We start from the raw sequence: 60,948 nt of genomic DNA on the forward strand, positions 1-60,948 counted from the left end.
GATCCCACAGCAGACGTTGACGTTGATGAAACGGCGTCAATATTGGCCCACGATATTGACGTCGAGAATGGAGATTGGCATTCCGCAACCTATTTCGAATGGTCTGTGAGGACAGTAGACCTCTAAACATCTCAGCCCTGGTTCGTGTAGCCGGCAAAAATCTGCCACGTAGGTGACGTAGGACGATTTGACGGTCTTGTGCTCGTGACGTCACACGTGGACGACCCGACCTTGGGCGGTCGGAAGTGGTGCCAGTTTGCTGTAGACGACCTCTCAAGTCATACACAGTACGACGGCGTCAATCCATTGCTCTTGCGACGTCAATAACTGATTTACCCGCTTGCAACATGCCATTGGTAGGTTCACGTTGCACATTAGACAATCGTGGCATTTCAAGTACCGTTAGAACTGTGGTTTAAAAGTGTTTGTTCAATTCTTGAGGCCAATGCAAACACGTGCATATGAAGAAAACTTCGATGCGAAGATCACGTGATCGACTGCACGTGCAAAACCTGATTTGGCACAGACGTCATTTGCATGACGAATGGATGGGTTTGAGTGGGTTTTCCTAACGTTTTTCTACAGTCCAAAGATAGGGATCCCATTTCGGATACATAGATGTATCATCAGAGAAAAATTATTCATTATTTTTCAAATTACATTTTGTGAAGTTTCTTTTTTGACTCGGTATAGCATTATCTAAAGTGCAACTATAAATCCCAAAACCCACACCACCAATACAAGGTTGGGCATATCTCTCGGTGGCTTCTCCTTCGACGACAGGTTTTTATCATATAAATATTCCATTTCAATGTCAAATATGTTCTCGTCACGATATGGCTGCAATATTGCCGATGTGACGTTAAATAATAAGTCACTTGATCAGTGGCTTCAGTGAAGTAATTGTATGAGATGTGTGCATCAGGGAAATGTTAAGGTGGTTTACTTCCGTATTTACATTTACATTAAATTGTCAAAATGAAATAATGCGAACTGTGGCCGTCCGCGAACAGACAACTTTCCTTGTATAGTCAGCATGTATTATCAATATTTCCTCTGTGTACAATGTACAATGTACAATGCATACAATATCCATGTAACTCTACCGTGCGTAACTGAACTATAACATCAGAAAACTACCGGAGGGCATATCTGTTTTGTTAACATTAAATATTATATCATTTAATCTTCCTGTGTGAAACCTCAAATATTGCACTAAGGGAGGTAGTGTAATGCATTAACATGCTAAAAAATGACAAAGCTGAGCTTAATACCTTAGCCGTGTGTACACTGATGTAGAAGCATGGCAGGACGGAACTGATCATGTTTTCATGTAGTCCGAACTACAGTAAATAGATAACGTTACTTTAACTGAGCACAGCAGACCAACAATTTGTGCAGAAAATATGCGATATTAATTAAATGTTGTAGTTTGTAAAAAACAAAAGCAACCCACACATACACATACACAGGTAATGTAGAAGTCGTGAAAACGATTGCCTAGCCATAAATTGTCAGTGATATAGCAGTTTTGTGCGTTTGTTTGTATTGTCTTGTCAACACACGAACGAAAACTAAGTCGATCCATCGTCCGTTATCAAATGAAATTGTATCATAGAGTATGTTATTTTTCAGCACGAATAGTCTAAACTATTATTTCATTCTTAACGGTAGGACGTCGTTGTGAGAGAAATGTAACAAGAATGAAAACTTAAACTACACACGACCTTATTTTCCAAATATGGACAAGTTGTTTTAATAACGTTTGATTTGTCGCTCGCACTTACAAATCAGGACAACCCAGATGATCGCGAGTTGTTTAAAGCCTGTATTAAAAAATACAAACTCCATTGTACTTCCTCCATTGACAAATACGACCATACATGTACATTTATAACGTTTTTGTATGGCATTCAGACGTGATACTGTAACACATAAAGGGGGGAAATTTTAGGATGTTACCTTCAGCAATGTGAGGAAGGAACACATTACAGAAGTTTGATAGATGATGAAGATACACAAAGTGGTTTGCTGACCCTCAACAAAGTACAACCTTCCTACATATGTCGGTACGATGCGGTCCGGCGTTTCGAACCCTCCGTTGTAGATATCATTTATGTACATATTGTACCATATTCAGGAGTTCCTCATGAGAAATTCTGACCATGAAAATATAAAAATGATGTAGTTGTAAATCAAGATATCCCTTTTTGCCCCACAGAGGCATAAGTAGAATGCTAGCTGTATATATTACAAAGTATATTGAACAGTTAATACATTACATTACGAATTCGTCATTTCAATGACAGTCAGATATTTATTAAAAATCAACATTCCTATCTCACATCACATTACATATTCTACGTTTACTACATTTTCTTGACAATTGATGCATGGTTGCATGACTGAACAGAATATACAACAAATATTCATTTCATTGAATACATATTAATAAATTGCTCACATTGTCCTGATTCCTGGGATGTCTGCAACCTGTTGTTTCAAACTGGATGCAAATTGTTCCTTGAAAGGTCTTCATAATAGTGCGCATCCTTGACAACTTTGTGTTATATTTAACGTACTCTAAGCGAAGTAAATACGACCATTGTGATAAACTACGTCCCGTGTTTCCGCATTCCGTCGTCGCAAATTGAACACTGCTAGGGATATTCCACAGATGATCAACAAAGATACTACCGACAGTCCGGCGACGATGGCAACTGGAAACGCATGTTCATCTGGGAAAATATTGAAATAAGTTTAATTTAGAAAGTAACATCAAAATTATGTTATTCTTCACTTATGAGATTTTGGTTAACATTTTCCCATTTGATGTGTGGTGTCAAAATGTTTGCATGTATCATATTTGAAATAGGTATGTTATTTAAGTCAATCATGGGTCAAATCGAGATTTGATCACGGGAATTTATTGATGTCAATGGAAACTTTAAACTTTTCATAGTACAAATGGTCCTTGCTGGATGTCATATCTAGTTAATATACTGAGTCAAAAAAGAAACTTCACATTCCTTCTTCAGGGCACTATAAAAGAACAAGAGATGGTAAAATCGTTAAATTGTTATTATTTCATTGCTGAGATATGTGTGACGTACTCGATACACTGACATTGCCATCATCAGTTCAATTAGGCTACACCGCCGTTCCAAAACATGGGTATACAGAATGTCAAGTCACAAGAATGAAAATGCGAAATTTCTCAGTTCAATATCGTGTATGGCCGCCCCGCGCATTAACCACTGCCAAACACCGTCTCCTCATCGACTGCCTGATGCTTGTGAACACGTGGTTGGGGATTCTGCGCCATTGTTCTTGCAAGGCAGCACCAAGTTCCTGCAAATTCTGAGGTTGGTTCTTAAGACCACGAAGCCTTCTCCCTAGTGCAACCCAAATGTGCTCTATTGGATTAAGGTCAGGGGACCTCGATGGCGAGTCCATGACGTTGTTTCCAGCGTTTGAAGGAAATTTCTTGTCAACATCGCGGTATGCGGCAGAGCAGTATCATGCTGGAACTGTAGACCTGGGCCATGAGCCACCATGAAAGGAACGAGTTCAGGGGTGAGCATCTGGTCGCGGTAAGCAGCAGCTGTGAGGTTTCCACGGATGACCAGAAGTCGGGAACGGTTGTTCCCACAGAACGCACCCCACACCATGCAACTTCCGAACCCGATTCTGTCGACTTCCTGTACACAACATTGGGCATACCGTTCACGACGTCGTCTCCAGACTCTATGCCTGCCGTCCGCGAATCTGAGGGTAAACCTCGATTCATCGCTAAAGACGACTCGATTTCAGTCTCTCTGGGTCCATCGGAGGTGACGTTGATCCCACAGCAGACGTTGACGTTGATGAAACGGCGTCAATATTGGCCCACGATATTGACGTCGAGAATGGAGATTGGCATTCCGCAACCTATTTCGAATGGTCTGTGAGGACAGTAGACCTCTAAACATCTCAGCCCTGGTTCGTGTAGCCGGCAAAAATCTGCCACGTAGGTGACGTAGGACGATTTGACGGTCTTGTGCTCGTGACGTCACACGTGGACGACCCGACCTTGGGCGGTCGGAAGTGGTGCCAGTTTGCTGTAGACGACCTCTCAAGTCATACACAGTACGACGGCGTCAATCCATTGCTCTTGCGACGTCAATAACTGATTTACCCGCTTGCAACATGCCATTGGTAGGTTCACGTTGCACATTAGACAATCGTGGCATTTCAAGTACCGTTAGAACTGTGGTTTAAAAGTGTTTGTTCAATTCTTGAGGCCAATGCAAACACGTGCATATGAAGAAAACTTCGATGCGAAGATCACGTGATCGACTGCACGTGCAAAACCTGATTTGGCACAGACGTCATTTGCATGACGAATGGATGGGTTTGAGTGGGTTTTCCTAACGTTTTTCTACAGTCCAAAGATAGGGATCCCATTTCGGATACATAGATGTATCATCAGAGAAAAATTATTCATTATTTTTCAAATTACATTTTGTGAAGTTTCTTTTTTGACTCGGTATAGCATTATCTAAAGTGCAACTATAAATCCCAAAACCCACACCACCAATACAAGGTTGGGCATATCTCTCGGTGGCTTCTCCTTCGACGACAGGTTTTTATCATATAAATATTCCATTTCAATGTCAAATATGTTCTCGTCACGATATGGCTGCAATATTGCCGATGTGACGTTAAATAATAAGTCACTTGATCAGTGGCTTCAGTGAAGTAATTGTATGAGATGTGTGCATCAGGAAATGTTAAGGTGGTTTACTTCCGTATTTACATTTACATTAAATTGTCAAAATGAAATAATGCGAACTGTGGCCGTCCGCGAACAGACAACTTTCCTTGTATAGTCAGCATGTATTATCAATATTTCCTCTGTGTACAATGTACAATGTACAATGCATACAATATCCATGTAACTCTACCGTGCGTAACTGAACTATAACATCAGAAAACTACCGGAGGGCATATCTGTTTTGTTAACATTAAATATTATATCATTTAATCTTCCTGTGTGAAACCTCAAATATTGCACTAAGGGAGGTAGTGTAATGCATTAACATGCTAAAAAATGACAAAGCTGAGCTTAATACCTTAGCCGTGTGTACACTGATGTAGAAGCATGGCAGGACGGAACTGATCATGTTTTCATGTAGTCCGAACTACAGTAAATAGATAACGTTACTTTAACTGAGCACAGCAGACCAACAATTTGTGCAGAAAATATGCGATATTAATTAAATGTTGTAGTTTGTAAAAAACAAAAGCAACCCACACATACACATACACAGGTACTGTAGAAGTCGTGAAAACGATTGCCTAGCCATAAATTGTCAGTGATATAGCAGTTTTGTGCGTTTGTTTGTATTGTCTTGTCAACACACGAACGAAAACTAAGTCGATCCATCGTCCGTTATCAAATGAAATTGTATCATAGAGTATGATTTTTTTCAGCACGAATAGTCTAAACTATTATTTCATTCTTAACGGTAGGACGTCGTTGTGAGAGAAATGTAACAAGAATGAAAACTTAAACTACACACGACCTTATTTTCCAAATATGGACAAGTTGTTTTAATAACGTTTGATTTGTCGCTCGCACTTACAAATCAGGACAACCCAGATGATCGCGAGTTGTTTAAAGCCTGTATTAAAAATACAAACTCCATTGTACTTCCTCCATTGACAAATACGACCATACATGTACATTTATAACGTTTTTGTATGGCATTCAGACGTGATACTGTAACACATAAAGGGGGAAATTTTAGGATGTTACCTTCAGCAATGTGAGGAAGGAACACATTACAGAAGTTTGATAGATGATGAAGATACACAAAGTGGTTTGCTGACCCTCAACAAAGTACAACCTTCCTACATATGTCGGTACGATGCGGTCCGGCGTTTCGAACCCTCCGTTGTAGATATCATTTATGTACATATTGTACCATATTCAGGAGTTCCTCATGAGAAATTCTGACCATGAAAATATAAAAATGATGTAGTTGTAAATCAAGATATCCCTTTTGCCCCACAGAGGCATAAGTAGAATGCTAGCTGTATATATTACAAAGTATATTGAACAGTTAATACATTACATTACGAATTCGTCATTTCAATGACAGTCAGATATTTATTAAAAATCAACATTCCTATCTCACATCACATTACATATTCTACGTTTACTACATTTTCTTGACAATTGATGCATGGTTGCATGACTGAACAGAATATACAACAAATATTCATTTCATTGAATACATATTAATAAATTGCTCACATTGTCCTGATTCCTGGGATGTCTGCAACCTGTTGTTTCAAACTGGATGCAAATTGTTCCTTGAAAGGTCTTCATAATAGTGCGCATCCTTGACAACTTTGTGTTATATTTAACGTACTCTAAGCGAAGTAAATACGACCATTGTGATAAACTACGTCCCGTGTTTCCGCATTCCGTCGTCGCAAATTGAACACTGCTAGGATATTCCACAGATGATCAACAAAGATACTACCGACAGTCCGGCGACGATGGCAACTGGAAACGCATGTTCATCTGGGAAAATATTGAAATAAGTTTAATTTAGAAAGTAACATCAAAATTATGTTATTCTTCACTTATGAGATTTTGGTTAACATTTTCCCATTTGATGTGTGGTGTCAAAATGTTTGCATGTATCATATTTGAAATAGGTATGTTATTTAAGTCAATCATGGGTCAAATCGAGATTTGATCACGGGAATTTATTGATGTCAATGGAAACTTTAAACTTTTCATAGTACAAATGGTCCTTGCTGGATGTCATATCTAGTTAATATACTGAGTCAAAAAAGAAACTTCACATTCCTTCTTCAGGGCACTATAAAAGAACAAGAGATGGTAAAATCGTTAAATTGTTATTATTTCATTGCTGAGATATGTGTGACGTACTCGATACACTGACATTGCCATCATCAGTTCAATTAGGCTACACCGCCGTTCCAAAACATGGGTATACAGAATGTCAAGTCACAAGAATGAAAATGCGAAATTTCTCAGTTCAATATCGTGTATGGCCGCCCCGCGCATTAACCACTGCCAAACACCGTCTCCTCATCGACTGCCTGATGCTTGTGAACACGTGGTTGGGGATTCTGCGCCATTGTTCTTGCAAGGCAGCACCAAGTTCCTGCAAATTCTGAGGTTGGTTCTTAAGACCACGAAGCCTTCTCCCTAGTGCAACCCAAATGTGCTCTATTGGATTAAGGTCAGGGGACCTCGATGGCGAGTCTATGACGTTGTTTCCAGCGTTTGAAGGAAATTTCTTGTCAACATCGCGGTATGCGGCAGAGCAGTATCATGCTGGAACTGTAGACCTGGGCCATGAGCCACCATGAAAGGAACGAGTTCAGGGGTGAGCATCTGGTCGCGGTAAGCAGCAGCTGTGAGGTTTCCACGGATGACCAGAAGTCGGGAACGGTTGTTCCCACAGAACGCACCCCACACCATGCAACTTCCGAACCCGATTCTGTCGACTTCCTGTACACAACATTGGGCATACCGTTCACGACGTCGTCTCGAGACTCTATGCCTGCCGTCCGCGAATCTGAGGGTAAACCTGAATTCATCGCTAAAGACGACTCGATTCCAGTCACTCTGGGTCCATCGGAGGTGACGTTGGGCCCACAGCAGACGCTCACGTTGATGAAACGGCGTCAATATTGGCCCACGATATGGACGTCGAGAATGGAGATTGGCAGTCCGCAACCTATTTCGAATGGTCTGTGAGGACAGTAGACCTCTAAATATCTCAGCCCTGGTTCGTGTAGCCGGCAAAAATCTGTCACGTAGCTGACGTAGGGCGATTTGACGGTCTTGTGCTCGTGACGTCACTCGTGGATGACCCGACCTTGGGCGATCAGAAGTGGTGCCAGTTTGTTGTAGACGACCTCATACCGAAGACGAAGACGAAGTCATACACAGTACGACGGCTGCATCCCATTGCTCTTGCGACGTCAATAACTGATCTACCATCTTACAGAACAGAAGCCACGATCCATGTGGTCGCCTCTTACGACCGTTATTGGTTGCTGGGAACCTATGAGGACCTGCAATCTTCACGGGGTTACAGATGCCTGTAACATAACCAGGCGGCGTTGGTATGCCCGGCTTTTTATGTATAGCGTGTTTCATTCCGCACATTTGAAAGTTGTTATGATCATATGGTGTTTATTCATCACGTACTATTTCACTTATATGGTTACATAAATAAAGTGGTTCCACTGTACACATGCGTGCACTTCGTAAAATAACTTCTTTCCAATGACATCTTAATGCAATAGCTTTTGAAATGAAATGAGTGTTTACATAATGAATAAAATGCAAAATATTTCGGTACAAATGTACATACCGTTTGGCACGGCATTGGTGACAGTGACTGTAACATCCTGTTGGCCTGCTGTATTTGTTTTCTCTTGTCCCGATGTGTTAGCTGTCAGGAGAAAACAAGTAATACTGATAAATAGTGTACATACCGTGACGATACCGAGGAGGTAACTACAACACTTAGAGTCGTCATACATGACAAAGTATGGAGGGAGAGTTCCTGTCACAGAATCCAAACCGCGATCCATGTGGCCGCCACTTGTTTTGGACCTATACTGACCCGGAATCCTCACCTGGCTACTAATACAGCGTGCATGACAAAACCAGGTTACTGGTTCTTTGTCACTATTTGTGATCAGTACAAATGTTTGTGTCGATTTACCTTTCGTAAAGAACATAAATGACAGGTCGTCAGTTATAATGGAGTCAGCAAAGGTAGCTATCGAAGTCTCTGGTTGTGGAACGTTTTTGATGTAATGACATGTGTAGATATGATACAATACAATCATTGTACATATATTGGTCACTGCACACACATGAGCGCATATCCAAATAACAACATGAAATGTGAAATGCATGACATTGTACGTCCACATACTATAAAAAGAGCCAAATATATATATCCTATATAAATGAGATGCTGATCGACGTGCCATACATATGTTTTCATGTTTAATTCAAGTTTTCAGGGGCGTTGGGGTAGCTTAGTGGTTCAAGCGTTCACTCGTCACGCAGAAGACCTGGGTTCGATTCCCCACATGGGCACAATGTGTGAAGTCAATTTCTGTTGTCCCCCGCCGTGATATTGCTGGAATATTGCTAAAAGCGGCGTAAAACTAAGCTCACTAAATTTGTCTCCGTACATAAGATTGGAAGGTTACGAATCTAAAACTAGTTAACAAATGCACAAATCAATGAAGGAAAATTACTTTTAATACATACGTATCACAATCAGTAGATATCCGTCACTGTGAGATACATTGTGAGGTGATACAAGACTCGCTCTCCGACTGGTCATCCTTCCAGCATCAGCAGGTGTGACGGTAGACAATGTGAAACTCAGTATGCCATATTTAGGAGAAGAAATTATTGGCCCAAGTCTTATGCGTGCAATATACTGAGATGATACCTTGATCCGTAGATTGTCAACGACAAATATGTCCCGACCAAATGAATTTGTAATCAAGTGAACTGCCTTAATTAAAGGAGTCACTTTCCATCTTATCTTCACATCATATCCGTCTCTCACCGTGGAGTTGCCTTGGGTTGAAACTAAAAGATAAGAGAAACACAACGTAGAACGTGTACAGCACATTCATCAAAGCACACTGGTAAGACATCTCCTTCGTTTACTGACTGACTATGGTTTTAAGGATAACTCCAGCAATATCACCAGACATGGGCTTAAAACATTGTATTAGTACCCATGTGGGGAAGCAAATCCATCGTTTCCCTCTTTGAAACTGTACTACAGTATCAAAGACAGCAATCTTACAAAAAGCTAAATCTTAGTATTAACAATATAGATCAGCTAAATTAATAGTTCCATTTTACGCTTTTGCATAATTGACAGTTTCTGCCTGGTACTTTACATAAATGACGTAACCAATTACTTACAATTAGTGTTTAACGTGGAAGGTTCACTCCATTCTGAACGGAAACCCTGTTGCAGTTCTACTAGACAAGAATATCTATCCCCATGTTTACTGTGTGTTGTTAGATTGCTCGATATCCAGTCCTCATCTAAAGTACTTGTAGTAACGGAGTAGTCTCCTTGTCTTCCAATGGTAGTGACATTTGTCTTCCAAATAATGTACACGTTCAGTGGTGAGACGGCTGGAAAAATCCGGACGTATGCCAGACATGTCATATGAACATCTTGTCTGTCAAGGAGTGGAGGAGAGACGATGTATGGATTCTGAAGATCTGTGTAGTTACGAAAACCCAGACAAATTCTAAAAGGTTGCCATAGTGGTCATACTGAAGTGTAATTTCTAATTCAGTATTGAGAATATGAAACTTTTCACTGGCCTTGTTTTGTTTTCAGCTTCTCAGCTATAGTGAATGTTAAGCAGCATAGCAGCATCGCAACGTTCTCCTAGTTATGACGTCAATATCTTGTTACGTAACGAATTTTCTTTTCATGATAGTCATCAATTTAATATCATCGTACCCAAATGTAAGTGAAAAGGTTTATCAACACCTTTTCTTATTAACGAACATTGGAAATACAACATAAGTAAAAGCAAGTTACATGATTAAATCCCCGATGCCATTAGCTTACGTAGTTAGAAAGGTAGATAACATTATTAGGATTTTTTAAACAGCACTTATCTAAGAAAGGCATGTTATTGGGAATACAAACAGGTCGACATGATGGATGCAATTGCTGTTATGTAAAAAAAAACCCGAAAGCAAACAAAAAAACCCCACTGTCATCGATCGCTTGAATAGGCATACGTCAAAGGATGATAAGGGGGGCGGGATGCTGTAATCAATGTAAAAGCTGTTATCAATGAAAACCTAATAATTTATTTATATTGAGTTTTCAATATATCTGATATATATCTTATCAAGTAACGGATTGCATAAAGAAGCTTTAGTACAGATACCATTTGCCACCCTGTCTAAAAACGGAGACACACACAGGTACATTCCCAAGAGCCAGCGAAAGACTAGACTATACAATTTGGTCATTTTTGATATAGTGTTTCTACGTGAGTCATGACTCTACATTTAATGTAATAACTTGTCATGTAAATATAGCCGTGTTGGGATTTGAAGCACGGGTCATTTGATCCGAAGTCGGACGCCTTGTCTACATGGCCAAAGAGGTTAACCCCGTCAGCAAACTGACAAGGTTGGCAAGTCATCTATTAGATGACGCCACGCCCTGCTACATAAGTACGTAATATGTATAATTTTCAGTTTGCATTATGCCAAAGAGCATTATGAACTCACACGCACTGTCGAACTCGTACTCCTCACTCGTTATTGTTCTCTTGCCTATTCCGTCATCCACATCAGCTTGACACGTGTATATGTTTCCTGTGTTTCCTATGTTCATACCCATGTTTGTGAGAGTACTACTGAAATATTTCCTGCTATCAAATGTCCCATCAGCTGATGTTATGTTATACCTCCCTCCGTTGTGAAGGAAATGGAAGATACAAGTTCCCCGTGTAGAAAGACATAACATGTCAAAGTACCATCCCCATCCCCGTGTTTGGACACGATATAAGGATGCTGTATGTAAGCTGGAAATTAAAAAACAAACAAAAACGCTCAAAATAGGACAACTGATATTTTCAACAACAAAACAGGGACGTAATGACCCAAGTTTGAAATATATAATCTGTAAATTGTAAAATGTCAATCTCCACCCTCATCTGCAGAAACACATGGGTAGATCGTAAAGAAAAAACTGTTTACACACATAAATAATAATAATAAAATCCAAATGCGTACATAAGACGATGTCCAAAGAAGGACAGAAGCATGGATGATGAATGTTCAATGTGTATACATCCATATTATAGTTTGCTTGTAAAGACATCTATCACATAGTTTCAGATGCAAGGTTGAGAACGGTTAAATCTTTTGTTAATATGACAGATCAACCTGTCATGAACAGATTTCTCCCAAATGAATGTGACTCGCTCCAGCAGGAAACAGAAAACAGCTTTTCTTCATGCAAACACCACGTCAGTCGCATTATGGAATATCGCCTAAAACCCACACCTGCTATATTGTTAGGGAACGTACTTAAAAACAACTGAAAATTGAATAATGATTTAGTTTGAGAAACGGTCATGATTAATGCTGAAGCATTATATATCACCACGCATATTAAGAGAATCCTCGTTTGTCAAACAATCTGGCTCTAGCCATTATCTCCTTTCACAACAACTATTCGTATGCTATGAGGCCTACACCTCCACCTTTATTGTCTTATTAAATTGCTGTTCTTGCATGTACATATATATGCCCTCGGCTTCATAGCATTCATTCACCTGACGAAGGATCCAGCTAGGGTCCATGCAGGTAGCAAAAGTAATGTAAGTCCCCATGGTACCAAGTATATGGTGATCTACCTTCAGTCGTTGGCGATCTATAGCCCGTGTTTTATATACTGTATTGTCTTCTTTAACTGGAATGTTTTAGCTTTGCGTGCTAGTTTTATATTCATATCTGTGATTCTCTGGTATTTTTACTGTCCATCGTTTTAATTTTTCACTTTTCACTTTTTCTTGTATAAATCGTTTTCGTCACGATACGACTGATATATTGCCGATGTGACGTTAAATATTGACTCACTCACTCACCTGGTGAAGGAGTAAGTATATACTTCGAAACGTTGTGTTTCTCACTTCAATACGCCTCAAACAACAACTGACATACAACCTAATATTAATATATAAATGGGCTCTTTCAAAAATTATTCAGCTTTGGAAACTATTGTCAAAACACAGAATATTATGTATAAAGTAGTTATTTACAGACCAATGAATGAAACCCCACTCAAATATTAACATGTCCTTGCAGTTATAAGCACTTCCTTACCATATACCAAATCTGTCTTCGAAACATAAGGGGAAGGTGGGGTAGCCTTGTGGTTAAAGCGTTCGCTCATCACGCCGAAGATCCGGGTTCGATTCCCCACATGGGCACAATGTGTGAAGCCCATTTCTGGTGTTTCCCGTCGTGATAATGCTGGAATATTGCTAAAAGCGCCTTAAAAACATTTTCACTCACTCTCTTGAAACATAAGGGAAATTTCGAAAAGCGTGAATGAAGACATTTTGAAATGCATTGCCCAATTATGTGTTATTACTGATGAAATATTTCTCATTGAAACATAAACCTTTTGGCAGTATACTGTGCATGTACACTCTGACATCTGTATACACAAAACAGTGAATACAAGGTATTACTAAGCTCAATAGCCATACACATTTAGATTTCTTGAAGTTTCGAAACAATCGTATTGAAAATTACCTTGCGTATCTCGGACTATGATGAGTATGCAATGTATGTAAACAATCCAGATATACCACATGTGGCGCCCCATTTCGTCCTATCCGCGAAATGACATGCCGGAAAGCTTCTTTATATAAGCCGAAATAACAGATTAAATTTAGTATTTTGAACAACTTCCGCGTACAAATCATTAACAGTCGTCTGGGTCAAGTGAATATGGGTCTGGGTCTGGATATGAAAAGGGCTTTTCACCGAGGACGTTCTATGCTCACGAAAAATAGAAACGCTTGTTGTGAATGTTGACATGTTTATTCTGCTGTGTTCAAAGTAGGATAACCCATTTAATACACTATCACTTGCAGCCAAGCAAACTAAGCACACAAAAATGTAAGTGATCATATATAAGTCAATAAAAGTTTAATCAGTGATGAAGTATGTTCAGATGTGGACGTTATCCTCAGTGCCTATTGTGATAACAATTCAAGTGTCTTGATAAACAGCTCTGCATTGTCCCAGTATGTACTGAAAAAGTCTTGTAATCCTGGCCCGCTCGTCCTGTAATGCCTTTATTAGTTACTGAAGCGATTGAGGCGGCCTTTGAAAGTGACGTACAATTTCGAAGCAACACGGCCTGGCATTATCTTGCGGGAATGTACTGGAGGTACAGCAATGTTAACTGGAGGCTTACAGCATCGCTGCCCTTCGTGTATGGAATTGAATTGCTGATATCTATCATAGCAAATGCTGGACACTCTTTCGGAAATAAGTCTTGAGATAAATGTCTTAATCAATTCTTTGTTGATTGTTCCGACTGTTTTTGATTACAGCTCATACAGCAAAAGGGACGTTGCGAAATAGATTGTACATGTCTTATTTCAAATCTTGTTTAATATGTCCTAGAGACTGCAAAGCACTACATTTGGGTCGGTGTTGTCAGCAAGCCATACAGGAATAAAACGACTATTCTTAAAATTCAAAAACAAATTCTACTTAGATTGAAAGTTAACAAGATGTACGTCCAGATGTGTTGTGTGCTTCACCGAACGGTCAGTTTCCAAATCAGAGGCAAGTCATCCGATGCGAACCCCGCCGTAATGTTGCTGGAATATTGCTAAAAGCGGCGTAAAACCAAACTCAGTCAGTCGGTCATCCGATGCGAACTATTCATCCGCCAAGTTACATTGGAGCAAAGAGAAGTCAATGGTGAAACAGGTTACCAGGTGTTTGTGAAAAAGGACCACATGTCCTGCTATATGTCCAGCACCTACCACTCACATAGTCTGCCTATAACAGTTAATGTTTCAATATATATGTACACATTGTACTGACTTCTAATCTCTATGGCTTTCAACGCACCAGATTCGACCCGATACAGTCAATATGATTTCGTTTAAAGAGAGGTAATATGGCCTAAAAGGTATTTGTATATCTGTTTCATATCCTTTATATTGTAAAGTTGAACATCTAGCACAAATATATTTTCTTTTACAACAGGAAGGCTTCAGTAACCAATGCTTGTAATAAGGGACGAACAAGATCGCGTAGGCAGAGTTGACTTGGTTGACACATGTCATCGTATCTCAATTACGTAGATCGATGTTCATGATATCAGTTACTGGATTGTTTATTTTTTCCAAAACTCATAATGTATATTCGTAACATTAATGTAAATGGAATTTGCTGCTATCTATGAGTGAAACAAATGACCAGGACATATCTGAATTATGAGAAATTAGAATAATGAAATACATTGCCATATTTGTCCTGAACATGCTTAGAAAGGTGTGGCGGACAACCAGTACATCTGAAGTATGTAGACTTGTGAGAGTCGCTTTGTTTCTGTGACGTCTATATTGTATTGTATTGTACTGAATACATATTCTGACAATATAAAATGCATCGGAAAACTTTTGAAGCCACATTATGAAAAAACAGTTCATTTAGTATTGTACAAATATGTCTGAGAGCTAATTTAAAACATAGTTGCACATGGGAAATTATAAACAGGAAATATTTGACAGTTTTAAATAAAAGATAACGCAATAGTATCTAGCACTCGCAAGTTTATAGAATTGTAAAGGGAAATATTTTAAAGGTCACAACCTGACAGCAATTACCAGTGTATGAAACTAGTGGACCTTCGCTACTTGGAAATAAAGCCTGGGCATGGGTCTCACAAACTATGACCATAATCAGGGCAAATCCGGGACTCGGACCCGCAACGAACGAATTCTAGCCAGCGTCTGAAACAGAGGTTGTGGCAGCTAAATGCCGCACCTTTGACGATTAGACTCACTCACTCACATGAGCAAAAACATTTATACCAGCTGAAAGTGACCGTGAGACCGTATTGTCACGTTGTCATCAGAACGTTATAGTACTAATAATCATTAGTTGCCGGGGTGATAAGGGTATGGAACCCTTTTCAGTGATACTGAAGGAGACCACATTGTGAGCTTAGGGTTTAGCCATTCTATTATCCACTTATTTGCTCCAATCACAACCCGTCTTATATTATCAGTGAAATAAGCATGCTTGCTGTTTAAATAACACCAAGAACTTTGGCTTCTTTGCGCCACTTGTGTCACTAAAAATACGCTGAGCTGACATGTGATGATATAACGAAGTACAACACCTGATGTAACTGGCATACTGTTCAAAGTAGAATTTAACAAACCATATTCATATTTACAAACGGTCACTATGTTTGAAACAGAAAGTCGGTGTTTTCAGTCTTTTAACGAGACGTGCACCAATGAAAGCAAATGTATGAAAAGCACTTCTTATTTACAACAGAAATGATCATTTTTTAATGTTGATAATTATGCACGTCGGGTTTCGTCTACTGCACTGTAGAATACTGTATTATTGTTCGAGTCCGGGGCGTAGCAATTCGCTTTGCAAAGCTGCGATGTTTGGGCAATCCCAAAACCTTATTTTCTTCGCGGGTTAGAATCCAACTTAGCCTCGGTTGTATTTCTAAGTTTCTAATCACCATACTGGTGAAATATTATCGTTTTAGGATTTCCTCACACGTTAAGGTCAACCAACATGATATCTTTTGAATGTTATTCAGGGCGTTTAAATCAGCCAACCGTCTCACTCGTCCTATTAAGGATTTAATACTCCGACCAAAATGTGTTTTATTGCATGCACAAGACAATGTGCTATATACTCAACCCGTCTAAACTGCTTCCTTCAAAGAAACATGTCAACCATTTGATTGTGTCCCATTGAGTTTGACTTCTTATTAGCATATGATATCCATGGTAAGGGCGCCAGAATACCTCCTATGTAAACATAGTCGAACGCATAATGCCTTACTTGTTCGTATACATGTATACAATGGATATACAAAGTAGGTCATGGGTATAGCCAAACGTTCATGGACAATCCTTCCTTTCAATAATGGGTGTACTCATAAGGAATTCTTGTTGCTTAATGGAGAAATTGTTTTACAATACTTCCACAGAATAATCGTGCATAGTATATAACATTCTTGAACGTTTTTAAAGCTATTTTTAAGGGAATGCGCATGTCACTCTCATCTCACATCAAGACCATTGTGTGGAGATGCTCTTTTTTACCGTAAATATTCTGTCAGTGTGGTTTATGGTTTCTCACTATATAATTTTGTGTGCCGATTTCAGGGTCAACTAATTGTTACATTCTGAAAAATGAAACATGCATGCACATATTTAGGTTGGGGGATGAGCATAATCATATCGATCCCCGCTATCGGGCGCTTATATCATCATTAAATATAGTATGTAAACTGATATATTGCAAATGAAAAATAATTACCTCCATGGATTAATCGTTCATCGTTTTTCTTCAACGTGAAGGAGATGAGCGTGAAGAACTTTTACTTCAATTAAAATAGAGCATGTCAGGTTTACATCACTGCCATACTGGACTCTCTCCGGAGTATCGTCTATTAGCAAGCATTCCAGACCCTAGGTTCATGTCATAGTTTCCTCGACTGTCATAGTTTCGATCGACTGTTTGGCCAGATATAGACAGATATAGATAGATTGGTGGCAAAGAGTCCACCACTAGGAGACCAAAACCCTATCACATCATCCGTCACCTTCCATGTCGGGAATATGGCGACATCGTCGCCTTCACTTGCAGTTGTGGTGGTATTAGAGGAGACTGAAACATTGAGAAAGTGTCCTTTTAGCAATTGGTAGACAACAAAATGTGGCCATGGTTTGCATAAATGTTTGTCAGGGTATGTATGTTTTAATGTCATTATATACTGTACATTAAGATTACCATTCTTCAGTGATGATTTCACCGCATGTAATGTGTATATGGGACGGTCTCACCTTCTTGTCCAAATATGTACTCGTCAGTGTTAAAGGACGATGACCATGTTCCAACTGCCACTTCAACCTGACACATGTATCTCCTTCCTTCATCTGTCAGCCTCGTGTCTATAACTGTCAGAGTATCGGTGTAGTATTTGTATATAGTGTTTACAAATGACCCAAACCCTGATCTCATCTCATAATTCCCTCCATGGATTAATCGTCCATCATGTTTCTTCCACGTGAAAGAGATGAACGTGAAGAACCTTACTTCAATTAAAATAAAACGTGTCAGGTTTACATCACTGCCATACTGGACTGTCCCCGGAGACACGATGTAAGGATCCTGCGTGTAATCTGTAAACACAGGTATCACAGACTTGGCTGATACTGATCGTGGCAGCTTCATAGTGTCAATGTAACATATCGCATTTAATACAACTGTTTACTTGTTACATGTGTGCTACTTTATTCATATTGAAATTATGCTTACTAATAAAAACATATAGGATTTGTTATATTTGTAAGTAGGCTGTATTAAAATGATATAACACAGCGATACCAATATAACATAATAAGTTGTCACTTGCAAGTATAACAGTAACGCACTGATGTGCAAGTTAATCTACAACAATCAAATCGACTTACTTTGAGCGTCGGGTCCACGTCCAGTTACAGTCACAGAAACACAAATACCAGCAAGTATCCACGTCCAGATGAATTTGTTCCTCACTTTGACCTAAAGAAATATTTTGTATCTCAGCTCCACATTGGACTGCACCATTGCCGTCATATAATGTATAAATAGACAGGAGCACCTTATTATAGTGACTAAGCAATAGTAGTTCATGTATTGATCTGTATAGCGATCTCTGTGGAAGTATACTATGAGTGAGTTTAGTTTTACGCCGCTTGTAGTAATATTCCAGCAATATCATGGAGAGGGACCAGTAATAGGCTTGACACATTGTGCCCATGTGGGGAACTGAACCTGGGTCTTCAGCATGATGAGCGAACGCTTTAACCATTAGGCTACCCAACCCCCAAATATACTATGATGATCACTGAAGGAATGAGTGGACTTACCAGGTCCATGGTGTTCTATCTTTATTCTGTTAAGTCAGGATAAACTTCCTTTACAGAACACAGCATCAACAAGTTGACCCATCCACGAAGCAGGAAATATTTAATAAATATTCTCTGGCTGTGTGTAATCGTGATTAGTTTCAGGGCGCAATAAACAGCAGTCACATGCAGTCACAGCAGTCACGGTATTAACAGCAGTCACATGCACAAAATTAACAAAATTCATTAAGCTCAGTACAAGAGATCCTGACATGCTTAAGGGAAGTGAACAGGGAAGGGAACAGTGATTTTGAATTTGAGATACTGACAAAAGAGAGGGATTGAGTTTAACGCCGCTTTAAGCAATATTCCAGCATTATCACAGCGTGGGAACAAGAAATGGACTTCACACATTGTATCCATGTGTGGAATCGAAGCCGGATCTTCAGTCTGACGAGCGAACACTTTAACCACCAGGCTACCCCACTGATCCTTCTGACAATACAGGTCCGGCGAGCTGTGTAAACCACAATACATAGTCTTATGATGACGGTGGCATTGATCGCATATATTAAGACAATTAATGTTGTACACGGCGGTCGCCAGTATCTCGCTTTTTACACAAAGTTCAAGGACGTTATATATGGGTAAATCTAAAGACATGGACACATCGGCGTTTGAATGAGTGAGTGAATGAGTTAGTTAATATTTACCGTCACATCGGCAATATTTCAGTCATATCGTGACGAGAACAATTTGATTTATATCAATATTAAAATCAGTAAATTTAGAACGTAAAAACCTGTCATCGAAGGACAGTGAGTGAGTGAGTTATTTAACGTAACATCGGCAATATTTCAGCCATATCGTGACGAGAACACTTGACATTAAAATAGAACATATATAGATAGTATAAAAACTTTCCGACAAAGAACAGTAAAGCAACTAGGGTATCACAGATATACATGTAAAACTAGTAGTTGAATCTAAAACATTTTAACTATAGGGGACAACACAATATAAAAATAGGCCATAGATCACCACCAACAACCACCATACTAGGGTCCATGGGGACTGACAGTACTTCTGCTACCTGCATGGGAACTAGCTGGATTTATATCATCCCTTCAGCCGCTGGCGATTGAAGTCAAATTTAGCCAGAATTAAAATGACAGAAATGCTACATTTAAAACACCTGGTGAATTTAAATTTCCTTTGAAAGTTTTGGGACTTACGTACCCTCTCAGGAGGACAGTAATTTTACGCTACTTCAACCTCCTGAGGGTACAACCGGTAACAATCTCAGTTACTAATCTAAACTATTAATAATAAAATATGTATCTATTTACAAATCAGTTAACAAGTCTAATTTTTTTAAAAAGGCAATAATTAAATGAGAACTTATATTACTAAAAAGATCCTTCATAGTTTATACTTTGAAATAGATATCCCTTGTGATGGAATATTCAACACAGTCAAGCAGGACATGCTTGACCGTGATTCTTTCATCACAAGGGATGCAAAACGGAGGATCCTCACCTTTTAATAGGTACTCATGAGTATAGCTTGTGTGAGCAATACGACATCGTCGTATGATGACCTCCTCAAGTCTGGACTGACAACCCAAGTAGGTGTGTAACCAATGTTAATAGGTTGTTGCTTCTGCTGTTAAAATAGAACTGTTATCTGGTAAACGAAAAGAGATTGTTCTGAATTCAATGACAGTGACACAAACCACCGTGCCACCATCCTTGGGCCCATCTGTAAATAACTGACTGGCTGAGTTTGGTTTTACGCTGCTTTTAGCAATATTCCAGCAACATCACGGGGGGGGGGGGGACACCAGAAATGGGCTTCACACATTGTACCAATGTGGGGATTCTAACCCGGGTCTTCGGCCTTCTGTAAATAAGGATTTATATATATTATATTTACTTTTTAATTGATTATATTCTTGTTTAGGTTGTAATTCATTAGTTTCTGCTTTTTTAAATGCTGTTACTGTTAGGTCGACTTGTGGCCTAACCAACTGCCAAGGAGGAGAAGAAAGAAGACGGGAAGGAACTATATTTTCCAGCTCAATGCCAGCAGGAGAAATAAATTGTTTGATTCTTAAACCAACAGGTGGAACAAGAGAAGGCCTTTTGTTGTACAAATCCTCATAAAGAGGATTAAAGACACAGTTAAATGCAGGGTCAGACTCGTTAGAATAAAGTTTTGTTATATACTGCAAGGACAATTTTATACGGCGTTGTGTAAGAGATGGTTTATCTGCCTCGACGTAGAGACTGTCAACAGGAGAAGTTCTAAAGGATCCAAGACAAAGTCTTAGACCTTGGTGATGGACAGAATCTAATTGTTTTAAGTTCCTTTTGCAGGCTCCACCATATACGATGGAGTCATAATCAAGTTTTGAGCAGACCAATGATCGATATAGGCTTAGGAGAGTGGAGTGATCCCCTCCCCACTTTGAAACAACTTTCAACAAGTCAAGTGCCTTCAGGCATTTAGTTTTAAGGGATTTAATATGCGACAGAAACGTTAAATGAGAGTAAAAAATTAAACCAAAGAACTTGGCCTCCTTTACAACTTTGATGGGAGTGCCATTGAGAAACATTTCCGGGTCTTTATGCGGTTTATATTCTCTACAAAAATGTATACAATTAGTTTTGGATTTAGAAAATTTAAAACCGTTTTCAAGACACCATTTATTTATTTTATTTAAACACAGCTGCAGTTGCCGTTCAATAGTATGTATATTCTTACCCCGACAAGAAATATTAAAATCATCCACAAAAAGTGATCCATCAATTGAATGGGTTAAAACCTTGGATAAACTGTTGATCTTAATGCTAAATAAAGTGACAGACAAAACACTGCCTTGTGGGACACCCTGATCCTGAATGGAATGATCAGACAGAGTAAAACCCACGCAGACTTGAAATTGTCTGTCATTTAAAAAGTTGGCTATAAATTGAGGCAAGTGGCCTCGCACTCCAAAGCCATGTAAATTGTTTAAAATGCCATATTTCCACGTGGTGTCAAATGCTTTTTCTAGATCAAAAAAGATAGACACAGCGTGCTGTTTATTAATTACAGCGTTTTTAACACATGATTCTGAACGCACCAAGTGATCGACACTACTTCTGTTTTTACGGAAACCACATTGTATATCTGTTATTAGGTTATTGGTTTGAAAGTACCAAACAAGTCGATTGGTAATCATGCGTTCCATGGTCTTGCAAACACAGCTAGTTAGTGAAATTGGCCTATAATTGGAAGGATCAGTATGATCACGTCCAGGCTTAGGGATGGGCACAATTAAAGCATCACGCCACGACGAAGGAAATTGTCCAGATGTCCAAATGTCATAAAAAATACGTAGGAGCGTCTCCAAACATGATTCAGGTAAGTGTTTCAGGAGTTGATAATGTATACTATCAGCTCCTGAAGCAGTATCGTGAGCTTGGTCAAGAGCAGTATGAAGCTCATGTATCGAAAAGGTTTCATTGTAGTCTTCCCCATTGTCTGAATTGAAATTAATAGATTTCTTTTCCTGCTGTCTTTGATATTTCTGGAATTCAGGTACATAGGTAGATGAGGAAGAATGTTTGCCCAAAGTTTCTCCAAATTTATTTGCTATGTCAGATTTATCAGTTAATAATTCATCTCCATCTTTGAGATGCTTAATGCTAGATTTAGAGCCCTTACCTTTTATTTTCTGGATCATGTTCCATACCGTTGATATCGGCGTGCTCGAATTGATGTTTGATACATAGTTTACTTTGTTTAAAAGTATGCCGTCTTTTGGCATTTAAAATTTTAAATTTGTTTAAATTGTGGACCATAGGATGCCAACGGAAATAATGTTCAGCTTTCTTCCGTGCCTTGCGAGCTAGTTTGCATTCAGCGTTAAACCATGGTTTACGTACACGAGGAACTGCAGAGGATTTTGGGATGGAAGATCATGAAAAAGTTCAGGTTTGAGTTTGTGAGCACAGAAAGTTTCATACAAAGACCAGTTAGCCTTCTTAAAGTTCCATCTTGATGATGGAGGAACATCAGATGGATTCACGGGTTTTAGTATTGTTTGGAATGGTCACTTCCACATAGTCGTCATTGACTGACCACTCAAATTCATTCAATAGGTCTGAATCTGTAATTGATAAATCAAGACCAGAATACGTTCCTGTGCCAGGATGTAAATAAGTGTTAGAACCGTCATTGTATATGCATAAATCATTATCTGAACAAAAGTCTTCTAATAGTTTACCTTTAGCATTAGTAGTTGTACCACCCCAGAGCGGGTTGTAGCCATTTAAATCTCGCATAATGATACAAGGTTTTGGGAGTTGGTCATATACATTTTGAAGGTCAGTCTCCTGAAGAGTTGAAGATGGTGAGATGTATAAAGAGCATAATGTGAACGCAACATGTAACGTCAGTCGTACGGCAACCGCCTGGAGACCAGTATTAAGTATAACAAGGCTATGGATAACATTTTGTTTCATAAGGATCGAAGATCCTCCAGAGGACCAATCACCTGGAGGTGAAAAGGAATGGTAAGCATTGAAATGGCGTAAATCAAATGTCTCCTCGAGATAGATGGCTGATGGTGTGAAGTCCTGGACTAATAGCTGCAAATCTTTGAAATTATTCCTTAGCCCTCTGCAGTTCCACTGTACAATATTATTAAAAGACATTATCTTTTGGGGGGATTTATAGGGGATCTACCCCGCACTTTTTGGAGGGCGACAAGCTATGTGCCCTAGAATGGACGTTTTCAGATACGTCCATGGCCTCAAGAGATCCATATTTGTTGTATGACTGAATTCTTTTTTCTTTTGGGGCTTTGCAACTTTGTTTTTTGAAGGTATCAAGCTTCTGTTTATGTTTGCTTTTAGCAGTTTGCTGAGTATCAGATGACGATGGAGATTGTGAACGTGATTGAGTAAGTGACTTGTGATCTGAAGATGACTCTGCCTGCCTTTCAGATGTACTAGGAAGTGATTCCGTGGTTTGAAAGTAACGGTGCATTATTTGATGTTATACCATATTTTAAAGCAAAAGATAATAACATGATTTGTGGTGTTTTCCTTAATCAATGTTTAACTGTTAACAGGATGAGATCTAAATCTGTATGATTTGACACTAGGCATCATGACAAGCCCTTGAAGAGATGTGGTGTCAAAAGTCATTTCACAAATTCAGCATCGTGTGTGTCCACCATTGGTGTTGATGCAGGTTTGACAACGACGACGCATAGACGACACTAAACAATTGAAGAAAGCTTGGGGAATGATTTTTCATGTATGAAACAAAGCTTCTTCCAAGTCAGCTAAGTCAATGGCTGATTCTGAGTTTGACGTAAATGTCTCCCCATCTCACCCCAAACATGCTTAGGGAACTGGTCCGGGGAAACAGCTGGCAAGGGGAGTACAGGAGTGTTCCGCTGTATCAGGAAATCTGTGATAAAACAAACAACATGTCGACGGGCATTATCTTGCGGAAGCGTGAAGTTACGTCTCTGTCCTTGAATGAACGGCTCCACATAATGTCCAATAATCTCATCTCTGTATCGCAGTCAGATTGCCACTGACAATGACAAGTTGTGTCGGACGATGATATGTGATAGCACCCCATACCATAACGCTTTCGATACCAAACTGTCAACGTTGACAACAGACACGAAGCATACCGTTCAGCATCACCATCTGTACACCTTTGCCCTGCCATCTGAGCTGTCCAAAAGAAACCTCGACTTGTCAGAGAACATAACACCATAACAATCCTGTTTCATATGCCATAGATGCTGTCTGCATCAGGCAAGACGTGCCTGTCGGTGACGTTGAAACAAAATTGGACGTATTGCAGGCCATCAGGGCTGGATATTGTGCGCACTCAATCGCTTCCGTACAGTCCTGGAACTGATTGGACGTAAACCAGGATTGTTCCTGAGCAGTCAAAGTGGCAGTCTGGAATCGATTTCTTAGATGGGTCAGACGCATGTGGTTTTCTTGCTGACGTGACGTCACGCGTGGACGGCCGGTCCGACGCAAATCTCTCGTGTTGCCATAATGTTGAAAACGTCTCCATAGAGATGAAATCGTGTTTCGATGGACTCCAAAATCTCTGGCCACTTCAGTTTGGCCATTCCAGTCTCCAGCATACCCACGGCGCAGAGACGCTGATTTTACATACATACATACATACATACATACATACATACATACATACATACATACATACATACATACATACATACGTGTACGTACGTACGTACGTACATACATACATACACACACACGCACACACACACACGCGCGCACACACACACGAACACACACGTATACATACATACATACATACATACATACATACATACATACATACATACATACATACATACATACATACATACATACATACATACATACATACATACATACATACATACATACATACATACATACATACATACATACATATGTCCTTATATTGTTATATTTTACCTATTCTACGTGTACTTTTAATGTATATATGAGGTGACACTCAAATAAACTATCTGTGTGTGTCTGTCTACACCCTACGCATGTCTACATATACAGCAAATATAGGTCCATTTGTAGTTATATAAGTTATATTGTCATCGGTTCCCAATTGCGCAGATCGATGCTCATGCTGTTGATCACTGGATTGTCTGGTCCAGACTCGATTATTTACAGACCGCCGCCCTATAGCTGGAATATTGCTGAGTGCGGCGTAAAACTAAACTCACTCACTCACTCACTATATAAGTTATATACACTTGTAGCTACTGCAATCTGTGTCCTGGCAAAGACATATTTGTACCCAATTATGACAGAATGAATCGTAGCTTATATTTAGTGCCTAGAAATGTTCAGTAGGCTCTCCTGGTCAAACAGGATAGTCATACCGTTTATGTAGTAGTGTTGAACAAAGCTATACACTATGGCATTTATGTTGAACTTGATGCGAAACTATAGCTTTCTCTGTGGACATGCATTGTTTCAGACCCCACACGAACAGGTGTAAGCCCATTTCTGGTGTCCCCCGCCGTGATATTGCTGGAATATTGCTAAAAGCGGCGTAAAACTGAACTCAGTCAGTCAGCCCATGAGTGGGTGAGCAAGTTTAGTTTTATGCCGCACTCAGCACTACTCCAGCTATAAGACCCGTGACGATCCCGGTGAGAATTGACGACTAACTGAATCGAATTGAAAGAATCGATGACTTGTTCACACAAGTCATCGTATCCCATATGCGTAGATCGATGCTCATGCTGCTGATCACTGGATTGTCTGGTCCAGGCTCGTTTATTTACAGATCGCCGTCATTTAGTTGTAATAATGCTGAGGGCAACCTTAAACAATAAACAAACAAACAACACACTATGTAACACAAGTGTAAAGTAAGCGTTTCGATGTATGACACAATATATGCACTAATACTAACAATGTTTGTTGCCTAAACTGCAGAAATATGTACAATTAAAATAAATAATATATCTGTATCTATATATATATAGATGGTTCCTTCAAGTTAAAACAAAGGTATCTTACAAGTGAACATATTAAAGTTTCATTTGAATATTTCAGAACAAGCGTCGTTTAATTCTCCACAAGATAGAGTGGTACAAGAAAACATAATTCTCTTTTCCATGTTTAATGCAGCACTTGATACAGATGCTGGAGAACTATTTATCCGTTGTATGACCCAGCGCTCTGTACGTGTGACAAGATCGGTGCGGCATCAGACTGTCATAATTATCTGTTGTTATATTAGTGACACCACGTGCTTCACTTTCAGCATTATCCCCTCTTCCTTCCATCGAGAGCTGATGTGCTCCTGCATTGTTTGCTGTCATCCGTCCGACTTCGGGAAATATTTCTATAGTACCTGATAACTTCTCAGTATCAACGGTACCGAGGGGTGCATCCCATGGTTCATCAGTGTCTTGAGTCATGAAGCTTGTCTCTGCAAGCGCATCGATACGCCCTGCTGTCATACTTCCAGAGTCTCTTCCATGGACCGACCAATCAGCAACAGAAAGCAGGGGGTCTGAATAAGAGGAGGCTTCAGGTAATGTTATGTTCATTTCACCCGTAATGTCTTCCACACTGTCCTGGTCAGGTTGCTGCATTGGAGCTCTCTTTTCTTGCTCTTCTGCAAGCTCTTCACTGTTGATAGTGTCCAGTGGTTTCACCTCTTCATATTCGTCATTCTCATCTACCTTCCTACAGTTACGTTCTAACTGTTGCCTTTCTCGCCGGATTCTTGCACCAGGTGGAATATTGTCATCAGATTGGATTTTACCGACAGGTCGCGCAAGGTTGCCTGCGCCACGTTCAAGTAAATCAGCATTGTCGATTTCAGCATAGCCTTGACTATCGATATTTTCTGGCATGTTCTGCATTGGTGTGATGTACGATCGTTGTGACCTGTGAAATATAGTAAGCCTTAGAGAAGGCTACGTGTATACCATATACATATATGACTGTATGATAATCTAAACATTAAGTGCCTAGTTCCGTCTAGCTTGCTCACAGGCGTTTACAGAGGCCTGTCCGATCACAGACAAAGAGATAGGTCTTCAGTTGTCAGTGGAATGTTTCCTTATTACATGTGAAAATGACCACAAGTAAGAGTATATGACTGATTCGAACACTTGGTGAATAAACAGAATACCATTACCTTAAGTTCCAGTAATCTGAAAAATAGGAATGATGACCTTAATGATTCATGTTTGACATTATGTTGCAAACGAAACCAAGGTCAGAGGGATGAAAGCGATTAAAAGCTGATATTAAAGGGTCTCTGAATGACAATTGGAAGTGATACATGAAAAGGATGAAAATTTATTGAAGTCAACATCTGTCCTGTGCTGCCACGACATTCAGAGTATATTTTTACTCCTTCACCACATGAAGAAAACTACAAAGCAGATGCCTGTATAAGTACATGTGTGACAAGACTAGTGATCAGATGACAATGGTGGACGCTTAACAAGGGAAGCTAACAGTTAATGGTCCCAGCAAATAATCATACCCTGGACAAAGGGAGATAACCACCCTGATAGATGATAATGAAGGCATGAGTGTTCTGACTGCTTCTGGGTATAGAGAACCGCACACATGCCCGTTTGATTCACAGTGGCGTAAAGCACAACTCACTCACTCACCTAAACAGTAATCTGATTTGATGAACACATTAAATTAGGTTAACTTGTCGTTTGATCCTTATCGGCATAATAGCTGCAACGATGAACACAGTCAGCACAATAAACAAGGCACAACACCCGACGATGATGTAAAGGACGACCGTAGTAACGCCTGAAATATAAAATTCCACTTCAGTTTCCAAACTGATCTATTTCCTGGCTGTCAGTAACTAGCTGAAACCATGTTTCCCATGTGTGTTGTGAATTCTTTTGTCCAATAGAGTTTAATGTCGCAGAAGATACTGGTTTAAGAAAATCATGTTTGTCCTTCGACATCGAACTGTTACAAATGGTTTATGAAAAAAACCACACGAAATATTAAAGAGGACACACACATTTATTTAAAGAAAATAAAATTGATCGATATTTTTTCTCAAAATATTTTAATAATAATGGTGAGTGAGTTAATATTTAACGTCACATCGGCAATATTTCAGCCATATCGTGACGAGAACATTCGATATTAGAATGAAATATCTGTATATTATAAAACACCTGCCGACGAAGGGCAGTAAAACAACTAGAATATCACAGATATCAATATAAAACTAGCGAACAAAGCTAAAATATTCCAATTAAAGAAGACAATACAATGTAAAAATGGGCTGTAGATCGCCAACAACTGAAGGTAGATCACCATACTAGGAACCATGGGGACTTACATTACTTTCGCTACCTGCATGGATCCTAGTTGGATTTACACCATCCCTTCAGCAGCTGGCGATTGTAGGACAAGTTTAGCCAAAATTTAAATGAACAAATATACTACGATTAAAAATCGGGTAAGCAAAAAGTTAACTTTGAAAGTTTTAGGACTTACGTACCCTCTCAGGAGGACAATAATTTTACACTACTTCAACCCCCTTTGAGGGTACAGCCACTAACAATCTCAGTTACTAATTCAAACTACCAATAATAAAATATTTATCTATTTACAAATCACTTAACAAATCTAATTCTTTTAAAAAGGCAATAACTAAATGAGAACTAACATTATTAAGAAGGTCCTTCAATGTTTTGACATTAAAATACTTATCCCTTGTAATGGAATATTCAATGCAGTCAAGCAAGACATGCTTGACTGTGATTCTTTCATCACAAGGGATACAGAACGGAGGATCCTCACCTTTTAATAGGTACTCATGAGAATATCTAGTGTGGCCAATACGACATCGTCGTATGATGACCTCTTCAAATCTGGACTGACAACCCAAGTAGGTGTAACCAATATAGGGTTTTATTGCATGTAATTTATTAATACCTACTTGGGTGTCCCACTTCTTCTGCATTAGATCTCGGATGTAAGTTCTAATGCTGGCTTTATAATCAGAGTATGGGATAAGAAGTGATGTCACAGATTTGTTGAGGGCTGCCTTAGCAGCAATATCAGCCATCGTGTTCCCAGAAATGCCAACGTGGCTGGGTAACCAACAAAAGACGATGTCGCATTGGCCAGTAGCAAGATCATTATATAATTCAATTATTTCAATTAAAAGTGGATGTTTCCAAGATAGATTTTTAATCGCCTGAAGGCAAGATAGAGAGTCAGAAAAGATGATATATTGTTTATATTTACGGTGTTTATTAATATATTTAAGAGCTGTTAAGATGGCGTTTGCTTCTGCTGTGAAAATTGAACTGTCATTGGGTAGTCTGGAAGATATTGTTTTGGACCCAATGACAGTGGCACAAGTAACCGCGCCACCAACCTTGGATCCATCTGTATATAAGGATTTATAGGTATTATATTTATTTCTTAATTGACTAAATTCTTGTTTATATTGTAAATCATTAGTTTCGGATTTAAATGTGGTTAATGTTAAGTCAACTTCTGGTCTCACCAATTGCCAAGGAGGAGAAGAAAGAAGACGAGAAGGAGATATATTCTCCAGCTCAATGCCAGCAGCAGAAAGGAATGGTTTAATTCTGTGCCCAAGAGGCGGAACAAGAGAAGGCTTTTTGTTATACAAATCCTCATAAAGAGGATTGAAGACACAATTAAATGCAGGATTAGATTTGTTTGAATATAGTTTAGTAATATATTGTAAGGATAATTTAATACGGCGTTGGGAAAGCGAAGGCTCATCTGCCTCAACATATAGACTATCAACTGGAGAGGTTCTAAATGATCCAAGACAAAGTCTTAGACCTTGGTGGTGAACAGAATCAAGTAATTTAAGGTTGCTTTTGCAGGCTCCTCCATATATGATCGAACCATAATCAAGTTTAGATCGTACCAATGCTCGGTATAAGTGAAGGAGCGTAGTTTGATCCCCTTCCCACTTTGAGTTGGAAACAACTTTTAACAAATCGAGTGCCTTCAGGCATTTAGTTTTAAGTGTTTTAATATGTGGTAGAAACGTTAAGTGTGAGTCAAACATAATACCCAAGAACTTGGCCTCCTTCACAACTTTGATAGGAGTGCCATTTAGAGATAGTTCCGGGTCTTTATGCGGCTTATATTTTCTACAAAAGTGTAGACAATTAGTTTTGGACTTGGAAAATTTAAAACCGTTTTCAAGACACCATTTATGTATTTTATTTAAACACAGCTGCAGTTGCCGTTCAATAGTATGCATATTCTTATCACGACAAGAAATATTAAAATCATCCACAAAAAGTGATCCATCTATTGAATCATTTAAAACCTTGGATTAACTGTTGATCTTGATGCTAAAAAGTGTGACAGACAAAATACTGCCTTGTGGGACACCCTGATCCTGATTATAATGGTCAGACAGGGTAGAACCCACTCGGACTTGAAATTGCCTATTAGCTAAAAACTTGGATATAAATTGAGGCAAACGGCCTCTCAATCCAAAATCGTGTAAATCTCTTAAAATACCATGTTTCCGTGTAGTGTCATATGCTTTTTCTAAATCAAAAAAGATTGACACTGCATGTTGTTTATTAATTATGGCATTTTTTACAAAAGATTCTAAACGCACTAAATGATCGATGGTACTACGGTTTTTACGGAAACCACATTGTATATTAGTTATAAGGTTATTGGTTTCCAAGTACCAAACAAGTCGATTGTTGATCATGCGTTCCATGGTTTTGCAAACGCAGCTAGTGAGTGATATTGGTCTATAATTAGAGGGATCTGTATGATCCCGTTTTTAATAATAATGAATGGCATTACTTTGGTCAGTGTTGGCGGTTGTAGCTGTAGAAAGAAGTATCCCGGTAGTTGTCGCAGCTGAGGTTTGTGTGCTGGTGACAGTCACTGTGTTAGATGTGACATCTACAACAACAGGAAACAAATAGTAATACCATCCACCATCTGGATCGTAATCAAAGTGAGTGAGTGAGTGAGTTTAGTTTCACGTCGCACTCAGCTATATGTCGGCGGTCTGTAAATAATCCAGTGATCAACAACATTAGCATAGATCTGCGCAATTGCGAACCGAAGACATGTGTCAACCAAGCCAGTGAGCCTGACCACCCGATCGCGTTAGTCGCCTCTTTCGACAAGTATGGGTTACTGAAGATTCCATTCTAACCTGGACCTTCCCGGGTGTATCATAAGCACAGGTAAAATGGAAAATCTGAAGGGATTGTTATCTTAGGAATTATAAAGTTTGCTCCAGACATATAGTTTAAATATTTGCTCTAAAATTGACAGCATTCGAACCTCCAAACTCTACACATTGTATTTTCAAATACCGGGAAATTTCATGCAGGGACTTGGGACAGTGGGATATGAAGGTGCCCCGCAGCAATATCTTGTTAAGAGAGAGCGTTTCGATCGTAACGTACCCTGAGTATTTGCTGACGTCATGGAGGCTGGAGCCGCCGTTTGAGGTTTTGTTTGACCGATGGTGGAAGGTACAATACTAGTTGAGACCTGTGTAATCTTACGATCTGAAAAAGGATACATTCCAAAACATTTTACTTCAACTTGTTTTGAAGGATGGAAGCCACTATTAACACTAATGATCTATAAGCTACCCTGCCAAGGAGAGTGTCACGTCCAGATAAAACTGATCAACTGTATCCAATACAGTTTTTCCTGTAGTACCGCTGAACATATCTTGAGCCCAAACTGGTTTGCTTCAAAGCGATTTTCTATTGCACATGTGTAACATTACCCAGAATTTGTTATCGCAGGACATCCAGGTGAGATGCCGTAGGACACAGAAAGGTACTCTTATTGATAATGCTTTAAATATTCAAATATATACTCGAGACTGCAATCACAAGGTTGTGGCCACCATAAAATGATCTTCGCTTGTAATCACTCAAGTCATATCGACCAGCGTCCCCCTTTGTAACATTACAGATCAGCAACTTAACTGTTTTCCGGTAGGGTGAAGTGAGCAGTCTGACGACCTTCACTTTTGATCGACTGTTTTGCCAGATATAGACAGAGAAAGATTGTATGGTGGCAATGGGTCCACCACTAGGAGACCAAAACCACATCGCATCATCCGTCACCCTCTATGTCGGGAATATGGTGACATCATTGCCTTCACTTGCAGTTGTGGTGGTATTAGATGAGACTGAAACATTGAGAAAGTGTCCTTTTAGCAATTGACAGAAAACAAAATATGGCCATGGTTTGCATAAATGTATGTCAGGGTATGTATGTTTTAATGTCAGTATTTATTGTGAATAACGATGAATATTCTTCCATTATGATGTCATCGCATGTAATGTTTATACGGGACGTTTTTACGGGAATTGTCCGTACTATGGTTCTTGATTGTTTGTTCAATAACGATGATACCTTACATCGGTCTCACCTTCTTGTCCAAATATGTACTCGTCAGTGTTTAAGGAAGATGACCATGTTCAAACTGCCACTTCAACCTGACACATGTATCTCTTTCCTTCATCAGTCATCCTCGTGTATTGGTGTAGTATTTGTGTATGCTGTTTACAAATGACCCGGACCCTGAGCTCATCTCATAATTCCCTCCATGGATTAATCTTTCATCGTTTTTCTTCCACGTGAAGGAGATGGACGTGAAGAACTTTACTTCACTTAAAACATAACATGTCAGGTTGACATCACTGCCATACTGGACTCTTTCAGGAGACACAATGTAAGGATCCTGCGTGTAATCTGTAAACACAGACATCACCGACTTGGCTAATACTGATCGTGGCAGCTTCAAAGTGTCAATGTAACATATCGCATTTAATACAACTGTTTACTTGTTACATGTGTGATACTTTATTTACATTGAAATTATGCATACGAATAAAACATATTGGATTTGTTATATTTGTAAGTAGGCTGTATAAAAATGATATAACACAGCACTACCAATATAACGTAATAAGCTGTAACTAGCAAGTGTAGCAATAATGCACTGATGTGCAAGTTAATCTACAACAATCAAATCGACTTACTTTGAGCGTCGGGTCCACGTCCAGCTACAGAAATATTTTGTACCTCAGCTCCACATTGGACCGCGCCATTGCCGTCATAAAATGTATTAATAGAGAGGAGCACCTGATTGAGAGGAGCACCTGATTATAGTGACTAAGCATTAGTAGTTCATGTATTGATCTGTATAGCGATCTCTGTGGAACTATACTATGAGTGAGTTTAGTTTTGCGCCGCTTGTAGCAATATTCCAGTAATATCACGGCGGGGGACACCAGTAAGAGGCTTGACTCACTGTCCATGTGGGAAATCGAACCGGGTCTTCGGCGTGACATGCGAACGCTTTACCCATTTTGGCTACCCCACCACCCAACTATACTATGATGGTCACGGAAAGTATGAGTGGAGTGGACTTACCAGGTCCATGGCAGCTCATGTACTACTGAAGCATGTATTTTGATAAATCAGGACAAACTTCCTTATCAGAACGCAACATCCGCAAGTTGATCCATTCAACGACAAACAGGGAATATTTATAAAACATTCTCTGACACTACGGGCTCTGTGTAATGGTGGTCAGTTTCAGACAAAAGTAAAAGAATGAGTTTAACAGCGCTTTGAGGAATACTAGTATTTAAGCAATATCACAGCGGGGTCACAAGCAATGGGTTTCAGACATTGTACCCATGTGTGGAATCGAACCCCTCTCTTCAGCGTGTCGAGCGAACGCTTTAACCACCAGGCTACCCAACTGATCCTTCTGACAACACAGGACTCACGAGCTGTGTATATGTTAATACATAGTCTAATGATAACAGTAGCATTGATCGTCCATATTAAGACAACTAAGCTAGTTCTCGATGGTCGCCAGTGTCTCGCCTTTTTACACAAAGGGCAAGGGCGTTGTATCTGGGTAAATCTCAAGAAATGGACACATCGGCGTTTGGAGATGGAATCATGTCCTCATGGCAACTTATATCGAGGTCTACGAAGAAAGTTTTAAAGTTTGTTCATTGTTAAGGTTAATCATGCTGTCACCTTTTTAAGATATTTAGGAACCATGATCATTATTATTCATCATACTAGCATAATGTTTATACTTCGTGTATTTGTGGAAAGTACATTTTACTCAAGATAATATTACATATAAATACCTATTCTTCAGGTTTAATACATTTACACACACGTATAGACAGACAGACAGACGTATAGACAGACAGACTGACAGACACACACACACACACACACACACACACACACACACACACACACACACACCCCTCCGGAATAACAGAACGCGTCCTTCATACCATACATAAGTGTGACGTGTTCACTTTTACACTCTACTTTAGCCGCATTTGTTTTATTTAAACAACCCAACGATTTGCAGAATCTGTCGTTTTGGTCAGTTTTAGCCGTCACGTACTAATAAGTCCTATGTTACATTTGAACGGTTCTAACGAATGCGTAGCGGTCTTTAAGAATAAAGCACAAACACCAAAATGATTTTTGTAAGAAGCGGCACGATTGGTGATCCTGGTGAAGCTCACTGGCCCAGTTGATTGTGTTCGAAGCCAAACGTCTTGGGAGTGGACTGAAAACACAGTTTGAAAACATGATCATAAATCCGACGCATGTGTGCATATACAGCAGAGATAGGTCCATTTGTAATTATGTATGTCATATTAAACATGTGTATACAGTAATCCGTGTTCTGGAAAAGACATAATTGTGCAAAATGTTGACAGAATGAATCGAAGCTTATACATTGTGCCTAGAAATGTTCAGTAGGCTCTCCTGGATGCACTAGTGAGTGAGTGAGTGAGTGAGTGAGGTTTACGCCTCCTTTAGCAATATTCCAACAATATCATCGCGGGGTACACCAGAAATGGGCTTCACACATTTTACCCATGTGGGGAATGGAACCCGTGTCATCGGCGTGAAGAGCGAACGCTTTAACCACTAGGCTACTCCACCGCCCGGAGCCACTAGGATATCATACATATACAGCTGAGATAGGTCCATTTGAGATAGAGAGCATGAAGTTCACAGCTATTTTAAGTCATAACCACTTAATGGTTAAATGTGCCAAAACCTGTTTTAATATATACTAGCGGAATAAAGTAACTGTGCATTATTTGATGTTATACCATATTTTAATGCAAAAAGATAATAACATTACTTGTTGTGTTTTCCTTAATCAATGTTTAACTGTTAACAGGAGGAGATCTAAATCTGTATGATTTGACACTAGGCACCAAGACAAGCCCTTGAAGAGATATGGTGTCAAAAGTCATTTCACAAATTCAGCATCGTGTGTGTCCACCATTGGTGTTGATGCAGGTTTGACAACGATGACGCTTAGACGACACTAAGCAATTGAAGAAAGTTTGTTGAATGATGTTTCGTGTCTGAACCAAAGCTTGTTCCAAGTCAGCTAAGTCAATGACTGATTCTGGGTTTGACGTAAACGTCTCTCCATTTTCACCCCAAATATGTTTAGGGAACGGGTTCGGAGAATCAGCTGGCAAGGGGAGTACAGGTGTGTTCCGTTGTCTCAGGAAATCTGTGATAAAACAAACAACATGTCGACGGGCATTATCTTGCGGAAGCGTGAAGTTACGTCTCTGTCCTTGAATGAACGGCTCCACATGATGCCCAATAATCTCATCTCTGTATCGCAGTCAGATTGCCACTGACAATGACAAGTTGTGTCGGACCATGATATGTGATAGCACCCCATACCATAACGCTTTCGATACCAAACTGTCAACGTTGACAACAGACACGAAGCATGCCGTTCAGCATGAGCCGTCTGTACACCTTTGCCCTGCCATCTGAGCTGCCCAAAAGAAACCTCGACTTGTCAGAGAACAAAACACCATAACAATCCTGTTTCATATGCCGTAGATGCTGTCTGCATCAGGCAAGACGTGCCTGTCGGTGACGTTGAAACAAAATTGGACGTATTGCAGGCCATCAGGGCTGGATATTGTGCGCACTCAATCGCTTCCGTACAGTCCTGGAACTGATTGGACGTAAACCAGGATTGTTCCTGGGCAGTTCCTGAGATTGTTTCTTAGATGGGTCAGACGCATGTGGTTTTCTTGCTGACGTGACGTCACGCGTGGACGGCCGGTCCGACACAAATCTCTCGTGTTGCCATAATGTTGCAAATTTACGTGTTTTGCACAAAATACAAAGTTTAGAGAATAGTCAACCGTTCTTCAATTTTCAATATCAGGTGTGTGAGCTTCAGGTGTTACAAAGCATGCAAAAATTGAGTAACTTCATTGTGCACAATCTGCACGTGCCACGTGCGATACGTGACATCAAATTTCATGCAAAGTGCTTTGCTACATGTTTATTTACGTTTATTTTTATAACTTTTCAAATAATTTTTATTTAATGCAAATGTATGGTATGCACTGTTACTTCTTTCTGTTAGTATACTTTAGCGTCGTCGAAATCTCCTATATTCTTAAAACTCCTATCAGTAGTGTATACTTGTTATCGTATAAATTCATTATGTTTTAATTTTGTATGCCTATGCTTTACCTTTCAAGTATTCTGTACATATTCAATTTCATGTCCTTATATTGTGATATTTTACCTATTCTACGTGTACTTTAATGTATATATGAGGTGAGGCTCACATAAACTATCTGTGTGTGTTTGTCTAAACCCTACGCATGTGTACATATACAGCAAATATAGGTCCATTTGTAATTATATAAGTCACATGTGGCTACTGCAATCTGTGTCCTGGCAAAGACATATATGTACCCAATTTTGACAGAATGAATCGTAGCTTATACTTAGTGCCTAGAAATGTTCAGTAGGCTCTCCTGGTCCAACAGGATAGTCATACCGTTTATGTAGTAGGTGTTGAACAAAGCTATAAACTATGGCATTTATGTTGAACTTGATGCGAAAATATGCAAAAATATGCAAAATACCAAACAGACAAGACGGAGATAGATTAACTAAATACATATTCCTCGTCTTCTTGTTCTCTCCGAAGGCCGTCATATCACTACACCAATCACAACAACAAAAAACAATATGATGCATAGTTTTTATTGAAGTAAAATTGAATTATGTACAATAAAATGCAAATAGCATGTGTACATTAAATACCTTCTCACGTATTTCTTCATGTTAATGTGTTATAAGTACGCCACAATATTAGCTCCCAGAACGGAACTAATATATACGACAAGTGCTGACGACTAAACATTTCGGTACCGAAGGCCTAAACTATCTGTGTCTTATCTCAAGACCCATGAGTGAGTGAGCGAGGTTAGTTTTATGCCGCACTTGGCAATACTCCAGCTATAAGACCAGTGATGATGCTGGTGAGAACTGACGACTAACTGGATCGAATGATAAGATTCGCTGACTTGTTCACACATCCATCGTATCCCAAAAGCGTAGATCGATGCTCATGCTGTTGATCACTGGATTGTCTGGTCCAGGCTCGTTTATTTACAGATCGCCGTCATTTGGTTGAAATATTGCTGAGTGCGACCTTAAACAACAAACAAACAAACAAACAACACACTATGCAACACAAGTGTAAAGTAAGCGTTTCGATGTATGAGACAATATATTCACTAATACTAATAATGTTTGTTGCCTAAACTGCAGAAATATGTACAATAAAAAAGATAATATATATATGTTCATGGTTCCTTCGAGTTAAAACAAAGGTATCGTACAAGTGAACATATTAAAGTTTTATTTGAATATTTCAGAACAAGCGTCATTTGATTCTCCACAAGATAGCGTGGTACAAGAAAAAATAATTGTCTTTTCCATGTTTAATGCAGCACTTGAAACAGATGCTGGAGGACTATTTATCCGTTGTATGACCCGGTGCTGTGTACGTGTGACAAGATCGGTGCGACTGTCATAATTATCTGTTGTTATATTAGTGACACCACGTGCTTCACTTTCAGCATTATCCCCTCTTCCTTCCATCGAGAGCTGATGTGCTCCTGTATTGTTTGCTGTCATCCGTCCGACTTCGGGAAATATTTCTATAGTACCTGATAACTTCTCAGTATCAACGGTACCGAGGGGTGCATCCCATGGTTCATCAGTGTCTTGAGTCATGAAGCTTGTCTCTGCAAGCGCTTCGATACGCCCTGCTGTCATACTTCCAGAGTCTCTTCCATGGACCGACCAATCAGCAACAGAAAGCACGGGATCTGAATGAGAGGAGGCTTCAGAAAATGTTATGTTCATTTCACCCGTAATGTCTTCCACACTGTCCTGGTCAGGTTGCTGCATTGGAGCTCTTTTTTCTTGCTATTCTGGAAGTTCTTCACTGTTGATAGTCTCCAGTGGTTTCACCTCTTCATATTCGTCATTCTCATCTACCTTCCTACAGCTACGTTCTAACTGTTGCCTTTCTCGCCGGATTCTTGCACCAGGTGGAATATTGTCATCAGATTGGATATTACCGATAGGTTGCGCAAGGTTGCCTGGGCCACGTTCAAGTAAATCAGCATTGTCGATTTCAGCATAGCCTTGACTATCGATATTTTCTGGCATGTTCTGCATTGGTGTGATGTACAAACCTCGTGACCTGTGAAATATAGTAAGCCTTAGAGAAGGCTACGTGTATACCATATACATATATGACTGTAAATATAATCTAAATGTGAAGTGCTGAGTTCCGTCTAGCTTGCTCACAGGCGTTTGCAGAAGCCTGTCAGATCACAGACAAAAAGATAGGTCTTAAGTTCTCAGTGGAATGTTTCATTGTTACGTGTGAAAATGACCACAAGTAAGAGTATATGACTGATTCGAACGATTGGTGAATAAACAGAATACCCTTACCTTATGTTCCAGTAATCTGAAAAATAGGACTGATGACCTTAATGTTTCATGTTTGACATTATTTTGCAAACGAAACCAAGGTCAGAGGGATGAAAGTGATTATAAGCTGATATTAAAGGGTCTCTGAATGACAATAAGAAGTGATACATGAAAAGGATGAACATTTATTGAAGTCAACATCTGTCATATGAGGGCCACGGCATTCAGAGTATATTTTTACTCCTTCACCACATGAAGAAAACTACAAAGCAGATGCCTGTATAAGTACATGTGTGACAAGACTAGTGATCAGGTGACAATGGTGGACGCTTAACAAGGGAAGCTAACAGTTAATGGCCCCAGCAAATAATCATACCCTGGACAAAGGGAGATAACCACCCTGATAGATGATAGTGAAGGCATGAGTGTTCTGACTGCTTCTGGGTATAGAGGACAGCACACATGCCCGTTGGATTCACAGTGGCGTAAAGCACAACTCACTCACTCACCTAAACAGTAATCTGGTTTTATGAACACATTAAATTAGGTTACCTTGTCGTTTGATCCTTATCAACACAATAGCTGCAACGATGAATACAATCAGCACAATAAACAAGACACAACACCCGACGATGATGTAAAGGACGACTTTAGTAACGTCTGAAATATATAATTCAAAAATTGAGAAAATCATGTTTATCCTTTGACCTTGAACTGTTACAATAGGTTTATGAAAAAAAAATGAAGAAATTAAGAGGACACATACATTTGTTTAAAGGAAATGAAATGGATCAAGATTTAAAAAAAAAAAATATTTTAATACTTTGTAATAATGAATGACTTTACTTTGGTCAGTGTTGTCGGTTGTAGCTGTTGAAAGCGGTACCCCGGTAGTTGTCGCAGCTGAGGTTTGTGTGCTGGTGACAGTTACTGTACTAGATGTGACACCTACTACAACAGGAAACAAATAGTAATACCATCCACCACCTGGATCATAAACAAAGTAAGTGAGTGAGTGAGTGAGTTTAGTTTTACGCCACACTCAGCTATATGTCGGCGGTCTGTAAAAAAATCAAGACTGTACCAGACAATCCAGTGATCAATAACATTAGCATCGATCTGCGCAATTGGGAACCGATGACATGTGTCAACCAAGCCAGCGAGTCTGACCACCCAATCCCGTTAGTCGCCTCTTACGACATGCATGGGTTACTGAAGGTTCATTCTAACCCGGACCTTCACGGGTGTATCATAAGCACAGGTACATGTACAATCTGAAGGGATTGTTGTATTAGGAATAATAAAGTGTTTGCTCCACAAATATAGTTTAAATATTTGCTCTAAAATTGACAGCATTCGAACCTCCAAACTCTACATATTTTATTTTCAAATACCGGGAAAGTTCATGCAGGGAAATAATATCAATTTAACCGTTTGAGATCTCGTCGAGATGTATCATGTTTAATGTGTGAAACTTGGGACAGCGGGGTATGAAGGTGCCCCGCAGCAATATCTTGTTAAGAGAGAGTGTTTCGATCGTAACGTACACTGAGTACTTGCTGACGTTATGGATGCAGGGGTCGCTGTTTGAGGTTTTGTTTGACCAATGGTGGAACGTACAGTACTAGTTGAGACCAGTGTATTCATACGATCTGAAAAAAGGATGCATTCTAAACAATTCAAGTCTGACAAGTTTTTATTCCTCCTTATCAACTAAGCATTTTATTAGAAAACTGACAACTTTAGTGACGTGATCGCAACAAGGTTTCTGAAACCATTGATGAATTTGCGCATCGTTTGTCTTTAAAAGTAGACGAGGCTTATCCTTCATTTGCTAAATCAGATAAGGAAGAACTATGTTCTCAGCGATTCTATGATGGTCTGTATTCCAAATCTGTTAAGGATCATTTACAGGTCATTGTTTGTCAGCAAGCAAAACTGCCCAAATTTGAAAGTCTCGTAGACATGACTCCTCGCCTGCAAGATTCTGATAATTCTGCAGTTTTGCGTATTAAGTGTTCGTGTTGCAAAAAACTTGGTCATAAGGAGAAAGAGTGTCGTACTAAATTACGCCTAGCCTCTGGTCAGGTGGGTACACATTCTAGTGTTATGTCAAAGCCCACTGGTCACGTGGTGCAGCGAGTTCCAGGAGAGGTACGCATGATGAGAGAAAGTGTTACCAGTGTTGTATACGAGGTCACATTGCACGATTCTGTCGTGAGAGAGTGAATGTCGTACAACCTTCTGTTTCACCATCCAAATTGTCGAAACTGGTAGGCTCAGTACGCAAGCAGTCATTGATTCAGGTGTGTCATGCATTAGTGTTTTCTCGTTGGAGGAGGCTTTTCCTAGTGGTGTGTCGATATAGGAAACGAAGTCGAAGCGAAGAGCTTATCTGGCGAGTCATTAGATGCTATCGGTACAGTTAATACGTGTGTCCGTATTGATGGTAGTATCTAAGAGTGTACTTTCCATGTGTTGAATAAACACAGAATTCACTGTTTACAAAGTAAACATCAATGAGTATGTTTATCAAATTTTGAAATAAATCGCAATGTGTCAAGTGTAAGGGTGGTCTAGTAATTTAGTACAACTGATTTTAGAAAGATACGAGTTTCCTTTAGTTCAAAACACAAAGGCAGTTTGACCTACTGGAAACGACCAGGAAGTGATCCCAGGAACAGCCTGTCTGTCCACGAGGCTCCACGCTACAGTAGTACCTCCCAGCATCAGATGATGTGATGTCAGAGAGTTGGAACTGTACAGAGGCTGTAGCCAATGAAGTGATGACCTTCATAACCTTGATCCTGGTCCAGAAGGCTTCCCGTATGTAGATTTCATAGGAGTCCATCTCGAACACAAGTCTATCAGTGGGACTGATCACGTAGATCTTTGTCTGGTGTACGAATGTCTTCATGGAAAACAACACATTGTCACCCACTTCTACTTCCGTGTTTTTACTGTGAGGGTGAGGTATATCTGTAACACAGTAAATGTTCCCTTAAAGGAATTTGTATCAACAACAGCAATGATTACAGCTGTTGAGATATGTTTTATACCACATTACAAGAGCAATTCTTTCATACGTCACGTGAGTTCCATGTGGAATAAAAGCAACAATAAATGTGTATCCAAAAATAAGAGTAAACAACAGAAGCAATGAGCTGAGTGACTGAGACAAATTGTATACCACATTTGAAAATCATGGATTTGGTGATGGTAAACCAACAATCACAGTCAAAATGAATGTTGATCTCAGAAAACAAGACGCAAGCTTTCTATGATAAGCCGACCTGCTCTAAATGACAGGCCCTCACACCGCCCTGTCTTTGTAGAACCGATAATACTTTATACTGAGGTTGTGCTACTAAATCACATCTTGTAAATGTAATTTGGAATGATATCAGTCAAGAGCATGATACGATCATGGATGCGTAAAAATATGCAAGGACTACTCACACGATACATCAAGGATATTTTCCATACTCTGATCTGTGAGAAGATTCTCCCCAACTACTGTCTGACAAGTATATCTCTCTCCTCTGTCCTTCTTTGTCACGCCACTGATGGTCAGAGTGATCGTCATGTATCGCCCACCTGTCCAGCTCCTGCTAACAGACACCAGTTTATGCTTGCCGCCGTGCTCCACTCTCGTTCCGTTCCTACTCCAGATGAAGGACAAGGTCAGGTTCCAGTTGGGGAAGCTTTTCAAAAAGGAGTGGCATGTCAGGTTTACAGAATCACCGACTGTTGCCTTTCTCGGGCTCTCAATGTAGGGTTCTTGAACGCCTGTTGCAAACGCATTAACATATGTAAAGTGAGTGAGTTCTCAATCATATAAGCTGCGAACGGGATAAGCAACGACATCACATAAATATGATACTTTTCTGGGAACATGAACAAAACGCATTTATTAACATTGAGTCAAGAGACTAACATGCTGACAATAGTGTCAGTTCAGGAACCACTTACGTATCACAACCAGGTTTTGCCCACAGTTGGGGACCTTTGCTCCCGGACGTTGTGGTGAACCCTTGTAGCAGCTGTACTGACCAAAGTCATGGTCGTCAGCGTCATTGATCATGAACCTGAACAGACCAGTTCCTGACGATGTTATGTGTCCGGTGAATACTATTCTTGATCTCAGAGTCCTACTGGGAATGTTCACTTTCTTGTACTTGGTAATGTGAAAGATTGTGCTGTGCCAAAAGTCGTTTCTGACCCAAAACTCTTTCATTCCAGACCCATGCAAATTCCAAGCCAGAGTTGCTGTTTCTCCAAACCGGATGTACACAGTTGATGCAGCTGAAGGATAAATACAGAATATATTATATGTGCATCACAGATGTCCTTTTAAATGAATATAAAAATGATGGAACATGAAACGACTTCTCATTTACTGACATATACATTCATTCGTAAAATAGTATTACATATATGTATGTGCTTCCTATACTTAGCAGGAAATGTGCATATGGTGAGAGAGAAGTCAATATCATTTGAGTAACACATACCCATCACGAAAAGTGTCTGTCCACAATTATCAATTGTAAACCCTCTGTTATCTGGCGGGCCAACATAACACTCATACTGGCCTTCGTCGTGGAACTTGACATCACTGATGACAAATCTAAATAATCCTGTTTCCGAAGGTGATATGCTCCCTGTAAATGTGATTCTGGATTCTAGGCTCATGTCAGTGACATTATTGTAGTTGGCTACAGTGAGTATGGGTTTCCCTGAGCGTGTGTTCCACACTGTGAACTCCTTGTTTGTTGGTTTCGGTAGATACCAGGACAGTGTAGTATTGTCCCCGAAAGTTACGTTAGCTGAAAGGCCACAAGTACTTCAGTGATAAATGCATGTGGGACACTACAATGACACCTGTTCATTGGTACTGGAATATTTTGACTGGAATAGCAATCTATAATCAATTGAAATGAACAATTAAAGCCATAAGATGAGTAGTGCATTTATATGACATTTTTAGTGAGAACTTATGTTGAATAGACATTTGTGAAAGTTGTTTACATACCACTGACACTGCTAATGAAGTACAAAGACATGCTAAAACATGACCTCGGTTCAACTGACCTCATCCTGACTTCCATTGTCTTGGCTACATCACACACACACACACACACACACACACTTCTGTGCTTCTTGGTAGGTTATATCAGTGACTGACAGGGAGATTATCCCTCGCACAACAAATACTTCCTCTGTGCTGTACAATATAATACTACTTATTATCCATATGCATCCATGAGGCAACAAACCACAAATGACCTCGTCCAGCTCCAGAATATATATATACACAGTATCTTCCAGAACTATAGGCTACTTCTTTGTGTGGTGAGACTATACCCTTCCAAACTTCTCGGTTCACTCATTCACTTACATTTGCTATATTCTTGTGTTTTAATTAACGCTATAATTCTCACTGAAATCACCTTTCTTTCAACCGTACTCACATCACACAGAACACTTATGACATAGGGCCATGGAAAGTACTTATTGCGAGATACTATATTTATAGTTTGATTTGCCAGAGTCTGACTCAACAGGAAAGAGGTGTAATCGATTCGTTTCGTGTTTAAAGGTTACGTTGGGTGACTAACATATGCTCTACAAAGAAAGAAACGGATAGGTTGTATATATGATCAGGAAAATGAAACCAATGTGAGGAAATTATATGACGTAGTATTAGTAGCTGCCATACCTCAACAGACTGTAAGCAATTGGGACAACCATCTGTAGTCTCTGATCTACGCAGCCACTATAAGCAACCAATATATATATATATATATATGTGTGTGTTCTGTCTTCTGCGATGAAACCAAATATAAAGACAGTATATGGCGTAGCTGTCTGTCGTCATATCTTAAAGGATAAATACTGTAAGCTATCGGACAGTTCCCTGTAGTCTCTGGTATCAGTGAAAATAAAACTGGTGAAGATCCGGGTTAGAATTGATCTTCAGTAACCAATGCTTGTCGTAAGAGGCGACTAACAGGATCGGGTGGTGAGGCTCGCTGACGTGGTTGACATTAGTCAACCGTATCCCAATTACGTAGATCGCTGCTCATGCTGTTGATCACTGGATTGTCTTCAAGGGTGCACTGACTTCATAAAAAAATCGGACAGAATATTTAACACTACGAGAATATGACTATTTAAAACAGCACTACATTCCTTCATGAATTTATTTACAACATTAATCTACATCCTCTTAAATTTTATTCTCTTAAAATATAATTGTGCTTTATGAACTTATTTCAGTACTGACGACCTCCGTCATATTCAGCAAGGTCAAGGTTACTTAATTTGATTAGATAAATGCTCTCACCCATTGAAATGTAAACTTCAGTTGCTTAATTTGAAATGTGTTTTGTGTTACACATTTCAGAAAATGAACAGGAATATATATTCTTAAGATGTAAATACAGGAAGGAAAACTGATGACGAGACTGGTGATCGGCGCAAAGTCCTTTACGTCCGTGTGAAACCCTCCATATACGTGCCCACTACGTGAGTGAGTTTAGTTTTACGCCGTTTTTAGAAATATTCAAGCATTATCGCTGTGGGGGACACCAGAAATGAGCTTCACACATTGCACCCATGCATGTGTGCAATCGAACTCGGGTCCGCTCCGCACGACGAGCGAACTCTTTAACTACTAGGCTACCCCCCAACTCCCACCACGTGTCCATGTTTCTAGCTGTTAGATTTATTCATTGCTATTTCTCACAATGCATAAATTGAGCAGTTTCTCTGGAAAATAAACTCATGTTTTGAGGAAATGAAAATATTTTATGCAGGGTTTTTGTTTCCGTACAAAGGTTTCAGATAACAGACATTAAAATATTTCTGTAAATGTGTCCTCTTCTACAAGCGAGCGAATACGAACATTCAAACATTTTCAGGGTTACAAAACATATTTATTTCATGTAGCTTATTCCTTGCTAAAACATCTGGGCACTTTCAGTTCGGATTTTAAAATCACACGACGTTCACGGCCATGAATTAAATAAAACACTCAGGCATTTGTTTCTTTTCCATTCCTCATATTTGTCATCCTGGCTGTGACGAGTAAGCTATTTTCTGTTTCTTAGTGTGTGAGTTTAGTTTAAGCCGCTTTCAGCAACATTCCAGCAGAATCAGAGCGGGGAAAAACCAGAAATGGGCTTCACACATTGTACCCATGCGGGGAATCGAGCCCGGATCTTCAGCGTGACGACCTAACACTTTAACGACTAGACTAGTTTCTAAGAAAGGTGATGATGATGATGACGATGATGATGATGATGATGATGATGATGATGATGATGATGATGATGATGATGATGATGATGATGATAAGTATAGAGGGATGATGATACGTTGATACGTATACAGGCACTAAACCGAATTTATTTGAAACAACACATCTCTTATCAAATCAACATGGAAGCGCAAAATTCATAGCTCTTCGAAAACAGAATATATATCATATTTTTGTCCTTCATTCTTCAAGTTTCATTCTTATGTATTTACAGCAAAATACAGTTGCCAAACCAATAACTACAACAACAACTGTACAACATCAGACGAGTGGAACATCCCATTCCCGGGAATAGATCGATGCTCATGCCGTCGATCACTAGATTGTCTGGTCCAGACTAGATTAGTTACAGACCGCCGCCATATAGGTGGAACATTTGTGAGTGAGGCTTTAAACAACAACAAACAAATAAGCTTCCCCGGGAAAGGAGAGAATATTAAATAATTTGATATCGTTACATTTTTCATTTAAAATTCAAAAACTGTTCCCCTGCTTTTATTCTTCCTCTTTCAATATTATTTCGAAAGTAATTCTTATCATTAGCATCCAGTTGCACGGGAAAAAGAAGTGTTGTGTACGCAATGAACTGTATTGACTAGATTTTCGTGCAGGAAGTACCACGTCCTTTTTGTAACTTATGACCTTTCCCCACGCTCAACCAGTCGTTATAACGAGGAGAAGTCGTGTATAGGAGACCCGGGGCTTGAATAAAGTCCTAATCACTATATAAGCACACTGTCTGTACTAGAAGAAGTTGACCCTTTTTATGCACCAATTCTAGTTCTAGATGTTACAGTTTGTCAAATATGTCTCGAAGAGAAAATACATCACAGATTTATCCTCATCTATTCGCGTCTAGGCGACACAGCGTCGTCCAACATCATCATATACAGTCATTTGTTTGTGCTGGAGATGACGCCTTTACCGTATTATTCTTTCACAACGTCCATCCCAAACGTTATTGAACGCTTGTAGTCAGTCCAGTAAGTGAGTTTAGCTTTTTTTCAATATTCAAGCAATATCACGACGGAGGACGGTAAATCGAACCCAGGCCTTCCGTGTGACGAGCGAACGTTTTAATCAATAGGCAGCCCAACCCCTCGGTCTAGTGAAAACGTGAACGTTGTTATATGTCAAATGAAGTAGTTCAGCTAATCATGGCGGTGTCCCAAATATATCTGAACAGATGTGTCTCAGTTCATGCACTGCTCCTCTGGCGCATGAAGATCATCGTGGTTCCAACTGGACTTGATTCTCAAATATGGTTAATAATTTCGTATCCTTCATTCTCGTCGTACTTCGGATATACAATACTGGGATCCTGTGGAAAAAGAAGAGAAATCTTTAAAACTGTCTTTAAACGTTCGTGGATGATGTGTTAAACATTTGGTGGTGGTGGAGAGGGAGGGGTGTCACATAAAAGTCACACACTGGTGTGATCTAGTCATGAAAACAAATTGGCCGACTTCCTTGTTAAACACACACCCAACCCACCCCACCCACACCCACCACCCTCCCTACAACAATCGTTTTCACTGCATTGCGTTTACATTGATATACTTACCAAAAAAACAACTTTAAGCTCAATATGTAAATGATAACATAATGCTTACCTTTGTTTCCTTGACCCTGAAACGGAGACATTGATTTTCTTGTTGATTAAAATGTCTGTTCGGAAGCAAGTGCATCTCCATGTTGAATACGAAAGCTACATGATCCAAATAAGGTCTGTTTAAAGAATAAGCATTCTTAATTCAGTTTTGCAAATAAGTCCAGAAACTAAAAGGTGACATTTATTAAGATTTTAAATGATGTTGTGAACTTAGCTCGAATACATCTAAAACACAAAGATGAAAATTAGATTGATGGTAATATATTTGGCACAGAGATTTGAGACGATATTTAATGAAATGTGAGAATGCTTTGGTAATCAGGAGGTATCTTTGATATTGCAGAACAACACATATTACACGATACCAATAAGCACGGATTCTTCAGCTGACGCGTCGTAACATTCTGGTAAATACAAGCCGCCACGGTGTAAATGCACCACAAAAACCAACATCCGTACCTAGACACTAGACAACATATACATGTACAAACACCTATGTAATAGTCAATAATCTGAGATTCGATTCATTCCTCCCTGACACACCATTGAATGTATCTCTTCAACAGTATTTCAACATTATCTGACTCTAACCTTTCCGTCGCTTGATCCTTCTGTGGCAGAGTGACACTCCTATCACGGTCATCACCAACGTTGTTGCTGCAGAAAGCCCAATGCTGACCATAGAAAGTGTCTCCGTCCCTCCTGGAAGAGAGGTTTTACTGAGCTATTCTTAGATCAAGACTAAGACTATGTATTCGAATGAAAGGAAAGCATCATTTGTGAGCAAGTGTTTATATGGAAACATACACATACCAGATGTTGTATTAGCATCATCATCAGCTGGTACAGAGGAGGCCTTGACTGTGGTGGGCTCCACAGTTGTCAGATCATCTCTCACAGTCGAAGTGAACGTCATATATCCTGTGTTAACATGTACATTGAGTGCAAATATAGGCAGTGGGGCTGGTTAAGATAATCGATAATCGGAAATATCGTTGATAGGAAACATTATGAATGATTTTCGATATGAAAACTGTGTTATCGATAATATTGTTCATTAATTTCAGTGACAGTACAAGTTTTAAGTTTCTTACACAATATGCACTTTAAGGAGTTGGCTGCGTCTAAATGAAGTTCAAAACGCTGTTTTGTTAATAATCCATGCAAGAAGATGTCACAACTCATATATGTGAGATAAATTGTATATTTCAGATATTTTTGTCATTTTTCCTCAAAGTTATGTCTTTGATATATATTGATAAGCGATCGCTATTTAGTTACCGATTATATGGAAACATACACATACCAGATGATGAATTAGTACAGATCATCTCTCACATTCGAAGTGGACGTCAAATACCCGGTGTTAACATGCACATTGAGTGTAAATATAGGCAATGAGGCTAGCTAAAATAATTCACATCGGAAATAGTGATTATCCACATGAAAATTGTGTTATCGATAATATTGTACATTAAGTTCTCTGATAGTACAAGGTTTAATTGTGTCACACAAAGTGCAATTTTAAGACTAATTCATTGCCGGCTTCTACGTTAAGTTCAAAAAGCTGTGTTTTAAATATTACATGCAAAAAATATGTCACCGCTCACCGGTAATGCGAAACATATGTCTTTCTTTGAGAATTTTTTCACATTTTTGCTCTTTTCTGCGTCATCGATATCTATTTATAGAAATTATGCAACTGGAATTGAACACGGTAGTTCTGTAATTTCCTCCTGTCACCTCTGATTCTTTTTCTGTGTTCAACTTTTACCAGATGAAAGAGAATTTGCATAACATTTTTGGGTTAAAGAGACCTTTTTCTTCGTGCAAAATTCAAGTTCCTGCAAAGCATTATCCTTTACCTTTAGTAGAGCTTTCTTCAGATTGTGAAGCTGGTGCAGTCACAGCTCACGTGTAGCTCACGCGGACATCGAGCAACTAATCTCAGTATTTGATCTGAGGTTTCCTACAACCATTAAGACAACATGTTCACGGATTAAATGATATGACTCATATACCTTACCTGTAGTGGATGTTCTGACAGACTGTGAAGCTGGTACGGTGACAGCAGCATCTAAAATACGAATACATTATATCATATATAACACTTTTATCAATTTATCTTAGAAAAGGAGAAAATGATTAATCCTAGTCACGAACATTATCAGGTTGTGAACGGGCTGTTGAATAAACACAGAATTCATTGTTTACAAAGTAAACATCAATGAGTATGCTTATCAAATTTTGAAATAAATCACAATGTATCAAGCGTAAGGCTGTTCTAGTAAGTTAGTACAACTAATTTAAGAAAGATACGAGTTTCCTTTAGTTCAAAACACAAAGGCAGTTTAACCTACTGGAAACGACCAGGAAGTGATCCCAGGAACAGCCTGTCTGTCCACGAGGCTCCAAGCTACAGTAGTACCTCCCAGCATCAGATGATGTGATGTCAGAGAGTTGGAACTGTACAGCAACTGTAGCCCATGAAGTGATGACCTTCATAATCTTGATCCTGGTCCAGAAGGCTTCCCGTATGTAGATTTCATAGGAGTCCATCTCGAACACAAGTCTATCAGTTGGACCGATCACGTAGATCTTTGTCTGGTGTACGGATGTCTTCATGGAAAACAACACATTGTCTGCCACTTTTGCTTCCGTGTTATTACTGTGAGTTTCAGGTATATCTGTAAAACAGTAAATGTTCCCTTAAAAAGATTTGTATCAACAAGAACAATGATTACAGATGTTAGATATGTTTTATACCACATTACAAGAGCAATTCTTTCATACGTCACGTGAGTTCAATGTGGAATGAAAGCAACAATAAATGCGTATCCCCAAAATGAGACTTAACAACAGAAGCAATGAGCTGAGTGACTGAGACAAATTGTATACCACATTTGAACATCATGGATTTGGTGATGGTAAACCAACAATCACAGTCAAAAATGAATGTTGAGCTCAGAAAACAAGACAAACGTTTTCTGTGATGAGTATGAGGCGCAGCGACCTGCTTTAAATGGCAGGCCCTCACACCGCCCTGTCTTTGTAGAACCGAAAATACTTTATACTGAAGTTGTGCTACTAAATCACATTTTATAAATTTAAGTTGGAATGATATTAGTAAAGGACATAATGCGATTATGCATGCGTGAGATATGCAAGGACTACTTACACGATACACCAAGGACATTGTCTATACTCTGATCTGTGAGAAGATTCTCCCCAACTACTGTCTGACAAGTATATCTTTCTCCTCTGTCCTTCTTTGTCACGCCACTGATGGTCAGAGTGATCGTCATGAATTGCCCGTCTGTCCAGCTCCTGCTAACAGACTCCAGTTTATGCTTGCCGCCGTGCTCCACTCTCGTTCCGTTCCTACTCCAGATGAAGGACATGGTCAGGTTCCAGTTGGGGTAGCTTTTCAGAAAAGAGTGGCATGTCATGTTTACAGAATCACCGACTGTTGCCTTTCCCGGGCTGTCAATGTAGGGTTCTTGAACACCTGTTTCAAACACATTGACATATGGAGAGTGAATCACCTGTGTAGGGATAATCAACGAGATCACTTAAACATGGTAATTTTCTGGAAACATGAACTCGAACATTGATATTCTAATGTATTAAGAACGGTGAGTCAAGAGACTAACATCCTGACAATAGTATCAGTTAATGAACGACTTACGTATCACAACCAGGTTTTGCCCACAGTTGGGGACCTTCGCTCCCGGACGTTGTGGTGAACCCTTGTAGCAGCTGTACTGGCCAAAGTCATGGTCGTCAGCGTCATTGATCATGAACCTGAACAGACCAGTTCCTGACGATGTTATGTGTCCGGTGAATACTATTCTTGATCTCAGAGTCCTACTGGGAATGTTCACTTTCTTGTACTTGGTAATGTGAAAGATTGTGCTGTGCCAAAAGTCGTTTCTGACCCAAAACTCTTTCATTCCAGACCCATGTAAATTCCAAGCCAGAGCTGCTGTTTCTCCAGAACGGATGTACACCGTTGACACACCTGAAGGATAAATATACAGAACGTCATACTAGTGCATTTGGATGTTTTGTATTGAACGCGAAGATGTCATGACAAATTCTCGTTCGATACCAAACATCCAAATGCACTAGTGCGACGTTCTATTTTATTATTTACCCTCTTATCTTGCATCAATCTGTTACTTAATAACTGACTGACTGACTGAGTTTGGTTTTACGCCGCTTTTAGCAATATTCCAGCAACATCACGGCGGGGGACACCAGAAATGTACCCATGTGGGGATTCGAACCAGGGTCTTCTGCCTGACGCTTGATGACATGCTCCCTGTAAATGTGATTCTAGAAAACATGGGTTACCCTTAGCTTTACTGTGAACTCCTTGTTTGTTGGTTTCGGGTTGAACTTAGTCACTAAGGTTGACCTTAAGGTAACCTTAACATAAAGTTACGCCCGTTGCACAAAGCTACCTTTGGTCAACCTTAACTCTGGAAGGATACTTAGCGGCAACCTTAGCTAAGGTTGAAATCTTTAGTGCCGGAGATACAATTATGTCCGTAGTTACGGTTGTGAGTTATCTCCCCTGCTCGTATCAGCAGACGACTAGTGTTATCAATACTTCGGCATGGCAGAGGCGTCTACTAGCAGTGCACGAAAACGGAACAGGTTGTCAAACTATACACCGAGCGAGCTAACAATGCTGGCCGATGAGGTGAAGTGTCGAAGCCACATCTTGTTTGGATCTTTTTCTTCATCTATTACCAACCAAACTAAACTGAAGGAGTGGGATGCAATAGCTGCAAAGTAAGTGTCTTCATTTTTTTATCTTAGCAGATAGCATTGAATGTTTTGTAATCGCACGCTTGTCTATGTATCATTTATGTTATGATACTAAGTTCACAACCCCCCCCCCTGGGCATTCTATTTGTATTTCTGCTGAAAAGATTTAATTTTGATATTTTTTTGTATACACTGCAGGTTTGCTGAGACATACTTCTTGGAAATTAAAAGTGATAGACAAATTAAATATGACGTTCATTGGATATATGAAATATATCATATTATTGTCACTGTTCCAGGATAAGTGCTTGCTCTTCAGTGGAAAGAACAGGGGCACAACTAAGAAAAAAATGGAATGATTATAAGTAAGTGTCAGAAAGTGTGTGTGTGTGTGTGTGTGTGTGTGTGTGTGCGTGTGCGCTTACATGTGCATGCCATTGTAGGTTGTGGTAAATTAAGTTCTGTTGTTTTGATGTATAATAACATTATTTAAGCAAAAAGGACAAACAATTACTAGTATTTGAAAACATAAAAATAAGCTTTTTATTTACAATGTGAATTGGATATGTCAGGAAATAACTAATTTTCACATGATTAATTTACAGATCTCAGGTGAAAAGAAGAGCCATGGATGTCAGAAAAGAATCATCCAAAACCGGAGGTGGTCCAGCTCCAGTACCTCTGACTGATCTGGAATTTAAAGTAATCATTAAGTTTTAATTTCATTTTGACAATGTTAATTCAGGGATACCAGGATATAAAGGCTATGATAAAAGTGTTCTCTCATAACAACCACCACCACTCCCTGCAGGGTTACAACATTATATTCACATCTGTTGATTTATTCCTTCCTAGTACACACATATTGAAATATAAATATTTATGTTTTTAGGTTGTATCACTGATTCCACAGTGCCAAATTGAAGGGATAACTGGTGGATTGGAGTCTGAGGTTGATGAAAGTGAGTGTTTTTTCTCAATCAATGTCAGAATATGTTCCAAATCGTTAAAACAATCTTTAAGCTGATTGAATATTTTCAAATCATTTCCTCTGTTGCATTGTGTGTATTTTCAATAATTATTACTGATAGTCATATGAATATTAGCTTGGTCTGACATTACATAGATGATTAGGTAATAAATAACATAAATCTTTCAGTTTTTCAAACACTGAACATGGTCAGTGATAGTGGCCTTCCCACAGAAGACTACTTTGATTCGGCCTTCACCAGCGATGAGAGGAAGAGCAACGAAACACCTGGTATGCTTAATTAATATTTTTAAAGGCATGTTTAAAAGTTAAATTTGTCATCAAGTCAGTTAGTCACAGCTTAAAAATGTCATATATATGTACTTACAATGTGTATTGACAGAACTTTAAGTCCTTTAATTCCTTGCAGGTCCTATATCAATGTATGGAACCATCAATGGTGATGAGGCTACCTCTATGGCTGAACCTGTGGAAACAGCAGATCAGCCATGTCATAATTCAGCCTCAAATGGTAAAAAATGATAAATAAACAATTGGAGTGTTGTTTAAATTCTACTGTTTCTCTAGGATATTAATGTGATGTTACATTAGTCGTTTAATAGTTATATTAGGCATTTAATATTTATTTAAAACAGATGTATTTTCTGGGATGTTACAGATAAGGACCTAAAGTTGAACAGGGGCAGGCAAAGAAAATCTGGTATGAAATTGTTAAATATGTTGCATGAAATGTTATTTAAACATGCCAAAAACTATTTTTTTCTATCCATATCATCATGGAATAAGAATTCTCAATAATATCAATAATAAATACAATGTGTTTACAAATACTTTTTAAGGCCTCTACAATTGATTTCTTTTTCATATTTTTTTATCGGAATGAAATGTAGAATGTTGATCAATGAGCAAATAACATGGAAGTGCTGGTAATGTAATATAAATTGAATTTTATAACATTTATTGCAGAAAACCCAAAGCAGCAGCCTGAATATGTTGCCTCCATCATGGAAATGGAGACAACAAAAGCGGATGCCCTCAAAGAGCTGATTGAGGTGCAAAAGAAGATGTTAAAAATATCGGAAGACCATCTCACTTTAGAGCGAGAAAGACTTGATCTGGAGAAATCAAAATTTCAACTGCTGCAACATATGCTGATGAATCCAGGCAACAAATCTCCCAATACTCTTTCCCCAGTTATCCAATTTATGTATTCTTCCTAACCATGATAACATCCCAGTATCTTACCTGTGTTTAAAAGCAAAATATTCATAAATTTTGTTGTTATCTATTTTGATATCTGCAAATACATGTTCATCTATGTTACTGTAATAAACATAAATACATGTATTTAATCAACCTATGGCTACTGTATTTTGTTTGCTTACAGTCTATGTAAATCTCTCTGCAATCAGCTTCCTCCTTGTTGAACATCCATCCTGGCTAGAGACAGGACAGTTTTCCCCAGTAGCATGATCAACTTCCATGTCAGTGTCCTCTGGTGGTGGTGCAATATTTTTGTCTATGCAGAAGTTGTGCAGCTTGAAAGCAGCCATGATTACAGCCACACATCTTTGTGGACTGAACCATAAACATCCAGTAGACTTATGGAGACATCTGAAAAAGTCAGATAAACATTACTGTAGTTACAGTAAAAAAGTTATGCCTTAAATATTATGTTTGTACAATTTAAGTTATGTTCAATTTCAACTAAATTTTCCATAAACAAATAAATGATATTCTTTATCAGGTGAAACATTAATGTTCTTCACTGGTTGTATTATTCTTTAAATTAACACACAGATATAAATTTAATATTCTCATGTACATTATGAATATTACAGCTCAAAAGATAATCGAACTATCCTGGTGCACTTATACAATGGAATATATAACAAAAAAGGAGGAAATCAAGAAGCCTTTAGCTTATTCTTAATCCAAAGAGTAATACTATATATATCTATATTTTGTCATATCACCATTCATACACAAATGGAACCATGAATATAATACCTGAATCTTGACTTTAACACTCCAAATGCCCTTTCAACTGTGTTCCTTGTCCTGATATGGGCTGCATTGTACCTCTGTTCTGGCTTTGTCTGAGGATCTGCTAAGGGGGTCAGCATCCAAGGTCTGCATGCATATCTGTACAATGAGTATGAGGTACATAACATTAATTTTTTTTTAAATGTATGATATCAATAATTGGTATAGCAGCGATTATACTTGGAAGCTACACAGGAATGGTATATCTGTTTACTGCACTTCAAACGTATAACTACCACAACATATACTGATGACTATGGTTAAATGGTTTACCCTGAATCGCCAAGTAGCCAGCCATCAGGTGCAGTTTCTTCCATCTTCATGCCAACTTGACTGTTACTCCATATCAGGGAGTCATGAGTTGAACCAGGCCACTTGGCAACCACGTTGGTAAAACTGAAATGGTGAACACGTTAAACTGATGACAGTGTATTTCTTTCTAACTTATTACTTTCACGCCGATATTCCTGCAACTTCTTCGTAACTTGCTGACCTGTCAAATCAGTAAAATCAACACCGTGCACAGAATAATTTGGAGCAAAATGTTTGTTTAAAAAGAATTTATTTACTTAAACTAAATGAATTCTGACAGAAAATAATCCTGAAACGATTGCTGTATAAATGGGTACAATAAATTACTAATTTAAAACAGACTGAAAATGCAGCTCGTTTCATTTGACAAGAAAGTAGTTTCGGCTCGTTTGTGGGTCAAGGCCGTTGCTAATGTAAACAGAGATGCGTAGTTTGCGGACCACTAACCAGTTCATCATTTTTCTTTCAACATTAAGAGATAGTACTTGGTAGATATCGAAAACAAGTGTAACTAAAGTATCTTTATGATAACTTTAGACGTAAATGTATGTCTAGTTTATATCTTACCGGAGAGAACTGTCGCATATCGCTTGCACATTGATTGCATGGTATCCCTTGCGGCATACGTAGGCGGCTTCCTCGTTTGGTGAAGGTCGTTTGATTGGAATAAGTGTTCCGTCTACAGCGCCGAGAACTTTGGGGAAATGACCGACTCGGTAGAAATCTTGTTTAACTTTAGTTTGCTGTTCTAGACTCCAGGGAAAAGTAATATTGTCTAACACCGTACATATTGCATTCACCGTGCAATGGAAGCCCCGAGAAACACTGGATTTGTCCAGACCATGTAAATCTCCAATTTCAGAAAGAAATCCTCCTTTTCCCAGATATCTCAAAGTTAAGAGGACTTGTGATTCGACTGTCATAGCGTGGGAACGCTGTGTCGGTCTTTCGACCATTGGGCGAACTTTGTCCACAAGGCAGAAAATAGCTTCGCGTGTGAGTCTATACCGGGATATGAGTTCTAAGTCAGTCAGAGTTTCTAGTTGGATGGTTCTGTCTCGGAAAACACGCTGTTTTCTCAAACTTTTTTCCAGTTTCATCATGCATCAACAAGAATGTAGCCATATTGTATTTACTCGAAATGTCAGCCTTAGCCACACTAAGGTTGGGTCGGACTAACCTTAAATTTTCACCTTAACTAAGGCTACCTTAGCGTAAGGTAGATTCGTACAACGGGACGTCAACCTTAGCAAAGGCCTAAGGTTAAAACTTAAGGAGATAAGGTAACCTTAGAGCTAAGGTTGTTTTGTACAACGGGACCAGAATGAAGGCCTGGGGAATGGTTTGGGACGTGGTCACTGCCGTCTTGAACCTGTGTCTGAGATGAATCACCCGAATCCATCTGTCCTGTCTTGGCGTCGTTTCTCGGGGACGCCCAGAACGTGGGTGGTCGGCAACGTCATTAGTTTCCAGAACGCCTGACCAATGCAGATATCGTCTTACGATGGCATTGGAAATTTGATGCCACCTGTTGTTGGCTCATGCCTGCTCGAACTATTCCAATGGCTTCATGGCGTTGAGCAGAGGCTTATCTTGGCATGATGTGCATGTGACTTCTCATCTGAATTTGTGAACGTTTGAATGACCAAAGATCAAGCTTTCGACAGTGACAGCAATTTCTGAGTTTCACATGTTGTGTGCAGCTGCACAGGCTGCACGTGCAGTAACACATTGCAAGTCTATAGGCCACCTTCAATGACGTCACGTCGCCTGGTACCTGCATGAGCGTTTGATTGTCTCCAATACTTGCTATGTTCACACCTATATTTATGTATAATGACGCTGTCTGCCTATCTTTATATTTTCTGTGTGCACAGTTTCCTTATGTGGCCAGTATATAACTACGTTGTTGCAGATTTTTTTTCAACTAGAATACAAAAATATAATCAACTGAAATGAACAATCAAATTCATAAAATGAGCAATGCAATTATCTGACATTCTTAGTGAGACCTAATGTTAAATTAACATTCGTGAAAGTTGTTTACATACGGATGAAAGAACATAAGGACATAGACACGCGTGTGGTATATGCTTGCACATGACCTCATTTTCACCTATACTCATCCCTTTTGCTTTGTTCTCTCTCCCTCTCTCTCTCTCTCACACACACACGTCCGTGCGCACACGCACTGAGCACAGCAAGCACGCACGCATAGTACACACATCACACACATACGAGGGCGCACCTGCAGGCCACATATAGGTTAAATATACTGATAGGCAAAGGTCATTGTAATTGACTTGATGGAAGTTCGATGTGATGAGACTTTTATGATAATATTGCAAGAAAATCATTCCACAATAGGATTGCAAATGACACATTTTAAACCTTACTGGCGGACACATGCTACTGAGGTCGCAGTGCGAGAACGGTCAAATGAAAATCACACATGCAATAACGTGAATGTTCACCATAACCATTGGTGCGCGCTTGACACCTTCCCCTCACAGAGCCAATCAAACGTCGCAAAAGGTCTTGTTGAATGTGGCTTTGCATATCTGTGGAAGTACCTGGCGGAGTTCCTGAATCGTGAGTTAGGGATTTGGTCAATGTCTCAATCACCTCTCCATTTCGTCCCAGACGTGTTCGATAATGGCCACATCTGGGGATTTAGCGGGCCAGAGAGGGACGTTAACATTGTGCTGCGGTATGAACTGCTGAAACACCACGGCGTTCGCGTTGCCCTGCGCTCCACTGCTGTTTTTGACGTTGGTGACGTATTGTCAAAATTTATCATCTGGTAAGACGTCTAGCTGGCATGCCGTGTGCAGCCAGACGCCGTCGAATGATCCAGTTGACACCAGGAACTGTTCGGGCTGTTGGGCTATCAGTGTGGCTGGTTGGAGTCTATGGCGCAGATGGGTGATTCGAATCCAATGGATCTCCATCTGTCATTTTCAGTTAGCCGTGGCATTGAAACATGCCAGCAAATTCTTCCGACCTGTCGGCGTCTAAACAATGGTTTGGGTGACAATGATTCTAGGTTTAGAGCCACATTTTTAAAGGGCACGTTTTATGCCTTTTTTCCACGGACTTCATGGTGTGTGGATACACAGATGCAACTCGGGGCGAACTGTGGACAGACCTTATCAATGTTGGGCCAATCGAATTCAGCGTGAAACTTCGAAACATGGACCCAAATGAACTTGCAGAGTGCTTGTTGTCGTGTACAACCGACTTTCCTCTGATCAAAGAGGACTTGAGTGAGTTTTCCACTCAGTGCATAAAATACATCACCATGATGTACAAAGCTGTGTTCCAGTGACTCATTGTGACTCTTGCATTTGACTGATTAGGAAAACGTGATATTGGTTCAAATGCGCATGAAAAATCCTCAAATAAGTGCATAAATATTGTCTCTTTCTGTACTCTTCACTATGGAGGAATAAAGAAGCGACCAAACAGTGTCGGGTGGTGAGGCTCACTGACTTGGTTGACATATGTTATAGTATCGCAATTGTGTAGATCGATGCTCATGCTCATTCTAGAGTCTGTTCCAGACTCGGTTGTTTACACACCGCCGCCATACAGCTGGGATATTGCTGAGTGCGGCGGTAAACAGCAACCAACCAAGAAGTTGTGGCTTCATGTGTAAGAGACAAATCTCGGGGAATCGAACCCGGGTTTTTGGCACGACGAGCGAACGCTTTGACCACTAGGCTTCCCCGCCCCGGACTAAATGAACGTACCTATATAATGACATGGGTGAACACAGGCTGAGCACGAAACTAATACTACGATCGGTGTAGTAATAGGACCTTTCTGTTTGCGGTATCATGAGTGATGAACGCACTCCATGTTCAAAACACCCCACATGTTTGTCTGAGAGTTTTTGTGCCTAGAATTGTTCAGTTTTGCTACGAACTTCACGTCATAAATAGCAATATTGCATTATAACTAATGTAATACCCTGTGTCATGAAAAGTTAAGACTGGCCACTGTGTTCGTTTCAAGTGATTCATTCACTTCGATTCTGTTCGTTTCTCTTGCTCTGTCAGTTAATCAGAGCTAAGTCCCTGTAAGTCTCACTGAAATCACTATTTTTGGTTCCAAAACGCAACACTTAAGTCACGGGGCCATAGAACTCAGATATTGTGGAATATTACATTTCATACTTGTCTTGACAGTCTTAATAGAACATTAACTCATTCTTGACTTGATAGAGCTTTAATGCAAAATTTACTCATTTCTGACTTAACAGAGCCTTAATGCAAAATTTACTCATTCTTGACTTGACACAGCCTTAATGCAAAATGTACTCATTTCTGACTTGACAGAGCCTTATGCAAAATTTACTCATTCCTTACTCGACAGAGCCTTAACGCAAAATTTACTCATTCCTGACTTGTCAGAGCCTTTATACAACATTTACTCATTCCTGACTTGACAGAGCCTTTATGCAACATTTTCTCATTCCTGAGTTGACAGAGTCTGGCTTTCGATTCATTTCGTGTTTGAAGGGTATGTTGGGTAACCAAAGAAACAGGACATTACTAAATGTTATATATCATCAGCACATCGGATGTGAAATGTGAAAACAGTATAATCATGATGTCGCTACGTGTCGTTGTCATACCACAATGGAACACAATTGGTGAATAAGAAGCCGCTGGAGCACCATCTGTTGACTTTGGTATCAGTACCGTGGGCGCCACATCTTCCACTAACGTTAGACCTA

General features: G+C 39.4%; 5 protein-coding genes and 1 long non-coding RNA gene across 6 annotated transcripts; 1 reads left to right on the forward strand and 5 right to left on the reverse strand.

Moving 5' to 3' along the window:
- Positions 1–6,497: 6,497 nt before the first annotated feature.
- LOC124274007 lies at positions 6,498–11,456 on the reverse strand. The gene is made up of 5 exons (XM_046709339.1): positions 11,345–11,456; positions 10,001–10,309; positions 9,326–9,655; positions 8,397–8,489; positions 6,498–6,574 (listed from the first exon to the last, which is right to left on the reverse strand). The coding sequence occupies exons 1-5, from the start codon at positions 11,454–11,456 to the stop codon at positions 6,498–6,500; spliced, it is 921 nt and encodes a 306-aa protein (XP_046565295.1).
- Positions 11,457–17,944: 6,488 nt separating this feature from the next.
- On the reverse strand, positions 17,945–18,772 carry LOC124274069. Its single transcript, XR_006897843.1, has 3 exons — positions 18,763–18,772; positions 18,325–18,415; positions 17,945–18,033 (listed from the first exon to the last, which is right to left on the reverse strand). It is a non-coding gene; the product is annotated as an uncharacterized LOC124274069 (long non-coding RNA).
- A 7,686-nt stretch (positions 18,773–26,458) lies between these two features.
- Positions 26,459–44,241, reverse strand: LOC124274008. The gene is made up of 7 exons (XM_046709341.1): positions 43,661–44,241; positions 43,119–43,451; positions 42,606–42,935; positions 41,799–42,125; positions 31,128–31,229; positions 27,457–27,472; positions 26,459–27,203 (listed from the first exon to the last, which is right to left on the reverse strand). The coding sequence occupies exons 1-7, from the start codon at positions 43,839–43,841 to the stop codon at positions 26,459–26,461; spliced, it is 2,034 nt and encodes a 677-aa protein (XP_046565297.1). The 5' UTR covers positions 43,842–44,241.
- Positions 44,242–48,040: 3,799 nt separating this feature from the next.
- Positions 48,041–52,040, reverse strand: LOC124274058. Its single transcript, XM_046709387.1, has 7 exons — positions 51,771–52,040; positions 51,261–51,590; positions 50,443–50,769; positions 50,109–50,159; positions 48,896–49,003; positions 48,674–48,784; positions 48,041–48,099 (listed from the first exon to the last, which is right to left on the reverse strand). The coding sequence occupies exons 1-7, from the start codon at positions 52,033–52,035 to the stop codon at positions 48,080–48,082; spliced, it is 1,212 nt and encodes a 403-aa protein (XP_046565343.1). The 5' UTR covers positions 52,036–52,040; the 3' UTR covers positions 48,041–48,079.
- A 442-nt stretch (positions 52,041–52,482) lies between these two features.
- On the forward strand, positions 52,483–54,202 carry LOC124274060 (nuclear apoptosis-inducing factor 1-like). The gene is made up of 5 exons (XM_046709391.1): positions 52,483–52,882; positions 53,158–53,223; positions 53,464–53,560; positions 53,751–53,820; positions 54,018–54,202. The coding sequence occupies exons 1-5, from the start codon at positions 52,704–52,706 to the stop codon at positions 54,131–54,133; spliced, it is 528 nt and encodes a 175-aa protein (XP_046565347.1). The 5' UTR covers positions 52,483–52,703; the 3' UTR covers positions 54,134–54,202.
- Positions 53,373–57,307, reverse strand: LOC124274009 (putative nuclease HARBI1). Its single transcript, XM_046709342.1, has 6 exons — positions 56,775–57,307; positions 56,169–56,291; positions 55,860–55,994; positions 55,235–55,463; positions 54,217–54,315; positions 53,373–53,548 (listed from the first exon to the last, which is right to left on the reverse strand). Exons 1-4 carry the CDS (start codon positions 57,305–57,307, stop codon positions 55,238–55,240), a joined length of 1,017 nt encoding a protein of 338 aa, XP_046565298.1. The 3' UTR covers positions 53,373–53,548; positions 54,217–54,315; positions 55,235–55,237.
- Between the last annotated feature and the right edge of the window lie 3,641 nt (positions 57,308–60,948).

This window comes from Haliotis rubra, unplaced genomic scaffold, assembly GCF_003918875.1.
Source record: "Haliotis rubra isolate DU_JTF1 unplaced genomic scaffold, ASM391887v1 Scf187, whole genome shotgun sequence".
Lineage (NCBI taxonomy): Eukaryota > Metazoa > Mollusca > Gastropoda > Lepetellida > Haliotidae > Haliotis > Haliotis rubra.

What these genes read in the sequence shown, in the direction of transcription:
- LOC124274007 (XM_046709339.1), bottom strand. Translation starts at nt 11,456, where the DNA reads ATGGGTATGAACATAGGAAACACAGGAAACATATACACGTGTCAAGCT. An exon ending in GTACGAGTTCGACAGTGCGT is followed by an intron (nt 10,310 to 11,344) that starts GTGAGTTCATAA and finishes GTAACTACACAG; the next exon opens with ATCTTCAGAATCCATACATC. An exon ending in TTCCACGTTAAACACTAATT is followed by an intron (nt 9,656 to 10,000) that starts GTAAGTAATTGG and finishes CTTATCTTTTAG; the next exon opens with TTTCAACCCAAGGCAACTCC.
- LOC124274058 (XM_046709387.1), bottom strand. Translation starts at nt 52,035, where the DNA reads ATGAAAGAGTTTTGGGTCAGAAACGACTTTTGGCACAGCACAATCTTT. An exon ending in TGTCAGAACATCCACTACAG is followed by an intron (nt 49,004 to 50,108) that starts GTAAGGTATATG and finishes ATGTTAACACAG; the next exon opens with GATATATGACGTTCACTTCG. An exon ending in AAGGATCAAGCGACGGAAAG is followed by an intron (nt 48,100 to 48,673) that starts GTTAGAGTCAGA and finishes TCTCCGTTTCAG; the next exon opens with GGTCAAGGAAACAAAGGTAA.
- LOC124274060 (XM_046709391.1), top strand. Translation starts at nt 52,704, where the DNA reads ATGGCAGAGGCGTCTACTAGCAGTGCACGAAAACGGAACAGGTTGTCA. An exon ending in TGGGATGCAATAGCTGCAAA is followed by an intron (nt 52,883 to 53,157) that starts GTAAGTGTCTTC and finishes TCACTGTTCCAG; the next exon opens with GATAAGTGCTTGCTCTTCAG. An exon ending in GGAGTCTGAGGTTGATGAAA is followed by an intron (nt 53,821 to 54,017) that starts GTGAGTGTTTTT and finishes TAAATCTTTCAG; the next exon opens with TTTTTCAAACACTGAACATG.
- LOC124274009 (XM_046709342.1), bottom strand. Translation starts at nt 57,307, where the DNA reads ATGAAACTGGAAAAAAGTTTGAGAAAACAGCGTGTTTTCCGAGACAGA. An exon ending in ATATGCGACAGTTCTCTCCG is followed by an intron (nt 56,292 to 56,774) that starts GTAAGATATAAA and finishes TCACCATTTCAG; the next exon opens with TTTTACCAACGTGGTTGCCA. An exon ending in TGGCTACTTGGCGATTCAGG is followed by an intron (nt 55,995 to 56,168) that starts GTAAACCATTTA and finishes CTCATTGTACAG; the next exon opens with ATATGCATGCAGACCTTGGA.
- LOC124274008 (XM_046709341.1), bottom strand. Translation starts at nt 43,841, where the DNA reads ATGAGCCTAGAATCCAGAATCACATTTACAGGGAGCATATCACCTTCG. An exon ending in ACAGACACTTTTCGTGATGG is followed by an intron (nt 43,452 to 43,660) that starts GTATGTGTTACT and finishes TTTATCCTTCAG; the next exon opens with CTGCATCAACTGTGTACATC. An exon ending in GCAAAACCTGGTTGTGATAC is followed by an intron (nt 42,936 to 43,118) that starts GTAAGTGGTTCC and finishes CGTTTGCAACAG; the next exon opens with GCGTTCAAGAACCCTACATT.